Source organism: Aulonocara sp. 'chitande type north' Nkhata Bay, linkage group LG1 (assembly GCF_057382095.1).
Source record: "Aulonocara sp. 'chitande type north' Nkhata Bay isolate Kocher_YH1m ecotype deep benthic linkage group LG1, A_spYH_male_GT1.1, whole genome shotgun sequence".
NCBI lineage: Eukaryota > Metazoa > Chordata > Actinopteri > Cichliformes > Cichlidae > Aulonocara > Aulonocara sp. 'chitande type north' Nkhata Bay.
The window spans coordinates 23,089,399-23,161,487 of record NC_141344.1 but is presented as its reverse complement, the minus strand read 5'-3'; the positions used below and the strand labels follow the sequence as shown (position 1 = coordinate 23,161,487).

General features: G+C 41.8%; 2 protein-coding genes across 3 annotated transcripts; both read left to right on the top strand.

Annotated features, from left to right (window-relative positions):
- The first annotated feature begins 37,980 nt into the window (after positions 1 to 37,980).
- Positions 37,981 to 54,113, top strand: LOC147339088 (uncharacterized). The gene is made up of 4 exons (XM_086297808.1): positions 37,981 to 39,423; positions 39,487 to 40,118; positions 52,883 to 53,661; positions 53,941 to 54,113. Exons 1-4 carry the CDS (start codon positions 38,647 to 38,649, stop codon positions 54,111 to 54,113), a joined length of 2,361 nt encoding a protein of 786 aa, XP_086153934.1. The 5' UTR covers positions 37,981 to 38,646.
- Positions 40,873 to 46,143, top strand: LOC147339089 (dynein assembly factor with WD repeat domains 1-like). Of its 2 annotated transcripts, none has more exons than XM_086298988.1 (11): positions 40,873 to 41,020; positions 41,286 to 41,358; positions 41,957 to 42,101; positions 42,804 to 42,862; positions 42,951 to 43,073; positions 43,201 to 43,300; positions 43,865 to 43,948; positions 44,921 to 45,027; positions 45,169 to 45,271; positions 45,662 to 45,776; positions 46,019 to 46,143. In XM_086298988.1, exons 1-11 carry the CDS (start codon positions 40,981 to 40,983, stop codon positions 46,102 to 46,104), a joined length of 1,035 nt encoding a protein of 344 aa, XP_086155114.1. In that variant the 5' UTR covers positions 40,873 to 40,980; the 3' UTR covers positions 46,105 to 46,143. The 2 variants fall into 2 exon arrangements, with proteins under 2 accessions (XP_086155114.1, XP_086155104.1); XM_086298978.1 differs by having other exon boundaries at positions 40,874 to 41,020; positions 43,841 to 43,948.
- Positions 54,114 to 72,089: the final 17,976 nt, after the last annotated feature.

Genomic DNA, 72,089 nt, shown 5'->3' with positions numbered 1-72,089 from the left:
ATTAAGATGAACTTGAAATATTTTCTAATTCATCTGATAAGTAGCTCAACATTTAACACTGACTTTAAAGCTGCAGTTTTGAAAAAAAGGGAAAACACATCATTTAAGTGTGGAGTATGAAAGATGTGGACTCACTAGCAGTTTGCGGGGTCGTTAGCAGCATGCAAATATATGTAAATGTTCATTAATGCAAATATCCAACCAGCCAATCACATGGAATAGCAACCTGCTGAAGTTCAAGCCGAGCATCAGAATGGAGAAGATAGGTGATTTAAGTGAGTTTGAATGTGTCATAGTTGTTGGTGCCCAAATGGTTGGTCTGAGTATTGTTGATCCCAGAGGTCAGAGGAGAATAGCCAGGCTGCTTCGAGCTGAAAGGAATGCAACATTAGCACAAATAAGCACTTGTAACAACCGAGGTATGCAGAACCTCTCAAACCTTGAAGCAGAAGGGCTACAGGAGCACAAGGCCACATCATGTGCCACTTTTATATAAGAACAGGAAACTGAAGATACAGTTTCAAAAGGGCTCACCAAAATGGGACAAAAGAAGATTGGAACAAAATCCCCTGATCTGATGGTAACCAGCTGTTGTGTATTTGTTGTTTCACATAAGAGAAAACGATATTCTGCTTTGTTATTTTGCAGTCATTCATAAACCTATAATTTATGCTTCAGACAGTGTGAGTTTTCATCATTTCAGATCCGCTGTTTTCATGGACTTTCATGGACGGTTTATTTTTGAGACTGAGTGTGAGCAGTTTCATGATGGGTGATTGCAGGTAAATGCACAAAATACTCGTTGAAGTTCATCACTTGGTGTTTATTACCGAGTGCAGGAGAGACTGATAGACAGGAGCACTAATTAAAAATTACTGTTATCTATGACTGCAAACTCTCCATTACCATGGAAACGGTATCTTCAGATAACAGTAAATATATGGTAAGGTGATGATGTTATTAAAGACTTGGACTCTATAAATTGACTGTCAAGTAGATAGCTGTAGCATACTAACAGCAGGTCCTTGGTGTCCTGCCATATATAATGCACACATTTTCCTTAAGTCACATATCAAACATTCTGATGCTGAAAAGATATTTTTAAAGAGATAAGTCAGATATTAAAATTTTGTGTCCAGGATCTGTCACTAACAGTATTGTGGCAACACAGACATCACTTCCAAAAACTGCATTAGCGCCACCTGTAATGCAAGAGTGTCCTCAGTCAAAGTGAACATTCATGCTTCCACAACTTTCAAGAGACACGGATAAAACGACTTGAAAGCTTTCTTTCCACAGCTGCCACCGTTGTGAGGGGCATAATCAAAAGAGACAAGGCTAAATATATGAAGACTGAAAGAATAGCTTTTTTTTTAATTGTAGCTTTTGTTTTTTGACCTTCTCTGGCAGAGAGATGTAATCTTGGCCCTGTGACCATTACCTTTCAGTGTGAGGAGAGAGATAAGTTGGTCTGTGGCTCCATGTGTAGCAGACTGAAGAATGTATGTGTTTCACAGCATTGAAGGCTAAGACAGTCTCAGAATCCTCTGTTTACATTTTTACTCCTCTGTCTTACTCTCACTGCATGCCCATCTCTTTTTTTTCTTGTGGCAAAATACTAAGGTCAAAACTGTTTTAATCATTTTCATGATTGACACAATCCCTGAAGGTCTCGTGGGAAGGAAATCCAACCACTAAGGTTCAGTTTTGAAACTCAGCTCAAATGATTATACCACAGCACTGAAAAAAACAAACAAACCCTTTTTAAGACTTACTCAAATTTGTCACCTTTGGGTTGGTGTGTAGTTCATTCTTGAGCGTAAGCTGATCACAGCCTCTTCATTATGTTACACCTGTCACCAGACTACCACTTGCTGTGTCAGGTAGTGTACAGAGTGACCTGATGTCAGCTCACATACTCCAGAATCTCAAACTGAAGGAGACAACAACACCAGTTTTCTTGCCTCCTGTAACAGCCAATTGGATTTTTGCACCTGCTTGTTTCTGTCTGGCTATAACAAACCCTGCCGCAGTCGTACTGTCCAAAGTCCCTATTAATGTTAAAAAATAATAATAATAAAAACCCCCGCCGGTTTTTTACAGTATAATGATTTTTACTTCTGTCATCCTAAATGGGATTAAAGAAGTCTTAAACAATGCAGATGTTTGGTTGAAATTGATGGGCCACATTTTAAAAGTTTACATGTTAGAAGTGATTCATTTCTCATATAAGATGCTGTAAGGACTCATTCTCAGGATTGATGTGAATGCTAATAGTAATAATAATAGTTACAGAGGATTTTTAACCTCAGCCGTATGTGTTCTGTGGCTTCAATTTCTGGAGGGAAAACTTAATCACAAAGGTTTGCTAAGAAAAGTTAAAATGAAATTCATCAAATGCATATGTAACATACAACAAATACACATGTTCTTTTTATATTTAAAACTTTTTTGACATGTTTACATGTTTGCAAAGCATGCATAATGTTAATCAATAGCTAAATAATTTACAGTTTTTTTTAGCAATTAGTTTATTTTAGCTAGACTTCGCATCATGACCATAGTGTAGTGGTTAGATACCTTGCAGCAACACAGTGTCTTATTGCGTGTTCTCCCTGTACCTGCATAGGTTTCTTCCCACAGTTCAAAGACATGCAGTGTGATTGGTGACTCTAAATGGATGTGAGGTAGATAAAGAGATAAAAGTGTGCAAAATGAAGCACTGTATGAATTTATGGATCTGTGTGGCCTGGAGTCTAAAAGTGCTTTGCATGATCAGAAGGATTAGAAAAGTGATATATAAATGCTAGTCCGTACTCTCTTGAGCATCTATCACCACAGTCTCTCATGTTAAAATGCAACTTCAGTGATAGTATAAACTCCAGTATTCACCACCTGCGTGGCGAGTGATGTGCTGGAGGTTGTTGACTGTCACTTGGTGAACCTGGTCACAAAGAAGATGTGGCACCAAAAACTGTCGTAGCCTGTAGTTTGCATGGAAGACACTTATCTGTCTAAAGACAAGTGCTAACTGAGTGGCTGGAAACACAAACCAGACGTGTAAGCTGTTTGCCTTCAAAGTAAAAGTTGTGGCTTACTCATGAAACCAACACATTTGAAAAGGCACAAATTTTCTTTGAAGGCCATTGGTCTGTGAGGTTGGTGAGTGTTTGCAGACAAATCAGCAGTCTACAAGCTACAAAAGCAATCTCAAAGAGGAGTTTGGTGCAACACCATATACCTCTTTGCGACCAGTTTCCCCTAGCGACAGCAACCAACCCACTCTAACCACACTGCAACCAGTTTCCTTCGTTGGTGCTAGGTGGCCACCAACTAGTCTCTAGGCCTGTGGGACTGTAAAACCTCGATGTCTGCTGGAGACACTGAGTTCCATTCCTATTATACTTCTTTGAAGTCCACCCCCTAAGTGCATGCATAGATTCCTCATCTCCACTAATTCCAAACATTAACTGGACCTCTAGACTGTGGACAACTGTCCCATCTTTTACATACAGCCTATACTCAGAGGTTAACTAACCAACACTGGTGATTATTTAAGGCTAAGCACAGAAAGTTGCAACATCTACCTACGGTTTGTAACTTATTTGACACTAAGCTAACAAAGCTTTGAAGAATATTGCCAACACCCTGAAACTGAGCTGCAACATGGTGGCCAAGACCATACAGGAGTTTAACAGGACAGGTTCCACTTAGAACAAACCTCGCCATAATCGACCAAAGAAGCTGACTGCACATGCTTAGCGTCATAACCAGAGGTAGTCTTTTGAAAATAGATGCATGATTGCTGCCAGCATTGCTGGCATTGGTTGAAGGTGTGGGGAGTCAGCCCATCAGTGCTCAGACACAGTCAGCCACTGCATCAAATTGGTCTGAGTGGTTGTCATCCCAGAAGGAGCCTATTCTAAAGATAAAGCACAAGAAAACCCACAAACAGTTTGCTGAATACAAGCAGACTAAGGACATGGATTACCTGTGGTCTGATGAGACCAAGATTAAACTTATTTGGTTCGAATGGTGTCAAGTGTGTGTTGCAGCAACCAGGTGAGGAGTACAAAGACAAGTGTGTCTTGCCTACAGTCAAGCATGGAGTTGGGATGTCATTGTTTGGGGCTGCATGAGTGCTGCTGGCACTGGGGAACTACAGTTAATTGAAGGAACCATGAATGCCAACAAATACTGTGACATACTAAAGCAGAGCATGATCCCCTCCCTTCAGAAACTGGGCCAGAGGACAGTATTCCAACATGATAACAACCCCAAACACACCTCCAAAAAGACCAGTGAATGCTAAATAAACTTAGGGTAAAGATACCGGACTGGCCAAGCATGTCTCCAAACTCAAGCCCTATTGAGCATCTGTGCATCCTCAAATGGAAGGTAATAAAATATTTACAAAAATGTGAGGGGTGTACTCACTTTTGTGAGATACTGTAGTTAGAGCTGGATCAGGTGACCCTGAATCCTCCCTTAGTTATGCTGCAATAGGTGTAGGCTGCTGGGGGATTCCCATGATGCATTGAGTATTTCTTCTTCAGTCACCTTTCTCGCTCACTATGTGTTAATAGACCTCTGCGTTGAATTATACTTGTTATTAATCTCTGGCTCTCTTGCACAGCACGTCTTTTGTCCTGTCTTCATTCTCTCACCTGAACTGGTCATGGCATATTGCTGCCCCTCCCTGAGCCTGGTTCGGCCAGAGTTTTCGTCCTGTTAAAAGGGAGTTTTTCCTTCCCACTGTCGCCAAAGTGTAGAGGATCAATAGAGGATCAATGACCCTCTTGGGGACACTCCCATAGGACTTAAAATCTGGGACTCTCCACCAGTTGCTCTTAGAACTGAAGAAATTTCTTGGATGAGAGGTGAAAAGTCTTCAAGCAAACGTAAAGAATTCCAGACGCTATTCCTTCCATGCTCCTTAGACTACGATGACATGAATAACTGAGAACCTTCAAAGACATACCTCCTTATTTCTATCATCTATTTTGATATTTAAGTGCAGCAGTCTTACAGCAAACCTGAGAATAATAATAATAATGATGATGATTGTGATGTATTTGGTATTATGTAAGTTTCTGTTATGTTGTAAATGGACTGATTCTAATATAGCGCTTTCTATTCTCACGGAGTACTCAAAGCGCTCTATACAACATGTCTCATTCACCCAATCACACCCATTCTCACAAGCACTTTATCTACACTTAGTGCTTTCTAACGACATTGGACATGGAACGACATGGAAAGCAACAGATACCTAAAACAAATTCTCACAGGGAGCAAGATAAAATGAGGAGCACAAGGAGGAAGTACACAGACGGTATGACAAAGACTGAGAAAAATAATTGGACTATTTATACACATTTGTCTATCTGTGTGTTTGTTTCTTTGTCTGCCAACTCCTGATACACGATTAGGAGGAACCAAATATGGCCCTCAAGTATATTTTAGGCCTTTTCATGTTTTAAAAAAAATCGATATCATATATTATGATTATGATTATGATATCATGTTTTCTAGCAAACACCTAAGAATTGCTTTAGTACTTATGAATCTATAACACCTTATCTAATCATTGTATCATTTTATTTTCATGGCCAACCACCTAAACAGGCCAATCAACAAAGTAGCATGGGTGTGTACTAGTAGGGTTAGAGAAGTGAAGTCAGCTAGGGAAACAAGACTCAGGTAATCCAGACAATCACAGGGGAGGAAGTAAAGCACAAGTGACAGCGTTTGCAGGAAACTGCAAAAGGAAACCAACCAAACACACAGAGAAGACGACATACTGAACATGAAGCGTAGGAACACAGGGGAGGCTAACTTAACAGAGAACCAAAACATAATATAACACAGAAATCTAAATTGCAAACACTGGAATAAAAGGGGAAAAAACCCAAAGTCAAACTCAAATATAGTAATTAAGAAGACTCCGAACATAACCAATTCCAGGGATCATAGAGATTTTTAGGAAAGGTTTAACAGATATTTTATTATGCTTCGTCTTTTGTGCAGCTGACACTCTGGAGGACATTTAACTTTGGTGCAAACAAACCATTGATCACCTTGTTTCAGGATTAGTAACTTTAGCAAACTGAAAAGTGGTTTTGGGATGATTTCAGCTGTCTCTCTGTCTGTCACATGACACCCGCCCTTGCAGGCCATTATAGTCCCTCAAGATTGTCCCACATCAGTTAACTTGACCTTCATGCTCTATGTTTGCTAATAACACTGCCAGTTCTGCCGGTCTAATTTACATGTTGAGTCACAGTGTGGAGAGAACTGAGATAATGTGTATGCATATTAGCACCACGTGTGAATACAAAGACCCAAGACCAGATTTTGTTATAGACACAGTAAAACCAGATGCAGAGCTACATCTCTGAATGCCAGCGAAGATGTGAAACGAGAATGATTTTTTTTTTAAAAATGTGTAGAATCAACTTGACTTGAATCTATATTCGTCATAAACACACATGGTTCACTTTGTCCTAAATTTAGATCATACCTTGTCACCGAAATGTGTTTCATTCCAGGAAAATAACTGCCATTTTTTCTGTACTGCCGTAAAATAACAAAATAAGACTGAGGTAAAATCACACTGCAAGGAAGAAAACAACAACCCCCCCCCCCCCCCCCCCCCCCCCAAACTACCTTTAAATCAGGTTGTAGGAGGTGAGATGGCAAAACCTAGAAACCATAGAAACCAGGAACTGTCTGTAATCAACACCAATGAGGCGATATATTGGATGGTGGCAGTGGAATAAAATCACCACCCTCCAAGTAGGTGTACAGTATATGACTAAATCTTTCCACCCCCCCATTTTCTGCCATTATCCCACCGTAGGGAAAATTGCCTGTCTGGTTACAAGCCTGCAATATTCCCAGCAGTTGTCCATTTGGCTCTTATTGAGGCACCACTTTCTACACTGACAGAGAAACCGAGGCTACGTGCTGAACAGTCACCCTGGGGTTAAAATGATGGAGTTTGTGCAAGTGTAAATTACTCCATAACACAGGACACCTTCACTCAGGCCTTTAATGGGTGCTCTCCAATTTTTTATGGGTATATCATCAGTGTGCTGCTGTAGCAATGTAAACACAGCACTTTGTTAATTCAGGGTTCATTACATTTTGGTAATTTAAATGATAAATACTGGTACTTATAGAGTGCTTTCATATAAACCTCATCCACTCATTCATAGAGCACTTGATCTAACATTCACATATGTTCTCACACTTCAATGGATATATTGGGGGCAACTTGGGGTTCAGTATCTCAACCTTCAGTGTGCCAATACTTCAATATGGAACACTTCATGCAGCTATTAACTCAGTTCATTCAAGTCAATTTCCTCACAGAAAATATCAACAATTACAAAACAATTATAAATCCTATGTGAGGTTGAGCATGACAGTTAATTTTATATCACAACTATTAGTACTGGTAGCACAGTGATGTGGTGATTAGCACTGTTGTCTCACAACAAGTAGGTCTTGAGTTTGAATCTGGGCTGGAGCTTTTGCATTGGTTATCACTGGGTACTCCAGCTTTCTCCTGCTGTTCGAAGACAAACACGTTAAGTTAACTGGTGATTCTAAACTGTCTCAAAATATGAATGTAAGCATGAATGGTTGTCTGTCTTTCTGTCTTAGCGCTGGTGAATAAAATGTAAATATTTTTTTTCTGGAGCTTTCAGACACATTTTCTGGTAGAAACTCTGACAAAAAGTTCTAAGTTCATTTTTTTTTTTCCACACTAGCGAGCTAACCTCCTGCTAATTTCCAACTCAGCTAAACCTAGTCCTCTTTTTCGTGGATCTTTTTATTGGAGCTGACATAATTTGGACTCTCAGTGGTGCTTTTTTGTTTCTTTGATTTTGGAAACCAAAGTAGCATCTGGACCCAGAAATTACTAATGATGTCAGATTTAACAAGCTGATTGTTCCCCAAAACACTTCCTTCATGTGAACAAATAAACAAAAACCACCAAAGAAACAACAATACATAAATGAAAAAGCTAAAAGTGTCTACTCACAAAGGTTAGTGAACTACCTGTAAAAGTTTAAAGTTGAAGTGACTCTTGCAGTGTTCTTCTTTTTCAAATTGTCTGGATGACATTTAGTTTTGTGCAACATTTGTAGCTAAAGGTTCAACCGCTACATGTTTAAATTAATTACCATTATGACCTGCTCCAGCATCTTAAAGACTTCATAATTATTCATTCTTATGTGGCCTCATGCCTGAAAAGCTGCAATACATTATATACTTGTTAGGCTCAATTTAATCTTACATACAATAAAAAATAAATAAAGCTTTTCCTTACCTTCAAATCAAACATGTTGTAAGTCTCATATTACTGTGTTAACTTTACATCTGTTTGTATGAACAAGGACACGAGTGCAATTTGTATCAACTCTGAATATTCAGCGATGGTTGCATGTGCACTGAAAAGTCAAAACCTCAGGTCAAGTCAAAAAACTTGTCATTTATCACAACATCAACATGGCTGAAAAAAATTTAGTTTGGACCTGATGGCAATTTTGAAATCACATCACCCACCTTCAACAATTTTATCTTGTGCACCTTTAAAGCAGTAAAAACATGGTTGCCAGGGGAACTGTTGGGGGAAAAGCATGTTCTTGTCTAACAAGGGCTGATGCTTCATTTGACTAAATTCAGTTTACAAATGCCCAATGTTGGGTGTAACATTTTCTAAATCACTTCACATTTCTTGGTAATCCAGTGATGTAATGTACTCGTGTACTAATTACTGTAATTACATTACAGTTACAAACAAAGCTTATTTATTTATCTGCAAGATAAGGACAGAAAGAAAGAAAAAAAACATCAAACATGCATTTTTTTTCTTGCACGCTTAGACTACAACCAGCTGATTTCAGTTAATATGTAGAGAGGAGTAAAACAGCAGCGTCGTCTAGAACTTTTGAGGAGTGGATATATGGGCATTATTTTTATTTTTATTGCAGGAAAGAACAAGAGTGCGATGAAAAAGTGCAAAATGTGGCCAGGACAGAAACAGCTGCATTATAAAGTTAACACATCTGCACAAACAACATGCAACAATAACACGAAAATAACTAAGAGCCTAGAGTGATGTTAGACCTAAGAGTATACCAACCCGAGCCCATGAGCCAGAGCTCGATATATAGCAGGAAACAACAGCTGTGATTTGTAGCATCCAATTCTACCTGTACATGTTTCGACAGTACAATCTGTGTGGCGATCCCTTTGAGGTACCTTTGGACTGTTTTTAAACTATGCTTTGTGTTGTCGGCTTTGTATTAAAATTGAAACACCAAAAGAAAGATCTTGTGTGTTCTCATTAGGATACAGATTTGTTGAGTAACGGCCCCAAAATTGCACGTCTTGTTTTTAATGTACAGATTTGGCGACAAAGTCTTCAGGAAAATATATACCCTTGCTATGCCGATGATAATTATCTGTATATTTTGTTTTAAATAAAAAAATTTCCTGCTTGTTATATTGTATATGGTCAAAATGACACAAGGCAATTTAGCACCGTGGCTGTACAAACCCAAGGTGCTGTTGTTCTGTCTTCAGGGCAACAGCATATGCAGCTTAACTGAGGCTCATTCATTTAATAAATCAGCTTGAAGTTCATGATGATGCTATAGTTTCACTTGGATGCATAAAACTGGTCCAGAAGAGCATTCAGTGTGCTCTTCTTAACAGAATGAAACTCAATGTTCACACAGTATTAGTGAAACCTAGCCAAGCCTGAAAGCAATTCAAAGGCCACATTGCTTGCCTCACAATTTTAGCTTAATTTCTTCTTGTCACTTATTTGTTTTTGTCCTTAAAGGAGGATGTGACAACTGGAAAACAATTAGCATATAAAGTGCAGATGTATTAACGCATACATGCGGTAAGCATCAGGTAAGCACTTTACAGGTATGTGAGAGTGACTCCAAAAAGCCACCTTTGAGAACTGAGATGGCGGCTCAAATATAAGGGGAGGCTCTGCAACAGTGAAAAGAGCGAGAGACAAAGGTAAGTCTGAGGCAGGATCATTGAGGTAACAAGAACTAGAGTTTTACTAAGTGTAACTGTGAGTGTGAGTGAGATTTTCACACAAGTAGATGGAACGATGTGATGGAGAACAAGATGATGAGCTGGTGCTTAAGAGCAGGAGATGAGTGGAGATTGGTTGCAGGTGTGTCAGTCGGCAGCGTGTGCGAACCAGAGGATGGCCATGCCACTATTAAAAAGGTAAGAAAGAGAGCGAGAGAGATTAATAAGGGGGGTTAAAAAAAGGTAGATCGATGCTGGAGGACAGGAGTGAGAAAACATGGATGTTTGTATGAAACAAATGCTGTTATTATAGCCCATACTTATTTTTTAAAGTAAACGGATCTTTAACGCCCATGTTAATCAGTGCATGTAGAATGTGGTCCACATTATTGGGGCTGAAATCAGCACATTAGTAACCTTAACAATTTCCTTTCAGACATGTCGTCAAATTGTTTTAACCAAGTCATTTTTGTGTCTAATCATAAACAAACAGCAGGTGAAAACAAAAGTAAACAGCAGGTGTTGTCTCCATCACCCCACCTTCCTCCTAGTGAGGATTTTTTTTTCTTTTTTACTCTTTTCAAAGTAAAAAACACTGCAGTAGGTATCCAGGAACACTCACATGGTTTGTAGATTGTAGGAAGAGATTACCAATAGGACTTTCTGTTATATCAACAATCCTATGATGCCTCTTGAATATTTCTAGCATATGTAAAAAGTAGCAGTATCAGTGGTGCTAATAAATTATTGTGTGCTACTGTTTTTCAGCTTTACTAACGGATAATAAACTGCCCAAAATAAAAAGCTTTTGTAGAGTATTTAGATAGATAAAGAGATAGATAGACAGACAGACAGAAAGAGTGATAGAGAGATAGATAGCTAGATGAATAGATAGATAGATGGATGCTGTAAACATAGACAAATGCAGATTTTCAGACTCTCTCAGATGTGAGAAAGGCTGAAGTGTGGCTGCTGCACACAAAGAAGTTGAAGCAGAGAAATGCCACAGCGCACACTGAGTGACGTCAACCAGGAGGCCCCGTGGGGATGAGGTGAGTCAGAGCCAGGGCCGCGGCCTCGCCAGCTCTCCGCAGCCATGAGCGCGTCATCACCAGTCTCACTGACACCCTCTCACATTTCTCTGCATCTGCTTCAATGTGCCTCTGCCTCCCTCCATCCCTCCGCCTCCTCAGGAGGATCTCTTCACATCCATGGCATACGCCAGTCCTAGCTATGCTTGTCTATCTTTGTCTCTCTCCACACCTTTGGGGTGGGTGCTCATCAAGCATGAAATGTTTTATTTCTAATTATGATAAAAGCTTTAAAAAAAAAAAAAAAAAAAATATATATATATATATATAGTCAAAAATGCAGGATAACAAATAAAAGAGTTGACGTTCAAGAGAAGTTCCAGGCTTTGTCATCCTGTGCTGTGTACAAAGGGATTTGCTTTTTCTTTTAGATATCTTGACAATGTGAAAGTGATATCTTTGTATTGATAATATTCAGACAATAGCACAGTTCGGTGGTGGAAACGCAGTGAGTCACACCTTTTCTCTGCACTGCGAGACAAAGAACAGCACAACAGGCCAGCAGCCTGTAATATCTTTCAGACCTAACAGTGTTCAGGTTAAGAGAGCAAATGCTTTTGTAGCTCTGCAGTGAAGGTTTATGCTTATAAGGAGTTCATTAAAGCAGAAAAAAGACTGTTTGTGATGAACAGGAGCTGCTACATCAGAGCTGGGATGATTCACCCATCACTTGCAGAAAAACACTTAAAATATTTTCGTTGAACTGCCCAGATACAAAGATACAAACCTCTTGAGCGCTTTCTTAACAGCAGTTGGCGAGGGATCGCTGAGTGGAGGTAAAGTGTAAGAATAAATGTAAAAATAGATTTAACCCCCCCCCCCCCCCCAAAAAACAAACAAACAAACAAACAAAAAACCATTAGATCATTATTCTTCCACTGAAAACTACGTCCATATGAACAGAAGCTTTACTTACCTGGATGATTGAGCATGCATCAAGACATTAGATCATTAATGCCTCTAGGCTCATTCAGTAGCATTTAAGCTAGAACCTTTCTCTGACATTAACATTAACGTTATGTAATGCGTAAGATGTTACACGTAAAGGTCACAATGTGAAAGCTAACAGCAAAAATAATATCATACAATAAATAAATGTCTGTAAATGAGTACAAATGACAATGCTTGTATTGCAATAGCGACTGCGTTTTCCAATGGCTGCTTTTATTTAACAGGCAGGCATAGAAAGGTCCCAGGTCACAACAAAGCTAAAACTCTCAGTCAATTAATCAATAATCAATAAATTATAAAATAACAGACATTCTAGTTCTAGTTTTTTATCTAATACAGTTTTTTTGTTTATATGGACTTTGTTGTTTTGAAGATGTCAATTCAGGCATGATGGGATATCTTTTTCTTATGTTTACTAAATCAGATAATTTATTTGATGAGGAAAAAAATAGTTTCAACTCCAATCCCTTTCATTTGTCCACAACAATCACCTTAAATAAATTCTCTTAATTAAAGGGTGTACATTTTGCCTGTATACTTACTGTTTTTTTAAAAACAAATACAACTGACACTGTAGGGCAGAAAAGAAAAAAAATATTGATACAGCTACTGCTGTTTATTTTTTTCGATGGTGTGTGGAAAGCCAGCCGAGTTAAATCATTGGAGTTTCTTTGCTGAAGGAAAAAACACTTGGAAAAGGGCCGGAGATCTTAATTTATGACATCAGCAACTGTCAGAATTTCGTCTGGATCTATTTATGTATTTACTTATTTTTAACTTTTACAATAGCTTTTTTTAAGCCTCCCCACCCCGCATTTCCACACATGTCCACCTTCACTTTTTGGATGCAGTTTTCCAGATATACCAGTTGCTCTACAGAGCAGCAGTGCTCCGATTGCATGGCACACACACACACACACACACACACACACACACACACACACACACACACGCACACACACACACACACACACACACACACACACACACACACACACACACACCTCGTGGGTAAGACTGCAGTAGATTCAGGGGAGGGCTGGCAGATATAGAGATGCTGACTTAATTTTTTGCATTGGTTGACACCTGTCTGTGAGCTGCCTGCAACGTGTTCAAGTTTCACTCTTGCCAGGTAGAGGCATCAGCTAGGGGGAGCATGAGGGTGTCTGCTTGGGGAGGGGTGGTGGCAGAGGTGGTGGTGGGGTGCTGTTGGGTTGAGAACAGGGTGGGTGGAAGTAGCTTGCCCGGAGAAAGAGGTCTGCACCACATACAACATTCAAGCGAACATCTGACGTCAGTACATCAATAATTAAAGCATTTTATTCATAGCCTGGGAGAAAAAGAATCAATTGACAAATCACATATTCACTTTGAGTTACTTCAAACGGTGAGACAATTAAAATGCACAACGTGTCTGTCTGTGTGTGTGTATCTGTGTGTGATGCGATTTACACATTTGCTATATATAGCTTCTATGTTATTTAGGGTGCATTTCCCAATATACGGTGAAGACAGGAATACAAATCGTGACTCATTTCTTTAAAAAAATTCTACTCATCTGCCCTTTCTTTCTGATTGGTTATGAGGTGCATTCAGCTATTGTATTTTCCCATCTATCATTCTTTAACATGACAACTGCCTCATTTCTCTTTCATTTATTGCTGTTCCCCAATGCTAACAATATTCACATTTTTGATATGTTTTTGAATTCATGTAAATCACAAAAAACAAACAAACAGCTATTGATAAGAGTAAAGCAGAAGATAGCTTTAGTTTCATACATTTATTCATCATAAAAAAGTCAAATGATCTGGTAAGCTTGTGCCGTCGTTAATATTCATGCTTATTGACCAAATAACTAATCACAGCAAACATGCTCAGGATACTATACACAGATCCCAGATGTTAAGATCAGGTCTTCATCTGGAAAGTGTCTCTTTCTGTGCCTTTGTGTATTATAGATAGAGAAAAAAGAAGTCACTGCAGTTCTCAAAATAAGCTGATTATATATTGATAATAAGTGAACATAACAATAACATTTTGTAACACGTGTTTTATTGTATGTATTGCCTTTCATTACCTTTTAAAATTAACATTAGCCTTTTTGCTTTTTAAATGTTTCACTCCTTATATCTATCTATTGGTATTACTATTTAAAAAATATTAAACTACTCCTTACCTTATTAATTTTTTCTCATTTTATCTACCTGTGTCTGTATAAAATCTTCCACTTTTTATATCCCATGTTGTTAATAGGTAGATCTATAGAGAGAGAGATGTGGAAATCTGTAGCGTAATTATGCAGCTGTAGGCAGCAGGTTAGGTTAGACTGCTATTCTGGCATCAAGAATTTCCTTTCCTATTTCTCTCAGCATTTGTAAAGTTTTCCAGTTAAAAAAATTAAACAAGTCTTCAGTCCAAACCAAACAATAAACTAAAAAAAACTAAAAAAACCCAAACCATATTGATAAAAATGATTTTTTTTGACCTGCAGTGATGAAAAAAAATGTCTATAATACAAATTAAACAAATTACTTCTAACGTATTAATCAGTGAGTGGTGCTGGCAGAGGCATCACTTGCCACCAGGAAAAGGAGGCAACTGTTTGGTGCCCCAAGCCCCAAGGAGTGACTGACCTCTTCACAGGGTCCTAACCACCTGACTCCACTCACTCGCACAGTAAGTGTCAGCATGATCCAGTTTAAAGAAATGTAATGACAACAAAAGAAGCCCTCCATAAAAATATAGAGGAGATATCACCCTCGGAGTGCAAATAAGAAAAAAAGCTAGACAGTGGAGGGTGGAGAATATTAATAAATGGCTAACTATAATGCCATTTTTTAATTTGCATTCTATGTTCTGTTGTTTATGTTCATGTTTAACATTAACTAACCTACCAAGCAAAGTGTCAAGCTCTGCTAGCCACAATGTAAGTTGAGTACCCAATTTTTTTGTTGGTGTCAGATTATTTATAACATAATTATGATGAATACCTGCTGGAGATGCCTCTTGGAATTTTTTTGCCAAGGGACCCAACAAACTTTGGAATCACTGCTTGGCGCTCCTAAGAAGATTTTGTTACTTTTGAACAGTTTTTCACCCATCTTTATGCTAAACTAAGCTAAGTAAGATGCTAACAGTAGTTTGTCTTTTCTGAAAACCCCTTTAGAAGCACTGTAAATAAGAAAGCGGTGCAAAACATTACAGTTCAGATTGGCGAGAAAATCCATAATTTCCTCAGTACCTTCCTCTTTAATGTTATTCAGATTTGGTGGCCTGAGATCATTAACAGCATCAAGACATTTGGCAGTGACTAAAACAACTGCTGGTGATGATAAACTATACCAATGATGCTCATGATGGATTTCTAGCACATCCTATGTACATTTGTGAATATCTGAGGACAGCTAGAGACACTAGTCCATGATGGATGTGCCTGGAGAGCTCATAGTGATGGCCTCTGGCCCACTGGGGGACCAAGAGCAACCACAAAAAAACATGAAAACCCTGCTCATTTGTAAACTAACACATATCAAATGACAGCAGCAACCATAGCTATCACTTCTGGCCATGACAAAAAACTGACATGTACTGGGAAATCTTTTAGGTGTTTTTAATGAGTGCAAACCCTTGAACCATCAAAGCAATATGAATGTTGGCTTCATTAACTTGCCAAGCGTGTCCTCTGTTTTCCCTTTTTACCCTGCGTGCTGGCCTGCCACTGACCTAACCTGACCTCAGCAATGTCTTTGCAGTTGCTGCATCCTGGCCTTTAGCCTTTGGACCTCCCAGGATACTTCTGAATACTCTTTGAGAGGGGTAAGTGCATGTTATATATTATGGTTAGAATCTGGGACAAACCTTTATGTAAAAGAGAACTGGCTTACAATAGGAATAATGAGACAAAGTGTATATAATATACAAAAACATAAATCTATTAGTTTAAATGTGATGCTCCATACCTTAGTCAGACCAGGAGTTGCAAGCGATAAATTAATTTAAAGCAGGTTTGTGTTAATTATCACCTAGAAATTATGTTGTATAGTATTACTTCTTTTGCAACATGTTAGTACTGCACAGAAGTTGCAGCAGCAGTTTAGAAATTGGTTCCAAACTATTCAGTGCTTGGCATGTAATTAGGTTCAGGTGCATCCATCTATTTTAGAATTTAGCACATTTCTTCCCATGAATAAAATATATTTGGATTGACGCATAGTTAGTCAGAATTAATTATATTCACTTTCAGCTGACTTTTAACTAAGCCCGACCTTTAATTAGTTGACAAACCATCCCCGTTTCACTGTTGTAACTAATTTTAGTCAGTAATCTGTGTAATATGTCACTTTGCTCTGTCCACAGAGATGTAAATAGACTCAGAAGCAAACATGTGTAAGCTCTGTGACCTATATGACCCTTGTTTGATTCTTAGTACTTAACAAAAGAATCAAAACATTGCTCATCTGACCTGAAAATCTTTCAGTTTGTGGCCTTGATCAAGTCCCCGAGGCTGTTGTCGTAGACTTTGACGGCATCCAGCTTTTTCCTGCAAACAAGGTAACTTAGGCTTAAGAAGGACAGATTTTCACAGGATGTGGACAATGAAAAAAAGTCCAAGGTGTATCTTTGAGTATATTTGAAGCTGGCCATGGCACTTATGCCAGTGTGCCATTCTCTGACTCATGGTGTTGCCTACAGTGGGGGAGGGAGACTCAGTCGGCAGAGAGAGAGAGAGAGAGCGAGAGAGAGAGAGAAAGAGTGAGACCAAGATTTGAAATACTGAGAGTGGGATGAAGTGTTTTCTCCCCCTGCTGACTGAAAAGCTCTGATATTTTCAGAGGAAATTCGCGTAGATTCACATGTTTCCAAAGACCAGCATTCATGCATATTTGCACTTTTTAACTAAAATTACTTTATTAACCCATCTAACCCCACCGGCAACAATAGCTGCCATTTTAACCCTCTATTACATTAACAAAAAATTAAACCTATTGTGTTTAGGGGAAGTCTAAGGAGTAAAATGCATACACTTAAGGAAAAAATTTGGGATTAAATGGGTTCATAATTTCTTTTTGTTTTGCCTTTATCAGACATGAAGCTTTTAATGAAAAACAAAGACATGACAAATATTGGTTTTAGTAATTATGTTTTTTCTGTTCTGAAACATCAACAGGAACCAAGTAAGCAGGATCAACAGTCTGGTAAAGTGCCGAAAACCCTCTGGTCCCGGGCCAGGACTGCTCAAGAGAGCAACCCAGAGGCTGTGTTGACAATGAGGCAGCTAAAGACAACGGCCCATAAGCAAAAAAGCATGGTACCAGGGCAAATGAGTTTAAGGCTACGTCCACACGTACCCGAGTATTTTTGAAAACACAGATTTTTCTATGCGTTTGCACCTTTTGTCCACACGTAAACGGCGTTTTCGGTCACTGAAAACTGAGATTTTTAAAAACTCAGTTTTTGCATTTACGTGTGGACGAGAAAAACGGAGGAAACTCAGAAAACGCAGCGTCAAAGGTGTGCGCCTTTTTTGACGTCACACTGTGATTGGCCAACATTTCTACACAGTTAGGACTATATCGCCACCTGTTGCTTTGGCATGTTCCTAGCAGCGTTTTCCTTCATTTCTGCGTTTACATGTGGACGGGATTATTTTTTAAAACCCATCCATCCATCCATCTTCATCCGCTTTATCCGAGGCCGGGTCGCGGGGGCAGCAGCCTAAGCAAAGAGGCCCAGACCTCCCTCTCCCCAGCCACCTCCTCCAGCTTATCCGGGGGGAATACCAAGGCGTTCCCAGGCCAGCCGAGAGATATAATCTCTCCAGCGTGTCCTGGGTCTGCCCCGGGGCCTCCTCCCGGTGGGACATGCCTGGGACACCTCCACCCAGGAGGCGCCCAGGGGGCATCCTTGTCAGATGTCCGAACCACCTCAGCTGGCTCCTTTCGATGTGGAGCAGCAGCTGCTCTACTCTGAGCCCCTCCCGGGTGGCCGAACTTCTCACTCTATCTCTAAGGGAGAGGCCAGCCACCCTTCGGAGGAAGCTCATTTCTGCCGCTTGTATCCGCGATCTCGTTCTTTTGGTCACTACCCACAGCTCGTGGCCATAGGTGAGGGTAGGGACGTAGATCGACCGGTAAATTGAGAGCTTCGCTTTTACACTCAGCTCCCTCTTCACCACGACGGACCGGTGCAGCGTCTGCATTACTGCAGCTGCAGCCCCAATCCGTCTGTCGATCTCCGGCTCCCTTCTCCCATCACTCGCGAACAAGACCCCGAGATACTTGAACTCCTCCACTTGGGGCAGGAACTCATCCCCGACTCGGCTGAGAACCATGGCCTCAGATTTGGAGGTGCTGATCCTCATTCCTGCTGCTTCACACTCGGCTGTGAACCGTTCCAGTGCGAGCTGGAGGCCCTCACCCGATGAAGCCAACAGAACCACATCATCCGCAAAAATCAGAGATGAGATTCTGAGGCCACCAAAGCGAAAGCCCTCCGCCACTTGGCTGCGCCTAGAAATCCTGTCCATAAAAATTATGAACAGAACCGGACAAAGGGCAGCCCTGGCGGAGCCCATCACCCACCGGGAACGAGTCCGACTTATTGCCGGCAATGCGAACCAAGCTCTTGCAACGGTTGTACAGGGATCGAATGGCCCGTAACAATGGGCCAGACACCCCATACTCCTGCAACACCTCCCACAGGACACCCCGAGGGACACGGTTGAATGCCTTCTCCAAGTCCACAAAACACATGTAGACTGGTTGGGCAAACTCCCATGCACCCTCAAGTATCCTCGAGAGGATAAAGAGCTGGTCCAGTGTTCCGCGACCAGGACAAAAACCGCATTGTTCCTCCTGTATCCGAGGTTCGACTAGCGGACGAACTCTCCTTTCCAGCACCCTGGCATAGACTTTCCCAGGGAGGCTGAGGAGTGTGATCCCCCTGTAGTTGGAACACACCCTCCGGTCCCCCTTCTTAAAGATGGGGACCACCACCCCGGTCTGCCAGTCCACAGGTACTGCCCCTGATCTCCACGCAACATTGCAGAGGCGTGTCAACCAGGACAGCCCTACAACGTCCAGAGCCTTCAGGAACTCGGGGCGGACCTCATCAACACCAGGGGCTCTGCCACCAAGGAGTTGTTTAACTGCCTCAGTGACCTCGCCCCCGGAAATTGGTGGGTCATTCCCCTCATCCCCAGACTCTGCTTCCTCCTCGGAAGGCGTGTCAGTGGGATTAAGGAGGTCCTCGAAGTATTCCTTCCATCGCCTGACAATTTTCTCAGTCGACGTCAGCAGCGCTCCGCCAGCACTATACACAGTGCAGGTAGAGCACCGCTTTCCCCTCCTGAGACGCCTGACGGTTTGCCAGAATCTCTTCGAGACAGTCCGAAAGTCTTTTTCCATGGCCTCTCCGAACTCCTCCCACACCCGAGTTTTTGCTTCAGCCACTGCCCGAGCCGCACTCCGCTTGGCCTGTCGATACCTGTTAGCTGCCTCCGGAGTGCCACAGGCTAACCAAGCCCGATAGGACTCCTTCTTCAGCCTGGTGGCTCCCTTCACCTCTGGTGTCCACCATTTGGTTCGGGGCTTACCACCACGGCAGGCACCAACCACCTTGCAGCCGCAGCTCAATGCAGCAGCTTCGGCAATGGAGACGCTGAACATGGTCCATTCGGACTCAATGTCCCCAGTCTCCCTCGGAATGCTGTTGAAGCTCTGCCGGAGGTGTGCGTTGAAGATCTCGCGGACTGGGGCCTCTGCTAGACGTTCCCAGCACACCCTCACTACGCGTTTAGGTGCACCAGGTCTGTCCAGCGTCCTCCCCCGCCACCTGATCCAACTCACCACCAGGTGGTGATCAGTTGACAGCTCAGCCCCTCTCTTTACCCGAGTGTCCAGAACATATGGTCGCAGGTCTGGTGATACGATTACAAAATCGATCATCGACCTACGGCCTAGAGCGTCCTGGTGCCACGTGCACTTATGGACACTCTTATGTTCGAACAGGGTGTTCGTTATGGCCAAACTGTGATTAGCACAGAAGTCCAATAACAAAGCACCGCTCGGGTTCAGATCAGGGAGGCCGTTCCTCCCAATCACGCCCCTCCAGGTCTCGCTGTCGTTACCCACGTGAGCATTGAAGTCTCCCAGCAGGACAACAGAGTCTCCAGGTGGAGCACCTTCCAGCACCCTCCCCAGGGACTCTAAGAAGGCTGGGTACTCCGAACTGCCACTCGGCGCATAAGCGCAGATGACAGTCAGGACCCATTCCCTGACCCTAAGGCGCAGGGAACAAACCCTCTCGTCCACCGGGAAAAACCCCAACGTACCGGCAGCAAGCCGAGGAGATATTAGAATACCCACCCCAGCCCGCCGCCTCTCACCAGGGGCAACTCCAGACTGAGACAGAGTCCAGCCCCTCTCCAGGAGACTGGTTCCAGAGCCCAAGCCATGCGTAGAGGTGAGCCCGACTATATCTAGCCGGTACCTCTCAACCTCAATCACTAACTCAGGCTCCTTCCCCACCAGAGAGGTGACATTCCATGTCCCTATTGCCAGTCTTGGCAGCCGGGGGTCAGTCCGCCAGGGCCTCCGCTCCTGGCCACCACCCGGCACACAATGCACCCGACCCCTATGGCGCCTCCTGCGGGTGGTGGGCCTGCGGGAGGATGGGCCCATGTCTCCTCTTCGGGCTGTGCCCGGCCGGGCCCCATGGACTAATGCCCGGCCACCAGACGCTCGCCCTCGGGCACCCTCCCCGGGCCTGGCTCCAGGGCAGGGCCCCGGTAACCCTATCCCGGGCAGGGTAAACTGTTCCCTCGATATTCTTTTCATAAGGGTCTTCTGAATCACTCTTTGTCAGTTTTTTAAAACGAAAACGGAAAATCTCAGTTTTCAAAAATACCCGTGTACATGTGGACGTAGCCTAAGAGAGACAGTAGACTCTTGATCAGGAAGCATGAACCAGACATGGGCTGGGCCACTAGCCACACCATTGGCTTTTGTGTTGAGCAGAATGATTTCCTTGACATTAGGGACTAGTATCAATGAGGATCTGAACAGATTATAGTCTGGAAGCTATATAACCTTCTGGAGGGCTACTCTGAAAGGAATCCCATAGGTGGACCAGGAAGTTCACTGATTGTGTGCTGTTGCACTGGCCAACCAGAGAGAGGCATCCTGTCCGGCATAGAAACTGATTCAGGCTGGAGACAGACAGACCAACAGATTACGAGTACTGGTTGGCTGGCAGCTAAATGCATCAAGAGCTCGAAAAAGGACCAGCAGCTAGATGACAGACGGCAGAAGAAAGCAAGACCTTCAATGTCATTCAGATGCTGTGAGAGTCATTTTAAGTGCTAGCAGGGTTCCTGGGATAGTTGATGGGTGGGAGTCGTTGAGGGTGGAAGCAGGCACGAGGCACTCAGGAACAAGAAGTCGCTAGAGGCTGTCAGGGTCATTGCAAGCAGGCCTGTGGTTATCCAACACAGAGGCAGGAACAGGCAGGTGACAAGTGAACTGAGGAGCAGAATAGGGATGGGTATTGATAAGATTTTCACGATTCCGATTCCATTTTCGATTCTTTTTAAAAAAGGAGAACACTAAGGTCGATTCGCTTAGAACTTTGTTTTATATCTTCTCTTTGAACAAGATAGAAATTTAGGAGTAACATGACCTTACAAACCCAACAGTGAGATCTTAAGAGGTCCAGCCTATGGCTCTTCAATGGGGTGTCACAGGATCCCCAGGAAAAAAAATTGTAAATGTAAAATAATAAAATAAATATTCTTCTGTAGCAATAACAAAGTATAACATAAATTATTCTGTAGCAATTACACAAGAATATCCAGTAATGTCCCTGCCTACAATTAAACACATTCACTTACCAAAGTGAAATCGGGGGCATCTGCTGTGGCAAATAGGTTCAAGCCTTTGACCACAAACTTAGTCACTGCTCGGTGACATTCGTCTATCCTGGCCTGAAAGGAGACGCTAACGGTAGACTGCAGCGAGAACTGCCAGCATCTGAGCCAGACTCTGTCTGTCTCTCTCATCATGGTCACCTAAATGCACAGTAATGGCAGGTTTTGTAATAAGGCAGATTGCGCTAACATAATATGCACTGTTAGTTGATTATTTACCTGCCGCATTAACGGAAGAGGACGTGCAAACGTTAACGCTGCTACTGGGTTGAGATTCATGAGTCTGGAGCAGAATTAAAAACACGACATTTGTTTAAGGTCATCGTGTGTTTTGTGAGCAAATGCTTTTGCATATTCGTAGTGTTTCCTCCCTTAAATGAAATCTCTACTTTTCAAGTATTGCAAGTTGCCCTGTTGTCATCCGTTCTCGTAAAGTGTAACCAAACTTTTGAGCGTTTGAGCCGCTTAGGCGCCGTGTTTCCTGCCAGGTAAATGACGCTCCGCAACATGGTGACGTCATTCGGGGCGACTGGAATCAATAAGGGAATCGTTTGCAAAAATGGCAAACAATTCCAAGGAATTGAAACAGTGGGAACCGGTTCTCAACAAGAACCGGGTTTCGATACCCATCCCTAGAGCAGAAACAGGCAGGAGGCTAGCAAGATTTTATTTAGCTTATTTAGGTGCTGCAGTTTTTAGGACAGTTTTAGACTTGCTAGCATGCTTGTAGCTAAGTAATGCAGGTGCTGGAACAAAAAGTAGGTTTATCCTATTAACTTTTTCTAGTTACTCACTCCAACTATTTGAGGTCTTAATTTAGAACTATTAACCTGACAAGCTTTTCTTTGTAGGGAGTTTAACTGGACCAAGTTCCAAATATAAACATCTTCTGACTAAATACTTTAAACAAACTGAATTGTGGTATTCTGTCAAGCAGCCTACTTTACAAATGCTACTTTACTGTAGAGAAAAACAAAACAACATTTTAAAGTTGATGTATATAAGTTTGTTTGTTTGTTTGTTTGTTTTTTTTAAAAAAGGCCTATGACTACCTAAATATTTATGGGGAAACTGATGCAATTTGAAAAATAGTCACATTTGTAAATTTAAATTTCTTTTATATCATTCAAAAAACAAGTAGTTTATGCTGACATTTAACTAATTACATTTAACTTTATTAAGTACAAACAAGCTGTGGGTAGTGACCGAAAGAACGAGATCGCGGATACAAGCGGCAGAAATGAGCTTCCTCCGAAGGGTGGCTGGCCTCTCCCTTAGAGATAGGGTGAGAAGTTCGGCCATCCGGGAGGGGCTCAGAGTAGAGCAGCTGCTGCTCCACATCGAAAGGAGCCAGCTGAGGTGGTTCGGGCATCTGACAAGGATGCCCCCTGGGCGCCTCCTGGGTGAGGTGTTCCAGGCATGTCCCACCGGGAGGAGGCCCCGGGGCAGACCCAGGACACGCTGGAGAGATTATATCTCTCTGCTGGCCTGGGAACGCCTTGGTATTCCCCCCGGATAAGCTGGAGGAGGTGGCTGGGGAGAGGGAGGTCTGGGCCTCTTTGCTTAGGCTGCTGCCCCCGCGACCCGGCCTCGGACAAAGCGGATGAAGATGGATGGAAGTACAAACAATTTAATGGCAGTTTGCATAAGTCTGAAGATACGAGGCAAAGTATATCATGCAATATCCTCACCCACTGTGAGGATATTGCATGATTTAATATTAATATTAATTTAATGTACAACAAGAAGAAGAAGAATATATATTTAAAGGGTCCTTGTTTTTCAGCTTAAATGTTTTCTTAACCACTAAACTCAGCTATAAATCAAAGTGACTATATTAGCTTAGGGTTTTATTAAATACATTAAAATTATTAAAACTAAGGTTATGAATATTCCTAGACTGAACAGTTCCAAAAACCTTACAGTTTAAAACCAAGTAAAACCAATAATAATTTAACATTGTTAAATTATTATTGGTTTTTTCAGTTTCCTTCTTGTGTTTGTGGACACAGTTTTTTTTTTTTATTTTATTTTACCTACTTTATTTTATGACTGTGTCATTTAAAAAAATCTTTAAAATTTCAGAATTCATTCTTGAGATATCTTACTTCAAAGCATTCAATGAAAGGCAATTTGATCAAATCCTAAATGCATAAGAAACAATGAAAAATGTCCTGAATTGTCAAAAAAACAACTTAAAAAGTAAATACATTGAAATAAACTATTTGAAATTTCATTTGTAGCCTTATTGATAGGTATATTTTCATTTTTTTCTTCTATTGACTCTCTACTCATTTATATATACCATATTTTGATTTTGCTGATTAAAATTTTCACACAGTTATAGTATTTGTCCAATATTATTCTGTCCACCTTCATCCACATTTTTTTTAGTTGTTCTTGTTGCACACACTTTACCTTTACTGTTTGTTGTTGTTGTTGTTTTTTTACCATGTTAGAGTGCACATGTCCAAGTGACCACAGGGATCTGGATATCAGTGGCAAACTAGGACTCAGCCTGAACAATCCAAGTTAATACTTTCACCCACTGTGAGGATATTTCAGGTGAGAGGCAAAAAAACTAAACTGAAATCCTTCCTCATCTGATGCAATTCAAAGTTTAGGTCTTATATTGTTTCGACATGGCTTACGCAAATAAACACAGCACAAGCACAAACCTTTGAGCCAGTGCAGACCAGTACATGTGCAAATAAAAATAGCTCATCAGCAGGTGTGAATACATATTTCTGGTATTAGCAGCAAAACTCTCATCCAAATACACACACACACACACACACACACACACACACACACACACACACACACACACACACACACACACACACACACACACACACACTGTCTGCCCTCTGCACATGGGTACATCAGCGTGTGTATGTTACGTGTTTGTATTTTCATTCTAACATGAAAAGGCACTTCCACACCCATATATTACCTTCTAAAAATAAAATCATGACGTCAAACGACAGTTATTTCAGTTGGTCAGTTAACAGTCCCCCTCCCCTCTCAAAACACACTCAATAACTTTTAGGCTTAAAAAAAAATAAAGCACTAAGATATTTCTTAGCAATCCAGAAACACATAAGATTAATATGTAATATGGTTCCTCATATTAACAATCCTGCCGTGCATAAGGAGTTATGTAAGTATACAATTTTAAATGCAGCAAAAATAAGAACCAAATGGACATGACCAAAAAAAGCATTTCCAATAACCATTTCATTTCTCTTTAAACAGATTTTGTTTCTTTTAAAGACAGTGTCGTTAAACTGTTATATGTAGCATTGTGCGCATTTTTCCATATACATATGAAAGGCAAACAGTACATGCTGCTGACATACAGGTTTACAAGGCTGAAGTGTAGAAACAAGTTTAGGATTGTTGCCTTCATAAGTATTCACCTCACATATAACTCTCTGCAGTGAGGATTAGATATGAGTCATAGTCTAGAATGGTAGGAGGGCACATTAACACACTGACTCTTTATTACCACAAAAACAAACGTCTTCAATTGCTGGATGAATAACTGTGGACTGATAATGAGGTACTAATTAAAGAAAATATTTGGTTACTTTTAATACTACAGAATAGTGAATAAAGCTGTGAGTGGAGCTGGAAAAGAGATGACGCAAAGGCAGACTGATTCGAACAGTGACACAGATCAGGGAAGGTTTTCATTCACGTCACACGACACAACTCCTCGCTTACAAAGTCACAGCACATCTAATCACATAACATGTTTTTCACAACATAAAATGTAGTTTTAGTGATGGAGACCGAGTTATGCCAAGGGGATCATATAAAACATATTTTATTGATGAATTTGTTTGAAGTCATTTGTTTTTATATTTGTATTCTGCAAATTAATGACTGGATTAAAAATTCTATTTCACTTATGAACACAACACTAATTTATTTAAAAATGTTTTATTTAAATAAATGTACAGAACATAAAAATCATTTATCCATCTTTTTATTAATTAAGTTTGTATTTATTATGAGTTGTATATATATATATATATATATATATATATATATATATATATATATATATATATATATATATTTAAATGCATCTTAGAGTAGATAGATAGTCAGATAGATGGAGTTTTTTTCTCACACAGAGTGAAACTGGTGAAAGACAAGCGAAACCCCAGAGGCTGACAACACCAGTGCAAACCATTTAATTACAGTGTTAATCTCGATTCGTCTCAATTTTCATACCAAATTTCACTTACAGGCTTTTAAGTGTTAAGTCTTGTGAATGGTAACTTAGAATTGATCAGGAGACGAAGAAAGGATAGATGACTGAAGTAAGACACAGAGCACACTGGTGATTTTAACATGCTTCTGTTATCACTCTGTTCTTAGTACATTTATCATGTTGTAGTTGGCTTCAGGTAAATTAACTGTCCTCGGTGGGTGTGGGTGTGTTTTTTTTTTCAGCAACTTGCACCAAGACTATTATTTTAGTTTATTTTTTGAGAGTTGTTTGATTCATTCTTCCCCTGTGGATATTATAACAAAACTCTCTTTTGGTGTTTGAAAAGATAACTGGAAGTGTAGTTAACATTTCTAATGCAACAATAGTCCTTCAGTGTCTCAAACTCAAACTTCATATCTGAACCTCATCTCGTCTCTGCTGTCCTGCCCCCCAACTTCCAAGGAATTTCTCTGCAGTAAACCCACAGAGATTAGGTCATACCTCCCTGTAGCAAGAGGATGTGATCCTCAGCCTTTGGACATGATTCCACTCATGGCCTGTTTCTTGTTGAAACTTCACTCCAGGAATCAGCATCCACCAGGACACCCATAAGGCACGGAAATTCACAACTAATCAAAACAAAGCACGGAGAGGAAAACAAATCTAGAGTTAGGTATTAGTTGCTTTCCACACAACTGAAGAGTAAAACATGTTTGTTCCAAGTTTTATGTTTTATGGGTTTTTAAAAATCTTTCTGGAACTATTAGTTTTGTGATTTCAAAACTAATAGTTTCAATTGTTTTTATTTATCTATTAACATAATACAATAGGTAGTAAACAGAAAAAAAAACATAAAATAAAACACAAAATACATTTGCACACGGTTTGCCAGATAATCTGCACACAAGTTCTTCAAAAAAATATTAAGACAACTAGCCACTGTTTGTGGATTTCTATCTCTTAATGCAAGCCCAGGCTCACTCAGTGATGTTCAGAATCAGGTCTCTTTGGGGCCATACCATCTGCTGCAGGACTATTTGTTTTCCTTGTGGATGAAGACAGTTTTTTATGACTTTGGCTGCATGTTTGGGGTAGTTGTCATGCTGCAGAATTAATCGGGAACCACACTGACCTCCCTGATGGTACTGTGCAAAAAACCCAAAACCTCTAGTGAGTCTAAAACTTTTACATAGACCTGCTTTCACTTTGGCCCTCTGCAGCAACTAAAGAAAAAAATGTCTGTATTACTTTAGGTGTGATATGATGTGATGAAGTAATGGAATGATGAAGTCACACAGTTATACCCGAGCGACCCCACTGGCTTTGCATGTAGCTTGCAAATGGTGGTGGTTTGGGGGTGAAAACATCTGTGTGCATATGCAGCATAAAGTGGGTGTAGGTAAATATCATTTATTAATTTATTAGTAAATGATTAAAAGTTAAAAAAAATACCAAGGTTTATTAAACTGTGCCTTTTAAATCCCTCACAGAATGTTTTATTTATGCTTGCTTTTAAATAACATATTTTAATAATAATAATAATAATAATAATAATAATAATAACAAGACCAGCAACCAAACAGTGGTGACATATACAAAGTTGCGCTGTCGTTGTGACAGTTGTTACTAAAAGACTGAAGTTCCCGGCTGTGGATACACTTTACAAAAGTTAGAGAAAGACCTGTGAAATATAATATTTGTGGGAGGGCATGCCTTACAAAAAGAGGAAAGACAAACCCCTTGCTTAAATATTTATCAACCATCCATCAAGTAAGACCAATTTTGAAATCTCGAAAACCTTTGCTTCAGCCTGCCAGCAGTATTACACAATTCTCTGTGACCCACGATATCCAGTTTCCCTGCAGGCAAATCTGCTTCATATATGCTGAAATTTTTTTTTATATTTATTCTTTTCAAGGCATTTTATTTTTCTTTTTTTTCCTGCAGCCACTTGAATAGTCCCCCAAGTACCATCAGACTCTGTTTTTCCGTCAAGATCAACTAAGATGCTTTTATTTTTCACCAAACCAGGACAGGCACCAAACAATTATTAAAATACACTTTCAGAAGGTTTTGAATAAAATGACTGGATATGAAATTAGATCAGTAGAGCAGCACCATTCACCTGAATGTATTTTATTTAACTTTTTACATAAATGAAAATACAGGAAGAGACAGTGATGGCAGAACAGGCATTCCAAAACAATAACGACACTTACCCTCAACACTTAGCATTTTGACAGTTACAAGATGGAGCCTGTAAATGCTTCAAATTCCGTTGAGTCCATGTGACAGCGCTTCAGATATTTTGGGGATGAGGAACTGTTTCCCTTTGAAGAACAAAGCAAGAGCTCTGCACCCTATTCATCCTCCCTTTGTTCAGTCTGCTGCATTTTGACGGCATAGAAAAATGTAAATATTGAAACTTGTCAGGAACTGCTGTGGGAACAGGAGTCAAAACCAATGGCAAATGGCAGTTTACATATTTTGATTGTTGGAAACATATCTCCGTGTGACTCTCACATAAATATCTTACATCAGCGGGGTCAAAAGGACACATCACAGTGGAGTGTGCTCGGTGGAGCATTTCACTGACTTCAATAAAACTGTAAGCCAGACGAGTTTCAGTAAGTAAGGACTTTCCAGTAACTTTTTTTTTTGTTTTACAAGCTTCACTAAATGTCAAGCACACCCACTCCCACCTAAGACTGCGTGCTCATCCTACGACTGCTGGTCATATTTCTTTTGTGGTATTTTTCTGCTGTTTCTTTGTGATGTCTTTAAGCAGCAGGCTAGAAAATGAAGCCAAGTCAGAAGTGAACTGCAGTGCTCTGGAGGCGCCACTTGAGGCTGGCTGCAAAAGTGAGTCACACAACGCTGGCCCCCATGCTACATTGCCCACTTTAAAAGGAGAAATAAACACATTTGCAACCTGGTGGAAGAAACAACAATCATGAACTGCAGCTGCACAGTTCAGAAAATCTAATGTCACTCACTCAATTTATTTGTATTTGTGCTTAAAGTTATGCAGGATATTATGAGTGTTATGTGAGTGCTGACTTCAGCTAATATGAGTCACTGAACTGGACTATTTGACCATGTTTGTGGTGTTGGTGCCTTTTGCAGTTTGCGTACTAGTTTTGGTGAGTGAAATTCTGCTATTTCTGCTACATAGATTCTTATGAGCAAGCATCTGTGTCTGCACAACTCAGTGTGGTGCACCCATTTACCTGCTGGATGCACCTTGCTGACCATGCAAGCCAGCATTAGCTGATTAATGTATCACTCCACCCTTTTTAGATATCCCAAATTGTCTAGTGAATGGATCAAGCTGACAGGAAAGATGCATAAACCAAGTACAAAAAGGTCAAATTTAAATTTAAATTTAAATTTAATTATTTAAAAGGGACAATGAATTTCAACACAGTTCTGATGTGGAGCGTGAAACTCTTAAATGTAATTCATAGAGGTTATAATTATTGCTGAACTTCAACTCTTGTCCCTTGTTGGGTTCTTACATTCACAATACACAAGCAAGATTTACAACATTCAGTTACACTATAAATACAAAACTCCAATGAATATAAATAGCATAAAACATAGCATAAAAAAGACAGGGAAAGAAATTAATATTATTTCCAAAAGTATGGATAAATGTAACATTATAATATAATTCATGAAATTGATTTAACTTTAACCAGCCTTTGACCTTTACTGTAAAAGACTGAAACCTAACACTACAACTAAAACACTAATCCACTAAAACACTCTAAGGACACTGATATCATGAAAAACAAAACACAAAACAAGACTCAGTATTCCTAATTGAGACAAAAGTGATATTCATAAAATGCTAAATGATATGAGCTGCAGCAGTGCAGCAGAAGCAAAGAAATAGTGGGTGGTGCACTGACGCCTTTAAAGGACCACATCATTGCAAAGATGGCCTTGGATGCAACTTACATCAGAGTAATGACTATTGTACTGACTGGTCTTCTATGTTTCTTTAATTGCTGGTATAATGTCAGATACAGATAAGCAGAAGGTTCTTCTGGCTCAGATCTTTTTAAAACACTATTTGCAGCACATGGAGCTGTGAAAACGAACAGGCTGAAGGGCAGATTGTGAAACGCGAGAGCATGCTTTGCTTTGACCTGCATTTGGATAAAGCTTATAAACGTGAGACATGAGCGATTTAGTGAACTGACGTTACAAAATAATAATCCCTTTATTAAATTAGACCAAAGTAAATACTACAGGCTGTTTTAGCAGGTTGTGTGTGAAGTCTGGTGCATGTGTGTTTGATTTTGATGACATGCATGTTTTGCACGCGTGTATGCAATTACAGCAGTTGCACCAAGATGGTGAATGAAACGAGAGGCTTGAAGCTACAGCAGGATAGGAAGTAATAACTCTTAATGTTGGTCAGCTGGGAGATGCATGAGGCCTCATTATCTCCCTAAACGCCCGAGGTTTTGCGATGTTCTCACCTACTGTTGACCTATGACTCACCAGGCCCTCTATCCTCATAGTAAACCTTTATCACATTACCTTGATCGTCATGTTGAAAGGTTGGAGGGCGAACCCCCGGCCACTCTTTGTTTATCATTTCACTCTCTTCTTATAAATGACATTCACAGGACTTGGAGCCTGTTCATTGGCAAAATACTGTGCATAGTATGGATACTCCAAGCATGATGAATGAAAAGAACCAGTTCAATTTTATTTATATTCGCTGGGGCTGTGGTGTCGACTGAAGTCACTCCGAGACAGAGCACAGGCATGTTTAGAGACTGACGTCACACTATTGAGAATGAATGGAGCAACATTTTGTCAGAGAACTGGTATGTCTGTGCACAAAAATGCTTTAGAGGGAAAGTCTATGTATGTACTGCAAATTCTAATTTATTAGTGAATGAAAGAATAATGTGAATTTTATGCTTAAGGTCATAAGGTCTAATCTTAAGGTCGAGCTTCACTTCTGGATGAACAGCTATACATTTTCATTGGTGTAGTTACTTCAGCTTTTGTCAAACTTCTCAAACTGCTATTCAGACTATTTTTAAGGCTATTAGTTAAACAGGATAATACAAGGATCAAAAATGGACAGAAAGATGCAGATTATACAAACATATTCTACAGTTTTAGAGATTGCTTATTTAGTTAATGATTTACTCGCTTTGTAAATATTTTATACAATACAATACAAACCTGCTTCTGTCTACATGTAGTTATTGCCATATGAGATGGGATTTAACAACACAATGACTTTGTCTTGGCTTATCTGTTGAAACTACATAAACAATAGTGTAGTACGGTTAGTAAATAATGCTTGTTTGTAATCTCTGAAAGGTTAATAAGTATATTTAGGAAAAAATGCCTCCATAAATTATTACAACAAATATATGCCCTGTGTGCTATTGGCAAAATTATATACTTAATCTCTGTATTAAAAGTAAAGCCAGACATGTATCATTCAACTTTTGTGGATATAAATGATGTTATAATCATGAAATTAAAATGATAGGATACTTTCCTAAGGTATTGTACATGCATAAAGGTTTAAAATGGGTGTTGCTAGGTGGTTGCTAAGCAACACGATGATATCATAACATCTGATATAGATATGAACCATCAGGGATCTGAGATGTGCCTGTGTGCCAAGTTTGGTCATTCAACTCACAATGGTCTAGAGGGAATTTTTGGACAAAGAAGCAAACAAACACACAGACTGACAGAGAATTTACATATTATTGTAAGAAATGAAGGATAATGAAAACATCAAAGATGGACAGGAAAAGCTAATTATTTAGGGGTTGTATTAATGGTAACAAGGATGCAGAGAAAATCTGCCAGAAAACAAATTACAACATATCTAGGTGTGTTGAAACACTGAAATAATTTGTACATGTAGGCATAATCCGTATCTTTAGAATTTAATTAATGTATATAATAATGTATAATGCATGTATACAGTGTATATCATTTATAAGTATGCAACAACCCATGTAAGATGGGAGTTTAACAAGCATGATGATTATGGCTTGGTTTAGTGGGCGGCCTCATCTGATGAAAAGAGACATTAATTAGCTCCTTACGTTACCATTGTTAACTCCAGGAGGCACTGGTCACCATTAAAGCTATGACTGGGTTTTAACCACACCTTTAACCTTTGTTTTTAATTCATAGTTGTTTCTTGTACCTTTTTGTGTACCTTGGTGATTTGTAAAATATGATTATTTTTAATTATTATTATGTTAATGTATTAGTCCATTTTCACTACGCATGTTGACGTCATTAACAATCGGGTGCAAACCACTGTTTTAAAAGAATTTAACTGAAAATCAGCTGTATATACAGTTTCAGTTATGGGACTTTTTTTTTTCAGTAAAATGAAAATTTAAGCCCTGATTTTATTTATTTAATCATGTGTTTAATCATATGTTTTATATACTGAATCCAAGTTTATTTGGTTTTGCTTCCTCAAATGTAAGATGGCCATGTTCGTAACGTGACATTTTATTTGTTACACAGTTTCATTTTCTTTATTATAGTACCTGTCACCTTGAGTTCAATCAAAATAATTTCTAATGGTAAAACAAATAGTGGAAAATATAACAAAGAATTTCACTTCACATCAGCTGTGCTGGCAGTTTTTATTTCCATTTATATCTTTGAAAACTACACAGCATACAGAGCCTATCAATGAACAGCAAAAATAAGTGTCAGTAAAGTGTCATCTGCACTTCTGCATCCATGATTTAAAAGACAGCACTGAAATAGTGAACACACTGTCGGACCCATGTGGACTTTTAACTGTATCGACTTGTTGTAAGTGAATAGAGACTCACTGATATGGACTTTGTGGGTCACATTTGCTGCACAGGAGTAAAGTGTGTCTGTCTTTTAGAACCAGAGGTTTTCATCTCAGCCAGAGGCCACAGTCTTCACATTCCTTATTTCCCAGCTTCACTTCCGCTGATGACTCATCCCCACTGCCTTATTACAGAGAGCAGCACTCACTCTCCGTCGTCGGACTACCAGATTACTTTACTGCACACACCTTATAATGAAATGGGTACGTCACTGCAAAAGGTAGAAGGATTGATTATAAACTGCCCCTGTTTATGCGCCCAAAAGATCTTTGTCAGTGTCTTGTGTCAGGAAGAGACGACCTGTTAGGTGCAGTTTCCTTGCGGCAAAGATATCCTTAACATAGCACACAGATGACGTGAAGAATAATGTATCTAAATCCTGCTAAAGCAGGTTGTTGGATCAGTGCTCCAGAATACCCTGGAAAGAGGTGGGAGCTGCTATTTTGGGGCTGTTGATTATGTTACTCAGATCATAACTGAGACGCAAAGATGTGAAGAGCCAGAGGTGTTCCCAGAATCAAAGTGCCTCTCACTTTGAGACACACCCTCTGTTTACGTCACACTGGCGTCATAGGTCTCAATAAGTCTTTATGAAATATGTTTACTCAGCGGGCTCATGACGTGATTCTATGTTATTTTCAGATTCTTGTCTATGAGATAGAAACTGGCATTTCCTGGAGACCCAGATTTTTTTTAAAATATCGGTAGAGACCAAACCGGAGTTAAAAAAACAGAAGGAATTCATCAAGTGGCCTGAGGATATATTCATATATGTTGGTCTTGAGGAGAAAAGATGATTTGACAGCTATATTTATGAAGACAGGAGGAAAGAAGAAGGTCAGGCAACATTAGAGCGATGTCTTCGGAGAGAAAGTGGAACAGACTTTAAACTGAAAGTAAATGGTTTTGAAGGCATGCACTTTATGAATCACCAGAGACATAAAAAGATATAATTTGATCACAGCATCTGTTTTTTAGTTAATATGGGAAAGGGCAAAAAGAGGAAAATCATCTCATGTTCACCACTTCTAAATCCTAAACTATTAGGAAGCAAGATTATTAGGCTAGGAAGGTACAATGACCTGAAAGTCAAAGTTTTAAAGTCTGAGTTTTGTGTTTTTACCTTTCTACCTAGATTACTATAGTACCTATGCTGATCCGGAGCATTATGCTTTTGTTTACTGTGCACTGAACGAGACATTACTGCAAAGTTACAGAATCACAAACTGTCCATTGCGTTGTGCTTGGCGCCAATCTGATGCGAAGTCTCTTTGACACTGCTGAAATTGCAGCTAATAGAACACAGAGCTGAAAAAAAAAATGAATTAGTTGCATTTGTAGGCTATTGATCACTGACAAGATTGAATCGGTAAAATCAATTTCCCTATGATTTGGCGACACACTATAATGTGATTTCTACATCTGCTTCATTAGGCTGTGGGACAGAGTCAGAAGTGAACACGTTCGAAGTTTCAGAGCTGGAAAGTGAAGCTGTCACATTAGAACTAAACAGCAGCACCAAGTGAGATTAATGCATCTATTTTACCAATGATCATGCCTTATGCTAGTAAAATAAATGAAACAAATTACCAAAATTAACTGTTTTCTGCAGCATTGCTTTATTTGGAGTACCAGCATCACATTTTACTGTTTAACCATTTTTCTATGCGCTTATACATCTCCAGCCTGTCCTTATCTGAAAATGTCTCTGATTGGAGTAGGTGATGCTTAATTGATAGATTTTATTCAGAAGCTGAAGCAGAAAACCTGGACTAACAAAGAAAGCTGATAACCACCATTGTGATATCTGTTATCTCTGACTGAGGTGTTTAGGTTTTCTCAAGCCAGCTAACTCAAAGAAAACCTGGCTATGTTGAACTTCACTTGCAGGATACACCTCAGCTAATCTCTACTTGTCATTTGTTATCGTGTGCTGCTTTTCCTTTTTGTTTGTTTTGTTAAATTATGTTAATTTATTTTTTTACTGACAGATTTCTGTATTTGTATCTGTATTATCTGTGTGCTTTTTTCTAATTCTTTATTTTCAGAGAACAGTTCATGTTTACAAGGTAACTAACAGAACTAGCATGCTGTGTTATCCTCTGCCATCCATACATTTTACAGATTAATAAAATAAAATACACACAAAAAAAAAGTCCTTCACAAAATCAGGTTTTCTAGGTTTCACTTATCCCATAGTTTAACAGACATATTTTTTGAGACCAAGAGAGGTGGTAATCCTTCCTTAAATTGTTGGAGGCTGATGTAGCAACCGACATCGTGTGAATGCAGATTACACAACCTCATCTGATACATAAAAAGAGTTGTTCCTTCCTCTTTAACTATACTGCTGCAAAACAGATTCCCAACAACTTTTAACTATTTACCTATACCAAAAATGAAATTTTTTTTTTTACAAATTAAGGTGCGCTGCCACTAGGGGGTGTCACATCAGTAATTGTGTTTCCATTTGAAGGCCACGAGTCAGAAAAAGCACTATGATGGGATCGTAATGTTGTCCAGTGTTTGGTAGATGTCTAATCTTTCAACATGAGTCAGCTACGCTTTGCCATATTTACAAGGTGAGAACATTTTGAGGTCTCTGTGTCTCTCAGCTCGTTTTGGAACTCTTCTGCCCTCTAATGGAAAATAAATATATTATTATAACTTAAATTGTAGAGCTCACAGTTTAAATAACACAGATGAAACTCATGTCTATACTCTGCCATCCTCTCGCTGTACATCTGTTATGTGTGTTATGTACCGGTCGGACATGAGAGAATTTAAGTTGTCAAATATGCTTTAAACATATCACTCCCCACTGCCTGTGCTGGCTTTATTACCTTGTTTACTGTATTCTCTTTATTTATCACTGGCACATGCATAGGGCCCAGTGTGTTCAATAACGCTCATTTTTCTCTTCCTTTATGATTTAATCAGTGAGTGTTGGCAGGAGCCTAATAGCAAGGCCAGTGATGAGTCAGCCAGGCTGCAGTTTTGGGAGCTGGAGGTGAGAATAACACGGAGGGGAGGAGGAAGGCAGGGACAGAAAGAAAACATAACCAGAAAGGAAGACAAGGAATGAGAGATACCATTGTGAATAAAACTGAATTTGGAAACAGTTTTTTTTTCTCTTTCTCTCTTCCTCCCTCTCTCTCTCGAAGTTATGCAGCTGCAATGTGAAAGGACTGTTACCTCCCTGAACACCTCATTAATAGTCCTCCTTGAAATGTTTAACATCATGATGACCAATAACCTTTGAAATGTGCGGATGTCTTCCTTACATAGATCAGTTTCCAGTCCAAGGATGCCTTTCCTTAATCAGTAGTCCGGGTTAGACCAGTTCAGTGCTGGCTGTACTCGGCGAGGATAACATAAACGTAAATGTCGCTGAAATGTTTCATTCAGGATGCAAAACAATGTTAGACACACTTAAATACCTCCTTTCAACCTGACTGAGGAGACAGATGAAGCATTCCTTCCATATTCCACCTAACACCATTAGGGTTGGAGCGCTTTCCATGCCTGTGTTTACTCCAAGGCCCGAGGTCTTTATTTCCGAATAGTACAATAAATGTACTGTTAATTATGGCACCCACTTAATAGCTGACTGTATTTTCACTGCTAGAAGCATCTAGTGACATTGTTTGGGTATGACACACCACAGTTTAGACAGTGTGGAATTTTCATTCATAACACTTAAGCTATTCCTGTCCCTGTTATTTAGCTAAAGAAACCAAATATATTAGGACTCATCCTTCAGCCAGGAGGGCTTACAAACGATTATTTTTATATTTCACTCTCATTTAAAGGTTGTCTATGCAATTTTCTTAAATTGCATAGAAAGAAAGAAAGAAAATAATGTCCATAAGAAAGAGACACAAAATGGTCCCTTAAAATACCTAATAGGATTTATGGGAACTTTGTACTCATTTCTTACTGAATGAAAAAAGTCCACTTCATCCGAATATATCTTAACGTGATTTCAAAATAGCAGACCTTTTTTCTTTTTAAGAAAAGGTTGGAAAAACACAAAGTAAGTTTAGCTGTTTGTTCCATTTAGCTGCCTCAGTTTAACAGTCCAGTCGGCATCATTAATGCTATCAGTAAGAACTGTTGTGTTACTACTACGCAAAACTTTCCAAATATTTTACAGATTAACTTCAGTATTTAATGTAAACTGTAAAATGTTAGTTTTTCATTAGTTATTTTGACTTGGCATGGGAGAAAAGGCAAAGGCATGACTGAAAATACTCGTTTCAGAATGCTTGTGTGGAATGAACCAGGCACCTGACAAAATTTAAGACACTTTCTTCTTATTCAGTGGCAACTCCAAATGTCTCCTGTGAAGAAGTATTCTTAGGAAAAAGTTCACTGGCCTTCATATTGATATTTTGTAGCCTGGTGTGTATCCCAGGCTCTGGGGATTCAAGGAGTTTTTGGAAATACCACTTTTTTTTCTCTTTTTTGTCACATGGGAAGATCCCACATAGCTGCATTCTCACAGGCCTACAGACCAGCTGGTGATCCCCTGGCAACCGCCTGTCTGTAGAAAAAATGTAAATTCCCTGACAAGTTTGGTTACCACTGTTGCCTGTAGTTTGCATTGACACCAACTACTCGCCAAGTTGTAGTGAAACCTTCAAAATAAAAGTTATGCACGACTGCTTTTCAGTTCAATTTAGTTTTATTTATATAGCACCAAATCACAACAGTCGCCTCAAGGTGTTTTGTATTGTAAAGCAAAAACCCTACAATAATAGTACAAGACCCCCTATAAGCAAGCACTTGGCAACAGTGGGATGGGCAAACTCCCTTTCAACAGGAAGAAGCTGTCACAGGCTGGGTCTCCGACCCAGCACTCTGAGTTTTCTTTGTATTTTTTGATATGTTATTAGTTTGTGTTATTTCCTATTTGCCTTTAGTTTAGGCAGTTATTGTTCCTGGGTTTTCTATGTTTTGGGGTTTTCTATTTATTTCATCACGTATTAGGTCTGTTAAGTTGTGTTGTCATTTCCTGTTTTATTCTGACAATGTCATGTGTTCTTTGTTCATTGTATTTAGCTTTCCTCTCCTGGTCCTGTCATTAGGTTTATGTCTGTCAGCTGTTTTCCCCCATGTGTCGCCACTTCCCCTGATCACCTCATGTCTGTATTTAAGCCTTTTGTTTTCTTCATGCCATTGTCAGTTCATCTGTTTATCTCACCAGAGTTACAGTCATAGTCATAGTCTTAGTCTTAGCCTGTTTATTTTCCACCTCAGTCATAGTTATAGTTTTTGGTCTTAGTACCTTTAGTGTTTTGTTTCTTAGTGTTTTGCCAGCTTAGTGTTTTGTTTCTTAGTGTTTTGCCTGTTTGCTTTGGTCTCTTGGTTCATTTCCTGCCGTCATCGCAATAAAGGTTCACTTTTCTGTTAATCATTACTATTCCTCGTCATCATCTGCTTTTGGGTCCTGTTTCCGCACACATCGGCGCACCCCGCCGTGACAGAACGAACTGACCAGTCATGGACCCAGCGGATTCTGCTCTCACCGAGTGTCTGGAGGAGACTGCTCGGATCCAAGCGATCCTCGACCGCATCTTTACAGCGCCCGATTTGAAGAGCAAGCTGGTAATGATTAACGTTGCTGAAGCTATTATGGAGAGGGATCCCCGCCTTCTCCAGCTCCCGGACTCACCTGCCATAGTTGATGCCTTTACGAGGATAAAGGAGATGCTGCAGGCCCAGGGACTGTCGAGTCAGGAAATGGCTTCCAGCACCCACCAGTCACAACAACCCCACAATCAGTCATCTCCATTGCTGCCTCCGGAACCTGAGTGTGTTCGTGTCGGTTCGCTGAGATTCGCCGCAGCGTCACCACCTCTCAGCTCACCAGTTTCCACGCCCTCATCACAGTCTCGCCATACTCCTGTCACAGTTCAGCGCGAGGAAGCGCCGCACACCATAGACTTGGACGACGACGAGCGCCAGTCTATATTCTGCGCTCTCTTGGAGGAGGAGCTCCGGTGGAAGCCGTGGCTCATTCCGGAGCACGAGCACTCTTTCCGGGGAACTCGACTGGCTCTCGGGGGACCTCGGAGTTACCAGGGACTTCCACCCATCGCTCCGCCGTCTTCCACTCCTAAGAAAAAGCGGCGTGCGCGCCACCGACGCTCCGTATCACAAACGCAAGTGAGTGATTACATTTTGGCTCCTCATGTTTTCTCTCAGGAAGTTGTTGAAATTGACACTACTTTTCCGGTTAATGAGCCCGGCTATACAGAGACTGTTTGCCCTGGAAAAGCTAGCCATCAGGCTCAGCTAAGCTGCTGTGGGACTGCTATCCAGGCCGGTTTGGAGCCGGAGACGGAGGTACAGCTGGTGCAGCCAATTTCAGTGTCAGCCGGAGGGCCCGGGGAGCCCGTCCGGCCTCATGTTTCGTCTGCTGGAGGTTCAGGAGAACCCAGCCAGCTTCATGCTTCATTTGCTGGAGGTTCAGGAGAACCCAGCCAGCTTCATGTTCTGTCTGCTGGAGGTTCAGGAGAACCCAGCCAGCTTCATGCTTCGTCTGCTGGAGGTTCAGGAGAACCCAGCCAGCTTCATGCTTCGTCTGCTGGAGGTTCAGGAGAATCCAGCCAGCCTCATGTTTCGTCTGCTGGAGGTTCAGGAGAACCCAGCCAGCCTCATGTTTCGTTTGCTGGAGGTTCAGGAGAACCCAGCCAGCTTCATGCTTCGTCTGCTGGAGGTTCAGGAGAATCCAGCCAGCCTCATGTTTCGTCTGCTGAAGGTTCAGGAGAACCACACCAGCCTCATGCCTCGTCAGCTGGAGGGCCCGGGGAGCCCATCCAGCCTCATGCCTCGTCAGCTGGAGGGCCCAAGGAGCCCATCCAGCCTCATGCCTTGTCAGCTGGAGGGCCCGAGGAGCCCATCCAGCCTCATGCCTTGTCAGCTGGAGGGCCCGAGGAGCCCATCCAGCCTCATGCCTTGTCAGCTGGAGGGCCCGAGGAGCCCATCCAGCCTCATGCCTTGTCAGCTGGAGGGCCCGAGGAGCCCATCCAGCCTCATGCCACGTCAGCTGGAGGGCCTGAGGAGCCCGTCCAGCCTCACGCCTCGTCAGCTGGGGGTTCAGGAGAACCGCACCAGCCTCATGCCACGTCTGCTGGAGGGCCCGAGGAGCCCTTCCGACCTCATGCCACGTCTGCTGGGGGGCCCGAGGAGCCCTTCCGGCCTCATGCCACGTCTGCTGGGGGGCCCGAGGAGCCCTTCCGGCCTCATGCCACGTCTGCTGGGGGGCCCGAGGAGCCCTTCCGGCCTCAAGCCACGTCTGCTGGGGGGCCCGAGGAGCCCGTCCAGCCTCACGCCACGTCAGCTGGCGGGCCCGAGGAGCAATGGCGTGTCCAGCGGGGTGGCCTGGGGGGGCACAGGCCACCCCCCCAACCAGACTGGCCACCCCAGGTGCCACCCCAAAGGCAAAACAATAAAATTCAATCAAATATCAAATGTCCGATTATGTTTTCACGGTGACGCTCAGATATCCGAGTGTAAGTGAATGCAGCATCGGCTTCTGCGCTATGTGCATCACGTTAGCAAAGGTAGGAGAGCCAAGCACGAAACACGGCACTACAGGAAACAATTTTTCGGTGAAAGAAAATGAGGACAGAATAAATGTCCCGGTAAGTAATATTAAGTTTGTTGAGTTTAGTAAACTTCGGTGAAATTAGAATACCAAGGAAAAAAATAACACTTAAGGCTTGTATTAGGCATGCGCGGTACGCATGCCTAATACAACGGACGCGAGTCCGGTCGCCATAACAACGGTTTGTTTCTATGTGATGTGATAGGACCTTATTAGAAGTCATAATGAAACTCAAGCGGTTTCTCCTCAGATATTATCCGCCAGGTAATACAAGTTATGTTTGTAGTCCTATCTAAAATGTTGCTTCTCATGGAGGTCATATGACTGTGCCTAACCTTCATATTAAATCGTTATGGCCTAAAGTTTGTCTGACATTAGCTAGTTAGCTAACGCTTTTCAAACTCAAATCGGCAGAAGGGTTAGATAGTTTGTCATTATAAGACATAACAGGTTAAGTTAACTAGAACCCAGGTGTTGTAATGTCAGCCTCTCTTTAATTCTTTTATTTTTCATTTTTTTATGCTGTCAGGTATAATCCTTGAATACGAGAAAGGAGGATTTCTGAGGACCAAATCAATAGATCTTTTGGATTTGACTCCAGAGTGCGTGAGTTGTACCTGTTAGGATCTCTCTCTCTCTCTCTGCGTGTGTGTGTGTGTGTGTGTGTGTGATCTCAGCACTGAAGATAATGTCAATAACAAACTGTTACAACCTACGGTTACATTACCACTAAAAACGACTTTCTGCAGACTAAAACCCTATTTAAAAACACTTTGTAACCATGTTGCATTTATTATGAAGTTGGACTGTGGAGGAGTTGCAATTCCTTAATGTGGCATTACATTAGACTAGAGATTTCTTTTAAATGACCCATTTACTTTAGGAATACCAACATTACTCATTTCAGCTCTTACTGGCAGTCACAAGGGTGTAAATCTGACAACACGGGGAGTGATATTTTAACACACATTAAACATACTTTGGTGAAATTGTAGAGTAAATGTAATCTTTGTTAAGCTGTATTTGTTATCCTAAACCCCCTTTCTGTTTCCATTTTCTTTCCCTTTTCTGTTCCTAATGTCTTGGGTTTTTTTGGTTTGTTTTTGTTTTTTGTTTTTTTTACATTTTTTTCTCTCTTTTGCCATCAAGCTACCTAAAATTACAAAAAGACTTATCACATTTTATGTTTTAAAATTGTAGAACAAATCCAGATGAGTTGGTGGAAGAAATCAGACAATCAGAGCCTCTGGTCACAAAGGCTCAGGCTGATCAGGTCAAACAGCTGGTTATTCGACTTCAGAAGAAACAGACCCAGCAGGACCATCACAGGTTCTGTTTCTCCAAGGTCAGACACAAAACAGCAGTAAATAAATCAACATGTAGACATGACGCTTACAAGGAATTCCTGCTAGTGAAGACATTTATCTATTTCCCTCACATTGTTGAAAGTTATTTGGTGCTCCTTGTAACCTTGATTTTAATGAAAGAATGGTTTTATGAACTAAAGTTTATTTTGTCTGTGAAACATGGCACACGTGTTGCTTATTGAGTTATGATATTAATGCTTTTATTCCACACAGACTGTTGGAACAGTAACATTTTTGCAGCATGAATAAACGGGCACAATCCATTAGCTCGGCGATTAGCAGATGCTATTTACATATGTGGAATGTGATTTGTGAAATTAGTAACTACTGTTTTAGAGAGGCACTAGAAAGCAGCAGTGATCGGGTTACTAAGTCGCTAGTGCTTCATGCGCATGTATTAGGGGAGTTAAATGGAAGTCAGGGTCAGTTGCATTGCTGGAGATCAGAGGTTACTGAATTTATTTTGCCTGCATCTAAAAATTGGGAGATCTTTCTGTTCTTAATGAGAGCAGAAAGTTATTCCACCAGTGGTGGGCCAGGAGGAAGAAGCCTTCACATTACATTATAGTCAAATGAATTATACATACAGAAGTTACATGGGTAATTTTAAAGATGAATGTAGATGAATGTAGTCAATAACTAAATTGGATTTTTCAGACCAGTTTCAATTTTTTTTCCAGGAGCTCAAGGCACACATATTGCCACTGACAAATGTTGCCTTTGACAAATCTGGGTCAAGGTGAGTTTTTAACACTGAGTAACCTGCCACTTTGTTGTTTAGGAGAAATTACAGTTTGTGCAATTCCCCCTTTTCTCTCACACTGCAGGTTTATAACTGGGAGTTACGACAGGACATGTAGAGTCTGGGACACAGCCTCAGGCACAGAGCTGCACGTGCTAGAGGGTCACAGAAACGTGGTGTATGCAATTGCGTTCAACAACCCTTATGGGTAATGAGCTGTTTTAGGAAAACCTTTATAACATGGGAGGGTCGCATTGCTCAATTGAAGATTCACATCAGTGTTTCATCTTAAAAATGAATGTTTCATTGCTTTATTTTCTCTCTATTAAACTTAGAGACAAGATTGCGACTGGCTCTTTTGATAAGACCTGCAAACTGTGGTGTGCCGAGACTGGCAAATGTTTTCATACTTATCGGGGACACATGGGAGAAATAGTATGTATAATGATTTGTTTTAAATGAATTTCATTTGTGTTAGTTTTTGGTTGATTGTTGATTCATATTTGAAACACAAGTCAGTATTTAAGCTATGTGAGCATTTAAACTACAAGGTTCTGCTATGGTATTGTGTTTAGTACTTTAACAGGACCTATAATTTTATTTACTGTCTACATTTTTATTCTTGGACTCATAGTAGCTTTGCATGATTTACAAGTAATCTCCATTTATCTAAGACTGAGCCTTGGGCAGCTTGTTTCATCTTCTGTCTGAGGCAAGATATTTTACTCCCATTAAGTCCATCTGCTCTCTAAATGAGCTTTTTTTTTTCTGATTGGCTGTGATTGACTCACAAACAAGAGGTTGGGTTGGGCTGCTGTAAGCATATGGGTGAGATGACCATATTCAGTAAATTGCCATATCAAGCCAAGAATAGAAACAACTGTTTCAAATCGAGAGTTTAGAGCAGTTCATATGCCATATACTATTCAGCTTTGCTACAGAATACAATACAACCTAAGTAAAAAAATTTTGTAGGTGTGTCTTGCATTCAACCCCCAGAGTACGCTGGTGGCCACAAGCAGTATGGACACCACTGCCAAGCTGTGGGATGTGGAGAGTGGGGAGGAAGTGGCCACACTGACTGTGAGATACCCTTTCCTCAAACTCTGTCCCATTGCTTTTCTTGCTCTTCTTATCCTGGTGTTGTGACCCACATTCATTCATTAATGATGATTCATTAACTTTTTAGTCACTTGTGAAAGTGACATGAATGCTGTCAAGTGCTCTTGATGACCAACATTTGATAGGAATGTGACAAACTCTTTAAGAAGGCACTGATAGCCCTCTCTAAGGGGAGTAGTGAGACCTCTTTAATGTGCAGACTGCACGTGGGTTTATAGTGTGACTTGCTGAATCTGTGTCAGCAAGGAGCAACTCTCTGCCCCTCTCAATTCACTTAGCTTCTCACACCATGAAGAATCAGTAATGCAGTCAACTGAGTGCAGATTCTTTAATCTGTTCTTTTTTTTTTTAAGTTAACTTCAATTTTATAAATCTACCGGTAAGGCTAACCTGTGTATTTATGTTAACAAATTCAGGAGACTATAATGTGGGGGGCTCACACTAGCTATGACACCATTTAGTTGCCAGACTGCACACGCCTTTGAAAACATTAAACATTATGCACAAAATACCTCAAATGAGCCCTAAAAAGTAAAATAAATGAGGGACAGGTGATCAAAGTGGGTGCGAGCCACCACTTATGAATTGGACCACACTTACCTTCAAACTCATTCTGATCTTAAATACACACTTCTAAAGTTTGGAGGCTGTACTTTGCACTGTTGGGACAAATCCATCCAAGGACAGTAAGACATAAACACCTGCCAAAGTTCTTAAAGCTGCCTTTGATGTAGTTCCTTCTAGGACAACAGCCCCACTTTTCTGCAGGGACACACACACACACACACACGGTGAAAATAATCAGCTGTATAAGCCACACTGTTGTGGTTGGTAAATATTTGCATTTTATGATGCACTTTTTCATCCATAATGTGAGTGGCTGTGAGGGAGAAACGAAATAAGACAGTGAGAGATAATGCCATCTCCTTTCAGGGTCACACCGCAGAGGTCCTCTCGCTGTGCTTTAACACAGTGGGTAGTCAACTTGTCACCGGTTCCTTCGACCACACAGTCACTATATGGGATGTTGCTTCAGGAAGGTCAGAAGTTATCAATATTATGCATCCATTTGTGCATGTGTCATCATTTATACTTCACAGAGAATGTAACACTTATCGATTCTGCCTTACAAAGCTGTGAGACTGATTAATTGCTGTTCAATTCCTTGTTTTTTCCCCTAGACGGGTCCACACACTCATTGGTCACATGGGAGAAATAAGCAATACTCAGTTTAACTGGGATTGCTCCTTGATTGTTACTGGTTCCATGGATAAAACCTGCAAAGTAAGCTATCATTAAGCCCAAATATCTTTTTTTTGTTCCCAAAATCTCTTGTCAGAGGCTGAAAACATGTCTGTTTGTATTTACCGTCTTCAATTTCCCACTCTCTTGCAAACTCCTGTGTCTAAGGTCTGTGGAGAAAAATTAAATCCTAATTCCTTAATTACACCAAGATGAGTCACGCTCACAAGTGAGAATTATCCACCTTGCTGCATTCCTCTGAGGGAGATGGCCATAATAAAGCCACTTCAGAGTTTAATGCTACATTCACAAATGCATACTTCATGAGTTTGGTGTTTCCATGCTCCATGATGAATGCATGCTCCAGTTATGTAGTTCGCTCCTGTGTGCATGTATAATTCTGTTTTTTGACATGTGTAAATGTGTTCGCAGGTTTGGGAGACTGTCAGTGGGAAGTGTGTTGCCACCCTCACTGGACACAAAGAAGAGGTGTTGGATGTGTGTTTTGATTTAAGTGGTCAACTCATTGCTACTGCCTCAGCTGATGGTGAGACAACACTTCAGTCAAAAGATTACATTCCGAGTAAAACTGTACTAGCACGGTATTACAAACGTACCCTAAATATACTACTTGTGCAGAATTTAAGATTCTGCATTTAAAGATTTCTACAAATACCTAAGCTTTATTGGTTGTATAAATTTGGATTTTCCACAACAAAAGCAACATTTTTATAATTTTGTAAGCTGTGCCTGTGTGCTGAAAACTCTCTCTCTTCCTGAAACTCTCAGGGACAGCAAGAGTGTTCAGTACAGCAACACATCAGTGTCTTGCAACCTTAGAAGGCCACGATGGCGATATCTCCAAGGTAAGTTGATGAAGCCAAACTGTCTGTTCTAAAAGAACAATTTAAGTTATGGCTATTTTTTGTCATCTATTTATCTGTAATTAAATGAAAAAGCATAACTGTGTTGCTCAAGCTTTTTCAGCATTTTATCACTCTTCTCAACTTTGTGAGTATTAACTATTATTTTAACTTGTAAAGCGTAACCCTGCCCCTTGGTACACCTTACGTATATCAGGTTTTTGCTGTTGAAAAAGCTGGGTTAAGGTGAGTTTAGACATGTTTTGGCATTTTAAATAATGCTTAATCGTTACTAAGGATGCCGAAGTTTGCCATACCCCATACCATTATACCACCAGCAGCCTGAACCTTTGATTCAGGGGTCAGGCTGCTTTCATGTTGTTTTCACCAAATTCTGACCGTACCATCTAAACGTTGCAGCAGAAATTGAGACTCAAGTATTTTCACCCAGAGAACTGTCGATCACTGGATATTTTCTCTTTTTAGTCCACCCTATGGTTGTAGGTAAATTTCAGTAGACAGTAGTAGAGATGGACTGATCCGATATTACGTATCGGTATCGGTCCGATACTGACCTAAATTACTGGATCGGATATCGGAGAAAAATAAAAAATGTAATCCGATCCATTAAATATCACGAAAGCACCTCACAAAACTTGCAACACGCCGTAACTCACCTCAGAACGTTAGCACGTCGGAGCAGTATGCATCACGTGATAGAGCGGCTGTGGCATGCAGGACCTGTCGGTGGTCTGGATAGCATTTGGAGCTTCGCTAGCAACCCGGCATTTCATCTCCGACAAAGTTATCCCCGAGAGAAGTAAAGCAAGTGTGTAAGTCCATCTCTGAATGTTTGTAAAGCATTCCTGCATTAAGCTTAACAAGCGACTGCCTCTTCTTGCTGCTACTTCAATCATGAAACTGCTTAATGATCAGCTGATCGGCTTTTCTGTCACGAGTCTGTCTCTTTTGTTTGTTTTTGGCCCACTTCGCGCCAGAAAGAGGAAACCAGCGGCTGAACAACAGCAGCACGTTTAAGCTTGATAAGCTGTTGTTAGAATTTATTTATTATTACTTTCTACACCACGATCCTTTTCTACGCAGCTGACGGCTGGTAACTGTGCAGGGGCGGATCTAGCAAAGTTTAGCCAGGGGGGCCGATAGGGCATTAACAGGGAAAAGGGGCACAAAGACATACTTTTCTTTCTTATTCTCATTTAAAATGTCTAGCTTTTAATAAATAATTATCTGACACGCAAAGTTTTAATTTGATGTAAAATGAATAGAAGTCAATTACTGTATATAGTGACTATTAAGTCTAATATATATACCCTAGTAAGCTATAGTACTTTTTCCTTTGGGAAGGTACCATCTGTGCAGTCTGCAATTTTGTTGAAGAAAGATGTTGAATCTATTTAATATTTCTTGAAAAATAATTGATTTCTGTGCATTTTTTTTCACACTGCATCAAATTAAGGTTGATTACGTCGATTAAGCATCATGAGGTGGAGCGTGAGGGGTGGTTCCCCATTTTTTATTTATTTTTGTTGTTGCTGGGAGTTGGAACCCTATTAGTTAGGTTGCTTAATATTTATGCTAAGTACTCTTTAAAATACCAGAATAGGGAGGATGGTGTAGGTTTTGTCATGCGCCGTGGTGCGCGGGCACGAAAGGATCCAGGCGCAGACTCCGAGCTAACAAAAAGACACTTTATTAAAACAACGAAAGGCGACCCGGGGAAAGTAGAGAGCAAAACAGAAACTAAAAATCCGGGGAAACAATGACACGAGGAAGCCGGGATCGGGACGGCGGGGGGCTGCAATAGAAAGGGGAGATGATTACTAGGGAGCCAGGAAGCGGGGAGAACATATCAGGACTGAGTTAGAGTAGGGGCTTACGATAGAACGGAACCGTGGGAGCTCTGGAGGGAAGTGTGGCAGTCCGTGGGGGCAGGAAGTCCGTGGAATGGCGAGTGGGCCAGGTGAGCGCCGCGAGATCCAGTTGAGCCGGAGGACAGGCAGGTAGCAGACGCCGAGTAGAAATCTGGACAGAAGTAGGCAGGTTAAACAAAGTTCCAAGCAGAAGAGAATGCACACTTTTCGTGGAAGTCTGGTTACCACTGTGGGGATGACTACGGACTGGCGTGGAGCATCCGTCAGCGCCGGATTAAGTGGATCTCCGTGTAATCACCGGGATGGAGAGCAGGTGTGCTAGTGATGGCCCAGCCCGGGGGTGTGGCTACCCGAGCATCACGCATTCCACAGACCATGACAGTGCCCCCCCCTCAAGGGTCGCCCCCAGGCGACCGACCGGACTGCGGCCTGCGGAGAGAAGCGCGGAAATCAGCGATGAGGGACGGGTCCAGAATGAAGGAACGCGGAACCCAGAGGTGGTACCCCACCCAGTCCACCAGGAACTGCCACCCACGCCCACGCCGGCGCTCAGCCACGATGCGCCGGACCGCATAGGCCGGGTGACCGGCGACAAGCCGGGCGGGAGGAGGGGGCTCGGACGGAGGGCACAATGGGCTGCGGCGGACGGGTTTGACCTGGGAAACGTGGAACGTGGGATGTATGCGCCAGGAAGTAGGGAGCTTGAGCCGAACTGCCGCCGGGTTAACAACCGCATCAACTTCATACGGGCCAATGAAGCGGGGGGCCAGCTTCCGGGAGGACACACGCAGCGGAATGTTTTTGGCGGCCAGCCAGACCTTCTGCCCCGGCTGATAGTCGGGGGCGGGGGTGCGACGGCGGTTGGCATGGCGTGTGTGCTGTTCCTTCGTCCGCAGGAGAGCTTGGCGGGCCCTGAGCCAGACCCGCTGGCAGTGCCGGAGATGGTGCCGAGCGGAGGGGACTGCGAGACCGAGTTCGTCTTCAGGGAAAAGAGGAGGCTGATAACCGAGGGATGCCTCGAACGGGGACAAACCTGTGGCAGACGAGGTAAGTGAGTTATGTGCATATTCAACCCAGGGCAGAAAGGTGACCCAGGAAGTGGGGTTTTGGGACGCCATGCACCGTAGCGCAGCCTCTAGCTCCTGGTTAAGCCGCTCGGTCTGGCCGTTAGATTGCGGATGGAAACCCGAGCTTAAACTAACTCTCGCGCCCAAAATGGAACAAAAGGTCCTCCACACTTGTGAAGTGAACTGTGGGCCTCGGTCTGAGACGATGTCAAGGGGAATACCATGGAGCCGGAACACGTTTTCAATTAGGGCTAGGGCTGTGTCAGGGGCGGAGGGTAGTTTCGGTAGCGGGACGAAGTGGGCGGCTTTAGAGAACCGGTCGATGATGGTGAGGATGACGCTCTTTCCCGAGGAACAAGGAAGACCGGTAATGAAATCTAATGAGATATGAGACCAAGGCCGGTGAGGCGTGCTGAGCGGATGGAGCAGGCCCGCTGGGTGCTTAGTGGACAATTTGTTGCGGGCGCAGACAGTGCAGGCAGCCACGTACTCCCTCGCATCTTGTCGTAAAGTCTTCCACCAGAAATGCCGTTTGAGAAGACCAATGGTTCTGCTCACGCCAGGGTGACACGAAAAACGTGCAGTGTGGACCCAATGGATTACCGCTCCGCGGGCAGCAGCGGGGACAAAACGCCGTCCGGGGGGTCCGGTACCCGGGTCAGGGTCTCCCGGGAGGGCCTGGCGGATAACCTCCTCAACATCCCAGGAGAGGGCGCCCACCACACAGGTTGGGGGGAGAATGGTGGTTGGTGACGATGTCTCCGTGTCTGGGGAGTACTGGCGGGAGAGCGCATCTGGCTTGGCATTCCGTGAACCTGGGCGATACGAGAGAGTGAAGTTAAAGCGTGTAAAAAAACAGGGACCAGCGGGCTTGGCGAGAGTTTAACCTTTTAGCAGTCCTAAGATAAATTAGATTCTTATGGTCCGTCCATATGAGAAAAGGCTGCTCGGCTCCCTCCAGCCAGTGGCGCCACTCCTCCAAGGCGAGTTTTATGGCCAAGAGCTCCTTATCGCCTACGTCATAATTTCTTTCAGTAGGGGTGAGCCGGCGAGAGAAGTAGGCGCACGGCTGGAGCTTACCTTGAGGTCCAGACCGCTGAGAGAGAACAGCCCCGACTCCGGTGTCGGACGCGTCCACCTCGACGATGAATTGTTTGGTGGTGTCGGGGTGGAGCAGAATGGGCGCCGTAGTGAACAATGCCTTCAATTTGGTGAACGCTGTGTGGGCCTCCAGGGGCCAGGTGAAAGGTACCTTAGGAGAAGTGAGGCGAGTGAGAGGCGCGGCGACGTGGCTGTAGTTTCGAATGAAACGTCGGTAGAAGTTCGCGAACCCGAGAAAGCATTGGAGCTTCTTCCGCGAATCCGGGACTGGCCACTCCAGAACCGCCTTGATCTTAGCTGGGTCCGTCTTCACCTGTCCTCCTGCTAAGACATAGCCCAAAAAGGAAACCGATGAGGTGTGAAACTCGCATTTTTCTGCTTTGACAAACAGTCTGTTTTCCAGTAACCGTTGCAGGACGCTCCGGACGTGAACGTGATGCTCCTCCATGGTCCTGGAAAAAACGAGGATGTCATCCAAGTATACAAAAACAAACACGTTCAGGAAGTCTCGGAGCACATCATTCACTAGCGTCTGAAAAACCGCAGGGGCGTTAGTTAAGCCGAATGGCATAACCAAATACTCGAAGTGGCCCAGTGGCGTGTTAAAGAATTATTGCAGCCGTCGAATATTTCTGACAGTATGCTACTGAGGGGAGCTAACATAAGAGTTATGAGTTATAAGATGTAATCTAAGTCGTAACATTGCTGTATGGAGCTGCAGATTTGGTTGCAGGTTAACATAGCTGGACTGGCCATCGGGCTTATTTGACTTATTTTTTATTTTTTTTGTAACGGCATGAACAATGAGAGGTGGTGGATTGGCCAGATGCAGGTCGATGTGTAGAAATAACTCCGTTGTTTGGTGGTGGCTATGGCGGGGCTTACACAGAGGCAGTAGGTGGATGAGGGAAGGGGAGGCAGGAGGAGAGCCCCGAGGCAGCCACCAGTCCGAGTGTCAGGTGAACTGAACTTCAGGTAAGAAGTCATGACTTGCAGTCTATCTGGGTCAGATATAAACTAAGTTTAGGTGGAGTTTATTTTCGTTGTGCTGACTTTTTACTGTCAGTTGCAATAACTCATACTGCGTTCTAGCCAGCTTGACGGAGTTTTTATACAGCTGTTCGGTTGCTATGATGTTACTGATAGTGAACTTTATTTTATTCATAAGGTTAGTTAGTAGAGTTGCCAACGGCTCCTTAAAAAAATGGAATGGTCCCTCATTCAGAGAAAATATTACACGTTTCGTATTGAGCTGAGAAGAGACGCAGTTTGTCCCGAACTTCAGCTAGGATGGAAAAAGACACAAAGCTGGATTTATTCTGTCTTTACGCTGCACAGCTGCCTCTTCTCTCATTCTCTCCCCTGCCTCTCCTGTTGCTACTTCAATCATGAAACTGATCAATGATCAGCTGATCAGCTTTTCTCTCTTGTTTATTTATCGCCCACTTTGCGCCAGAAACAGGAAACCAGCAGATGTTGCGCTAAACAACAGCAGCACGTTTAAGCTTGATCAGCTGTTGTTAGAATTTATTTAATATTAATTTCTAGTATCAGCTGATGTTTGCTGGAGCCACAGCTGTAAAGCTGCTGGTCATGATGTCTGTTTGTATATGTGGTGAGAGGGAAACATGAAACCAGGAGATGTCCTTACTGAATCATCAGAGCTGAACAGGTGATGGAGAAACAGGTTTACCTTTTAGGTGACATGAATGAGTTGAAGGGAAGTTATGAACTGTTTCTGAGAGACAAATAACACCAGGATCCTTTTCTAAGTAGCTGACAGCTGGTAACTGTGCAGGGGCGGGTCTAGCAAAGTTTTGCCAGGGGGCCAGGTAGGGCATTAACAGGGAAAGGGGGCACAAAGACATACTTTTCTTTCTTATTCTCAATTTAAATATCTAGCTTTTATTAAATAATTATCTAAATCTTACAACCAAAGTTTTTATCTGACGTAAAATGTATAGAAATCATACATATACCAAAAAGACTGTACATCACTGTCACCACAGCGTTTGTTTTCATTCAAAGTCTTTATGGCTTTACTACCTGGTGGGCCGGTCAGTAGTCAAAATGCCCGATTTTCTGTCCCAGTCCAGCCCTGCAGGTTATACTGGCAGTGTCACCATGCCAGCTGACTGTATTTCATCATCAGCCAGTGCTGTTCTTTATCAATATTACCAAAGTTTACCATAAGGCAGCATAGAAAGTATTTACTTGCTTTCAGGTTTTATTCAAATGTTAGTCTTTTCAGTTGTTTCTCCACTTTTTTCCTGTTTCAAAATCAAACACCAGTTTGTGAGAAGATTATCTTCTTTTTTTAACAGGCAGAGAAAGTTTTACATTGGAATTGGCTAATTTGTCAATTGTTTGTTACAAATGTTCGTATTTTAATATTCAAAAATGTTTTTGCCCAAAACATATGTGCACTATATGTCAGTAAAAATACTATGCAAATATTGATGTCCTTGAATGCTGAGTAAACACTGACAAAGCACTGATTGTATCTCTTGTACTTTATCAACGCAGTATCTAAAAACTTTGCACCGTAGTGGTTAAAATCTCATTCTAATAAGAGTTAAAAGTGCATTTGGTTATTAGGTTTATAGGATTATTGAATTATGGTTAATGGTTGGTAGAATTTTTTTTTTTAAAACATTATCTGCCAATTAAATCTGCCACCCTTCTCCAAATCTGTGCCCCTACCTGGCCCCCCCAACAAAAATTTTCTAGACACGCCACTGCCGAGGAGCCCGTCCAGCCTCACGCCACGTCAGCTGGCGGGCCCGAGGAGCCCGTTCAGCCTCATGCTTCGTCAGCTGGAGGGCCTGAGGAGCCCGTCTGGCCACCTTCTGCTTCACCACCTGTGGCTGCAGCGCCACCTCCTGCGGCTCCCGTGCCGCCGCCTGCAGGACCACCACCTGCTGCGCTACTGCTTGCTGCTTCTACGCCTCAGCCTGAGGACGACGCCTCACCTGGTTCTGCCACACCTCAGTCTGAGAACTCATACGAACTCATTTCACCCACTATAGACTGTGTGTTGCTGCAACTTGAAAAGCAACCTGCCTCGTCAGCTGGAGGGCCCGAGGAGCCCGTCCAGCCTCATGCCTCGTCAGCTGGAGGGTCCGAGGGGACCGTTCAGCCGCCACCTGCGGCCGCCTCGTCGTCACCTGGTCCGGCTTCATCCGAGTCTTCGTCATCGCCTGGTCCGGCTGCATCCGAGTCTTCGTCCTCGTCTGGTCCAGCCTCTGCTTCTGCTACGCCTGGTCCGGTCTCAGCTTCTGCTACGCCTGGTCCAGCCTCTGCCTCTGCTACGCCTGGTCCGGCCTCTGCCTCTGCCTCTGCTACGCCTGGTCCGGCCTCTGCCTCTGCTTCTGCTACGCCTGGTCCGGCCTCTGCCTCTGCTTCTGCTACGCCTGGTCCGGCCTCTGCCTCTGCTTCTGCTACGCCTGGTCCGGCCTCTGCCTCTGCTTCAGCGTCGCCTGGGCCAGCCTCTGCTTCAGCGTCGCCTGGTCCTGTGCCCTCCAAGCCTCGGCCGGTACGCCTGACACTTGGGAGCCGCCGCTGCCTTCCGCGCAGCCGGCCCCCTGAACTGCTCCGTGGTCTCCTTCGTCGCCGCCGCTGCCTTCCGCGTGGTCGGCCCCCGGATCGCCGTTGCCACCCGCACGGCCGGCCCCCTGAACTGTTTCCACGCCGTCGCCTTCCGCACGGCCGGCCCCCTGAACTGTTTCCGCCCCGTCGCCTTCCGCACGGCCGGCCCCCTGAACTGTTTCCACGTCACCGCCGTCGAGGTCGGCCCCCTGAACCGTTTCCGTGTCGCCGCCGTTGCCGTCCGCACGGACGGCCCCCTGATCACATGAACTATGGCTTTCTGGACCGTCACCCCCCGGGCCGGCCCCCTGATCACATGGACTATGACTTTCTGGACCGTCACCCTCCGGGTCGGCCCCCTGAGGAGTCATGAACTGTTCCCTGCGCTCCTGTGATTTTGATGGACATTTTGGGGTTTTTTTGGCCTTGTTTCTGGCCCTCCGTCCTGGACCCCCACCGCCCGCCCTTGGTGGGTTGTTTTTGGTTTTGTTTTTCGAGGTTTTAGGGCGTCTGGAATCCGCCCTTAAGGGGGGGGCTCTGTCACAGGCTGGGTCTCCGACCCAGCACTCTGAGTTTTCTTTGTATTTTTTGATATGTTATTAGTTTGTGTTATTTCCTATTTGCCTTTAGTTTAGGCAGTTATTGTTCCTGGGTTTTCTATGTTTTGGGGTTTTCTATTTATTTCATCACGTATTAGGTCTGTTAAGTTGTGTTGTCATTTCCTGTTTTATTCTGACAATGTCATGTGTTCTTTGTTCATTGTATTTAGCTTTCCTCTCCTGGTCCTGTCATTAGGTTTATGTCTGTCAGCTGTTTTCCCCCATGTGTCGCCACTTCCCCTGATCACCTCATGTCTGTATTTAAGCCTTTTGTTTTCTTCATGCCATTGTCAGTTCGTCTGTTTATCTCACCAGAGTTACAGTCATAGTCATAGTCTTAGCCTGTTTATTTTCCACCTCAGTTATAGTTTTTGGTCTTAGTACCTTTAGTGTTTTGTTTCTTAGTGTTTTGCCTGTTTGCTTTGGTCTCTTGGTTCATTTCCTGCCGTCATCGCAATAAAGGTTCACTTTTCTGTTAATCATTACTATTCCTCGTCATCATCTGCTTTTGGGTCCTGTTTCCGCACACATCGGCGCACCCCGCCGTGACAGAAGCTTCCAGAAGAAGTAGGCTGGGGAAGGGGCAGTCAGGTGGCAAGTGTTTGGAGACAAGTCAGCAACTTCCATGTAAACTAAAGGTAACTGTGGCAATCTACTAGTAACAAAAATAATCACAAGGAGGTTTTTGGTGCAGAATCGTCTTTGTGTCTGATTTCACTGACTGACAGCCAGCAACTTCAAGCAACTTGCCAACTGGTCAATCAATACACATTTTTGCTGGCAACCAGGAAATGGCCAACCGATTTCTAGACCTGTGTGACTAAGGCTGTAGCCCAACTTAGCATTAACCTCCTAAGACCCGAACTCTTTCATGGCATGCATTTTTAATTTCTCTCTGCTATTTGGGCTGATCGGGACCTGATGAATGTAAAAACAAAGAATTATCTTTTTACCTGATGTAGTTTCTGAGAAGAGGATATCAGGCCCTTGTAGAGCAAAATTTGGTGTTGTGGTCTAGACAACCCAAAATGTGATGTCCACATATGTGGATGCCAGGTACTAGGAGGTTAAGAGTGAAAACAGGAATGCTCAAAGAATAGTGGATAGACTGACTTTTGAGACAGATGCAATGAGATTGTAGCCACAGGTTTTCTGTTGGTACTGTGGATATAGTCAACACCATGTTAATGTAGAGCTGGGCGATATAAGCTCTGTTAATGATAAAACTTTTTGCAGATGCTTTGTGGGTCTAACGTGTATTTTAACCTCTTTTCTTAAACGTAACCAAACAGTGACTGTGAAGTCAAAGTAGAAAAAGGGGTGGTCCTAAACAAGATAATGCATTCTGAAAGTAGTGTGGTCCATGCTATTCCCATCCTGTCTGGATGGGAATAGCATCTGTGAGCGCTTTCTATATGTCCTCATCCAGCCACATACTACAGTCTATCAATATGTAATTGTAAATGGGATACCCGTGCATTGAAACGGTGCTAAAACATCCTGACTAAGTATGATATGCGAGCAACTGGGAATTGTGAGAATGTGTTGGATTAATCTACAAAGGGAAATGTGAAAATGAAAAGCCAGGGTTTCACTGTGAGTAACATGTGGCAACAAGTTCTTGGCTGATTATTGTGACTTCCTGTGGTGTGTTTGCTTGGCAGTGTCAAACTGATGGGAACAGATCACGGTTGTGAACACATTAAACAAATTATTTAACATGTTAATTCGTGAGCTTTAATAGTGCTGCTAGCTCGTGTTTGGACACGTGTTTGGCTAGCCCTTTCCCCTGTTAACAGCTTTCATTCTAAGTTAAGCTAATCAGCTCCTGCCTTTGGTTTAATTTTTGGTGTATAGACACGGTGCTGATCATCAAATCTAGAGAGTGAAGAGTTTGTCAAAGTGCTAAACTATCAATTTACTAAAGCAAATCTTCTGTTTTCTGTCTTAAAGTATTATACAGAATTCAAGCTTCCTAATCAACCCACAGTTGTTTTTTTGTCTTTTTATGTCTTTCTTTCTGACTCAAATGAAGGCTTAAATAAGTTTACAGAAGTGCTGCATCACTGTGACGCAGATTTTCTCTTGTTCTCTTGTTCACACTGACAGCAAAAGCCTCCTTTTCACTCAGTCCACACATTTCAGGGTAAAGAAAGAGTGTACAATGTCACTGGATTTTGTTACTTTGTACTTATTAGTGGCCACCACCCTACAGGCCAGATTTCTTGCACTTATTAGTAGGAAGAACACAAAGGTGATGCTTACTCATTTTAAAGTAGACAGAATGGTTTGTTCTATATTTCTGTCCATGCAGCCAGTGTTCACAGGTGTCTGCACGTAGCAGATGTTTGAAAATTGATATGCATCATGTGAAATGTAGCTGGTGTGAAGCTTCAAACACAATTTTTACTTAAAAATAGTGCGAAAACATATGAATTCCAGTTAATTATGCATCCAATATTAATTATCATGTATGATAAGTCATTTTGACATGGACTGCCTGTGAGCTGAATTTCAAAGAAAGAGAGGATGACGCATAGGTGCTGAATGATGGACAGAAGAAATGAGGGTGAGAGACAGGGTTCAGTGTGTGAGAGAGGCGGCTGAAAAATAATTGAGCTTTAGGAGATGTAGTGACGCTGATCCTCCTATAACTTCAATATCTAGCGCTGAATGTTATTTAAATGTATACACGTTGCTCCAAACACATCCGTCTTAATCACCCATTTAAGTGTCACATTCAGCTTTCGAGAGGTTTGTAAAGCAGGAAAAATAATCTGTGTAGATTTCAGGTCCTTAAGTCAAAAAATCCCCGAGTATGTTAAGAAAAATTATGAGACACCTTCCAAAAAATAAAAAAATACAAATACAAAAAATAAAAAGGGACTTGATGAAACTGATTTTTTTTCCCACTGGTGAACACAAAGTTGTGTCCTTCAGTGTCTTGCCCAAGGATACAGGGCACGCAGACTCAAACAGCTAGGGATCAAACCACCAACCTTTCAATAAGTAGATGACCTTCTCTTGAATATACTAACCCTAACCCTAACATGAATATAATCCAACAGTTTTAAATCCTAGCCTCAATCAACTTTTTTAAACACAAAAACACAATCAAATTGCTCAAATTGCCATGTTGGGCTAGCCCTAAAAGTGAGTCCATTTTTCATAGAGTTCCATGTTAAAATTTCCAACTTTGCAGCATGAAAAGGGGTATTTAGAGCCATGATTTAAAAAAGAAAAGTGGTATCCTAACGGAGGCAGCTGCAATGGATAAATGTCTGCTGGCCTCACCCCTGCTGATGTGAGTTAATGATCTGAATCTTTCCACCATATTTGGGCAGTTGGTGCCTTTCAGAGCATTTTAAATGTAACATCTAATAATAATATTGTTGCTTTGTACAGAATAAATCAGTTTGGTAGGTGAAATTCTAATATTTAATAGTCTTTTACTGAGCACTTATTACGCCATATGTGTCTGTATGTTGTATGCACAGTTTATGCGAGCAGTTTACTAACTGAGCTTGCAAGAGTTGGGTGATAACTTACTCCACCATCTCATCCAATTCATCATGGGCCACCTATAGCTCGACGTGAAAACACGTGCAATTGGCCAGAGTCACTGAAATTCTTTATTGTAGTTCTGTAGTTCTTTATTAGAGCTGGCCTCCTCATATGAAACACGCACTTCTGCATATATCTGCTGCTTCTGGCCTTACGCTCATAAAACCTCATGTTCTGCCCCATAACTGAAGGTAATGGGTTGCTCATACAGAGGTGGGAATTAAAATAATTAAATATTTTATGTGGGTTCACTTGGCAGGGTTTGCTTTTTAAACATCCTCTGCTCTTCTCATCATTAGAGGGCAAAAAGAGTTCTGGTCCAGAGCAGACGCGCAGCGAACAAGTCTTCACTTTATGAGAGCAGCTTGCTCACTAAAACACTTGTGATAACTCAACAGAGTTCAACAGCTTATTTCACTTATGTTATAGTTTGCAGTAGCCTCTATAAATTATACCAGTATTCTATCTGCATCTTTGACCATCATTATTGCTTTCCCTACTGAAATACCTCCGGTTCAACATTGCCTGAAGATAAATCCAAACAAAAAAATTACTTTAGCATGAGTAAATTGTGACAGGGTTGTATTCTCTCAAATGAAACACAGCACGTTACGATCTTACTGCAAAGGATGATGTCAACAGCGGTAGGTTAGGTTACCCTAGCCAGCTAGCCGCTAACTGGTTTACTGGGCAAAAATACAAAGGTAGTCCAAGCTGCACTAACTCACATTCTGCCTTATTCTGTTCCTTAGCTGTAGACGTGAGATGGGTTATCCTCACTGTCCCTCACAAGTGTCCTAGTTGATGCTAGTGGCATCCAACCACAGGCTCTTCCATCTCACTCCGGTCCCTCGTGGCTCCGCTCTTTCCTCGCTCTCTCTCTCCTTTTTTGCGGCCTGCTGTCTCTGCTTCCTCTTCCATTTGACCTCTTCTTCCAAAATAAAAGCACCTTAACAAAAAACTTAATTTCCACTAATATGGATATACAAAAATGAACAAATAGAACTAGTCATATATAGATGTACATGTACATTAGAAATAAAACTTAGCCCCTTTAAATATCTCCAGGCTACAGTGTGATGGTTAGCACTGTTACAGTAAGAAGGTCCTGGGTTCAAATGCACCATCTGGGTACTCCACCTTCCCCTCACAGCCAAAAGACATGCACTTAGTGATTAGTGATTCTAATTGGAGATAAAAGCTGTGTCCCAATTCATAGGCCACAACCTTCGGAGGCCCCACTTAAAGGCCGATTACGTCAAAGCCAGGCAATGAAGGCTGCTCCAAATGCGGCCCACAAATGCGTCCTCCTTTTCCCTGGATTTGAAGGATTGGTCAGGTGTATCCTTCGTGGCCCAACCTATCCCAGGATTCATAGTGCCGCATTTTGGGGGTTTTTTTTAGAAAAAATGGGGAATGGCTCAAGTGGGGCAGCCAAAGAGTAAACTTTTAAAAGTACAGTGGTCCCTCATTTATCGCGGGAGTTACGTTCAAAAAATAACCAAAGATAGGTGAAATCTGCGAAGTAGCCAACTTTACTTTTTACAATTATTATAAATGTTTTAAGGCTGTAAACCCCCTCAGTACACACTTTATACACTTTTCTCAGACAGGCATGAACATTTTCACACTTTTCTCTCTTGTTTAAACACCCTCAAAGTTCAAACCTTAGTAGAAAAATGTGTCCAGTATTATAGAATGAAACCAAAGATCAAACCCTATTTTCAGGTCCAGAACATGGGAATATAGCAGCTATTTGAGCAACATTAATGAATCAATGGTACGGAAGTACAGGGAGCTAGAAGAATGAGCTGAGTAAAGTTTGACTTATCTGACTGTTTTATTTCGCTTAATGCGCCTTATAATCTGATGCGGCTTATGGTCTGAAAAATACGGTAACTTCTACCTTCCTTTAGCATGTCCAGAAGTCCAACTTTTTGTGCGATGGTTAGCATCTTCATCTGCCTTTTGGATGCTACCGCAGGTGTCTTTGATGGTGCAAAACGTTTCGTCGACATTGTTGTGTTTGTTGGGGAGAAAACTTATAAAACATACAGTACAGCACTTCAGAGTCACACTGCGATAGATCGAAGATTTATGTAAATTTGATAAGCTGAATGCATTCTGTACTGTACAGGAGACACAGCACGGCGGAGATTGATTGACAATGATCTACAGCCGATCAGGATGCAGAACACAATGCGCTGTTAACAAAGACAAAAAAAAAAAGCCTGCAAAAAAAAAATCAGCGAAAGAGCGAGGCCGTGTAAAGTGAACCGCGTCATAATGAGGGACCACTGTACTGACTTTTATGTCACTTATTTATGCGGTGATACAAACGTTTTAATAACGAAGAACATTAAAAGATCACTGTTGGCCACATGTTGGTAAAGTAATCTGATTTTAGTGATGTTAGTACTTAACGCGGTTCAGGTTCTACTTAGTTTTAAAGCCTTTACTTTAAAACATGAACTGTGACAATTTCATGGATAATTAAAGTTAGTAATATATCTACAGACAGAACAAGATGAAAGTATGTGAATGCTGCCTGGTTTTCAGTCCTGAATATCACAGCACAAGTCGGATTCACTGCACTGTTAATGTTAGCTTGGTTATTTTGCGGCCTCTGTTCGGTGGCCAAACGGACTTCAACATTTATTAAAGGTGACGGTTCACTCGTTAAGCTAAAAGAAAGGTGCTTTATTCATAGGAATCAAACTTGGCCACTGTACCAGCTGGGAACTCTACTTATTTAGTACTGCTAATTCACAAACAGAAAAGACTCCTTCTCCTTTGCAGTTTTGTAATAGTGTATACCACCCATCACTTTTCTGTCTGTCCTGTACTCTCTCTTTTTCTTTCTATCGGATTGTTTAATAAAAGCATGAAAATGTATTTATAAGTGGAACTTGTGTTTGAATCCTGCAGCTTATCACACATTTGATTTCCATGTGCGAGAACTGCAAGTGTCCAGAGTGAGGACGGACTGAAGAAACCACTGCTGCACATCATCTGTGAGGTTTTGCACCCCTGATGATACACCAGGACAAACTCAGCAGTGTCTGAGGAAGGGCCAGCACCAGCTGAGAGATGGAGAGAATAGACAGACTGTTCCCTCTTTGTGAAGGACTGCTAGAAAAATTTAAAATAACTATTTGTCTTGAATCAGTCTTATTAGGTAATGTTAAAATATTTTTTCCATTCAAGTGTTTTCAGTACTCAGGGCCTTTAAGTTAAACACTATGAAAGGCAATAAAAAGTTTTATATTCAGAAACTTAAAGTATGTATGTATTAGCAGCAGAGTCTACCTGAAAATAAATGTCCATATTTTTTTTTCAGTTATATGAAGCATGGAGTATTTTGGAGTACTGCTGTGTTTGTTGCATCATATTGCTGTAAATGTTTATATGCTCTATATATTTTGAGTAAGTTGATCTATAGTGTTGCATCATATTTTATAAGGCTGTTATGTGTTTGTATCATTTCTGCCCATTTAGCAGAAGTCAGCCTGTATAAGGCTCTGATATCTATTCTGTATGACTTAAAGCAGTTATGACATGGTATGATTTTTTCACCCAATAAAGGAATATTTATTATATTAGTCTACTCTTCATTTTATCTAAAACAATTATCACAGAATGTAAGCATTCAGACAAATTTTATGTAATGCCAACATATTAAAAGAACAATATTTGTCTCTTATATATAATACAACTATAAATACACTGTAAAAGATACTTGTCCTTGAGTGAAGATATAAAGTGATAGGAAATATAAATAAATGCAACTTGAATCTTTACTGAAGCTCAGTATTTGAGTTCAGAGATTGAGTTTTATGCTATTATAAATAAAAATAATTAATATAATAATAAATTTAATAGTGGCCATATTATATTTACATAACCAAAGTGAGATGACACTAGTCTTTTGAACAACATTAGCTAATTGTTTTTTACTATCCATCCATCCATAATTGGGTTTATACCTAACTAGGGTTGGCATTTATTTGCCCCTAGTGTGATGGTATTTTACGCTTGATGGTGATGTTTTAAAGTGTGTTTAAAGGAGACTCTAGGATGGAGTCCGTGTTTGTTGTTTATTTGAGTTGTATGTTTTGCGTAATTCTTTTGTCCTTTTCTTTGGAGAAGGTCCGGCCGTTTGTGGGAGGCTAGGCACCTGTGGTGGTTTCCCTTTCCCAAAGCATTCGCATGTGTACACTGGGGTATAGGTATAACACACCTTCATCATGCAGCTCTTCAGAAACTCTCCCTCTGTAAATGGCTGGGCTGATTTGGCTATCTCCTCTGCTACAATAAAACTTGCTTTCACAACCGCTTCATTTGTGATTTTGCTCTGGTGACAAATGTCTGCTGAAATGTTAGATTCTTCTTTACCTCTTCTACTTTCTGTAGCTTCTGCTCTGCATTTAAGGTTTTCAGCTTATCCTGATGTTTTGTCTCGGAGTGCCATCTTAAATTAAATTCCTTAATTACAGCCACATTAGCACATTAGCAGTTTGACACGTGTTCTATGAGGTTTGGTGGAATCATAATCTGTTGTCTGCCGGTTTTGGGGGTTATCATTATAAAAGGCGTTTCTCCTCTAATCAGTCTTTCAATTCAACCAACCCTTCCAAAACTGCTCACCATCACCTCTGTTCGTTTCAGAAATCGGCACAGTAATTATCACTACCTTACCCAAAGTGAATTAACCAGCTAGACACCCCCTCTCCATCCAACTTACATAAGCTTTTATGAGCCGTCTTAAAATCCCGGCATGCGTCACTGTCAGAGCTCAGTTCAGAGTCGAGCCACATCGCTACCTGACTAAGGATTCCCCTCATTCATCTATTAAGGTTTTTCATTGTTCGAATTTCCCTTGATCTCTTCTCCCGCCGTTCCTTCCTAATTTTCCACTCCACTCTATGGAATCCTTGACCACCTTATGGGCTGTTTATCTTCGCTAGCCTGCCTACCAGTTATATTCCTCTCCTTTGGGTGGTGATGTCACTTGGCGTTTGCTCTCTCCGCAAATGTGTTTTGTTTTGTTTTCCTTTTCTCACCCCAACCAGTCGCGGCAGATGGCTGCCCCACCCTGAGACTGGTACTGCCTGAGATTTCTTCCTGTTTAAAGGGAGTTTTTCTTTTCCACTGTCGCCAAAGTGCTTGCTCATAGGGGGTCATGTGATTGTATTATTATTACTGCAGAGGTCTTTGACCTTCATAACGCAGAGTCATTTCTGCTTCTAAGGGATGCCTTCTTTGGGATCTGCCAGGCCCAGGAGCTCCCCTTTGAGGCCTTTCCCAAATCGCAGCTCTATGTTTAAGCCGTACACCTTCATCTACTAAAACACTGTCAAACCTAAAATGAGGACATGGGCCCAGCGAGTGAAATTGCCCATAGGTGTGAGCATGAATGGTTGTCTGTCTCTCTTTGTTGGCCTTGGACAGACTGGTGATCTGTTCAGGGTGTATCACCACGCTGTGGCAGCTGAGATAGTCTCCAGCAACAACTAAACTGGATAAGCAGAAGAGAGTGAGTCGACTTTTATTCTTTCTTATTACAGTTAAATTAATAGAGATTATGACAACAGTTCAGGTTTTACATTGTAGTTAGATTGTTGAGTACACATATTTGATGCAATTTTAATTTTAATTTTCTTTTCATTTTTTTATATAAATTAAATTGCCTTTAAAAATGTGTCTTTTTTTTCTTGGTACATTGATTTATAGAATAAACATTTTAAATTTAACCTATCAGAGTAACAAACATAAAAAGATGCACTTTTATTATGTTTTGTTTTCTTTCTTTCCTTAAATTGTATCATCAGTTTTGGAAAGGGACAGATAGAAATGCTAACTAGCACTGGTATTGCCATCAGGGCTGTCTGTAACTTGGGAGTTTGGCAAAGCAACAATCTTTTCTCTCATTCATTTGGTCGTTTGAACACTGCGGCTGAGCTTTTTCCCAGAATAATTTCCAACCTATTCACATTTTTCTGCATGCATTAACTGATGCTAGACAACACAGTCTTAAGCAGGTAGTGTACTGTTACCTCTCATCAGTTTATACTCTGCACAATCATTCATACAAGAATGCAGGAAGGGACTTTGACTTTTTGCTTTATGGATTTGAAGGTTATTGACAGTGTAAATCATGACATTCAATCTACAGAAATCTGGTATTGATTGGATACTTTATAAAGCTGCAAAAGCTATCAAGCAAATTAATGAGTAAAGACTGCCTGTGCTTTCCCCTACACTCTTTGGATTTCATGTAAATAATTTAACAGTTTACTTCCTGCTAGTAAATGGGTCAGATCATGCATTTTAGACAACAAATTGCATTTCAGTGGGTCATTTTAAATATTTAGGCTTTACCTTGGTTTGTAACTGTTTTTATGGGTGTATAATGTTTTGGTTTTTTGTTTATTTGTTTGTTTTTGTTAAGGGTTAGCTCTGTAAAGATCCTTGCAGCTGGAAGGTGATAGCTGAACAAACTTTGAGTTTGTATACAGTGATCTGGGAACCATATGAAGGGTGACTTACTGTTGTTATTTACTGCATGATAATAAAGTTACTCACTAAGCAAAGGTTTTATTGGGGTTGCTTCAGTAGCTATAGAAGTGAAAGGGATTCATATTAGCAGTATTTGTAGTGTTTATTAAGAAAGATGTTCAGAAGAAATACCAAGCAAACTGAGAACATATTGTGTTTATTCCACACATTTACCATCCTGAGCAATATGTCACCCTGAACCTGGGCAGAGCTCAGTGGTCTGTTTGTGCTCAGCTAAAACCTGGCATCCTGCCTCTAGCTGTGGAAACTGGACGCTTCCATTAAGTCCCAGAGGAGGGCAGACTGTGTCATCTGTGTGAGTTGGAAGAGATTGTGAATAAAATTCATTTCATCCATTCACGCCCATTCATTTTATCATGATCTTTGAGTCAAACTTTTTATTCTTAAAATGTCTGCTAGCCATCGCGTTCATGTGAAAATTCAGTTGTTTTTTTAAATTGAGTCTGTTTATATCGTATTTAATGCCTTCAACATTTGGAACATAAGGAACATAAGGTCACACATACTAGTGTGACCTTATGTTCCTTCTCTTCTTAGATGCAAGATTATGAAGGATATTCATTTATCAAAATATTCATATTTTCTTCATTGATTTTAGTGGTTTTAATTGTGCATATATTTTCAGGAGTTATACAAACCATGCTAAGCTTGGGTAAGAAAGAAATGTTAGCAGGCCAGATCTAGCTTACCAGCTTGCTTATGCCTGTTCTGGGGACACTGGGACTTGTTACATCTGTTGTTTGTATGCTGTGACTTCTAACTTTGCACTCTTCATTATTTGTTGCTTGTAATGTCAGCCATGTGGGAATTGAAGCTTTTCAATTTTAATCCCATCCAAGTTCATTTGAATAAGATCTCAGAATTTAAGTCACAAATATTAGTGGCTGTAAAGAACAGTTTGAGCTGAAAAGGACAGCAGAAACAAGAAGCAGGAGACTACTGTATAACTATTAGTTTTTTGTAATCGCATGTGATCACAATCAAAATCTCTTTAATTCTTTCTTTCTTTCTTTCTTTTTTTACGATAGCAAAGTGCTGCAAGCTTCACTGTTTGATATTTTCAGCACAGCAAAATGTTTCAATCTCTCATTGGTTCACATAAAGCGATCTCATTCATAATCAGTTACTAGCTGTTTTTGATGCTCAGCATTACCTTCAGCAACAGGTCACTTTTTAAACAAGAAATAATCGATATTTCTCAATGGATCATAAATCTATAAATGTGAAAGGAGTTGGTAGTGCATAGACAAACCCACAGAAAACTGTAAATGGACTGCTTCTTAAACAGTACTTCTTCTATTTGAGCAGTTAAAGGGCTTTATACAACATGCCCCATTCACCCACGTATACATATGCAACACATACAAGTATTTTTTTCTACACCTAACTACTTTATGTCTAACATTCACATACATTCTAACGCAGATGAATTTAGGGCTACTTGGGGTTCAGTATCTTGCCCAAGGATACTTGTAGACTGAAGCAGTCAGGGATCAAACCCCTAACCTTCCTGAGCCACAGTCACCACAAAATTGTGATTTGTGTCTTCAAAGGCCACTCTGCATTGAATGTATTTTGTATTGAATGATGCAGATCATCAGTTGTGAAGCAACTTCAAGCAATGTTGTGGGAAAAGATAAAACAGGATTCCTTGTGACTGATAGCTGAAATTATATGGATTAAAGCATTTCTGCTCTCTCTTATTGTTGATGTACAGTTGACTAATCTAACATGTAAAATATATGTCACATTATTCATCATTTCTCCCTATTTAACAAGGTTCATACTGCTGCAGTCTGTCTGCAGTCTCCATTTCTTTGCTTCACAGCTGCTTCGTTAACAGAATCTCATCAAACAGAAATGCCTAGAGGTCTTTGGGAAAGCCTTGCTTAACTGTGCTGGCAGAAATATCCACGCAAGAGAGACCCAGTGACGTGATTCAATCCTCTGATGTCTCTCATGGAGGACATCAGCTGAGAAATTATTAATTAGTTTTGCACATGAGTGGTGAGCTAGAAATACTATCTTCTATACTTAGGGCTATAAACTTTGGCTTCTATACAGTGTTATGTTTTTCCTTGGTACACAGTGTGGCTTGTTTACATGATTTATATTTAAACTGTATATATACATCCATTATATTGGTGTAACATTAAAGTGTCACTATGAGACAAAATAACAACTAACGATAAAGGATATTAACCTCAGACAAGGTAGGTAAATGAGCCAACTAACCAAAGGTAAAAATTAGTCCATATTTTGTTGTGTTACAGCATTATTCCAAAATGGATTACATTCATTTTTCACCTCAAAATTCAACACACAACACATCATAATAACAAAGTTAAAACAGTTTGAGGTCAGGTACATCCACTGATCATCTGTCAGATGTTTCTACAGCTCGATTTGAGTTCACCTGTGATAAAGTCGGTTGATTGGACATGATTTAAAAAGGCACACACCTGTCAGGGTCTGGCTGAAGTAGGACCCAAACGCAGGGCTCTTACGATGCAGACAGTGAGTTTAATTACAGTGATGAGAAACACAAAACAAAAGCCAATGGTGACAGTCCTCGCACTGTGGCTCCCATGGTGATTCTGCCAAAATCCCACACAGTGCAAGTGTCCATTAACCTGCTAAGACCCGAACTCTTCCATGGTATGCATTTTAAATTTCTCTTTGATATTTGGGCTGCTTGGCACCTGATGAATGTAAAAACAAAGAATTACCAGATTTTTATTTTTTTAACCAAATTTTTGTTTCTGAGAAAAATGAGATCCACTTATGAGGATATTTGTTTAAAATTTCAATAGAACAGTGGCAGCATAATGTCCTCGTACGTGGATATCAGGCCCTTGTAGAGCAAAATGTAGCATTTTGGTCTAGACAACCCAAAATGTGATATCCACATATGTGGACGACAGTTCCTAGGAGGTTAAAGGTGAATGACAAAAACTCCAAAAAACCCCAAATCCAAACCATGGCTCCACTCCAGTGAAAACAGCGCTCTGCTCTCGTGTGTGTGTGTGTGTGTGTGTGTGTGTGTGTGTGTGTGTGTGTGTGTGCATGTGTTTGTGTGTGCGTATGTGTGTATCCAGAAGGCCAGTTTACAGGCACCGTCAGGCTGAAAGGAGTTCCTGCGCTGAAGCCTAGCTCAGGTTTTGCCGTCACCAGCTGTAACTGGTTGCCTTCATCAGGAGCCTCTCTACTTAACAGTGTGGCTGGGCTTCAGTCGATGCTGGATTATTGTGTCAAACCCAAATCAGGAGCAGAGCGCTGTTTTCACTGGAGCGGAGCCACGGTTTGGATTTGGGGTTTTTTGGAGGGGCATCTTGCTCCTCCCTTCTTTTCCTCCCCATCCCCGGCTGCCTCCCTCTTCTCACTCCAACACACCCACCCACACAAGTAGGGCCTTGGGGTGCGGGTGTGTCACCAGGGTGCAGGGGAGGAGTTGGCCATCCGATTGGGATCTGGGATGCGGGGCCTCCCTGCTGCTGCGGAGCCTGGGGCAGTCTGCTTGCCTCCACCCCGGGGAAAAGGGTAACATCTCCTGGGTCTAGGTGCCGTTTCCCCCTCCAGGGGCGAGGGTACCTGGACCCGGGGTATAGAGTTTGTTTGGGGAGTGTGATTGTGTGTACAGTGTCCATGTATGTCTATCCCTACGTTGGGTCAGTGCTGAGTATTTGTATATGGGTGCATTAGGGTGGGAATGCTTGTTTGTTTCTGTGTGTGCCTGTTTGTCTGTGTCTATATGTCAGGTCGGGTCTTACACTCCACCTCTCTGGGAACTCCCAGGCCCTCCAAAGGCCTATCTCCCCTCACCACACTCCCTGCTGGTAACTGATGCCCTCAGGGGTTGGTGCGTTGGTGGTTCTTGGTGTCCGGGGCTGGGCGCTCAGGTATGTACCAGCTCACTCCCGGTGACTACTTGGCGGGGCCTGGTGCCTGTTGCTCGGTCAGGCCTCTTCCGGGGCAAAGGGGGCCCTTGGGCCTCCGGCATCTGAGCCTGCAGCTCGGTTCACTCTGGCACAGCTGGCAAGGCCGTGATGATCCATTTGTCAAAGTAAATCCATTGGGTATCCTTGTTGGTCTTCAGACAACAATTCTGACAGCTAAAGAACCAAATGGGACAGGCAAAAAAAAAAAAGGAAAAAGAATGTCCATCCATCCATCCATCCATCCATCCATCCATCCATCCATCCATTTTCTTCCGCTTATCCGGCGCAGCAGCCCAAGCAAAGAAGCCCAGACCTCCCTCTCCCCAGACACCTCCTCCAGCTTATCCGGGGGAACATCAAGGCATTCCCAGGCCAGTCGAGAGATATAATCTCTCCAGCGTGTTCTGGGTCTGCTCCGGGGCCTCCTTCTGGTGGGACATGCCCGTAAAACCTCGCCCAGAAGTCCCCCTTAGGGGGCATCCTTGTCAGATGCCTGAACCACCTCAACTGGCTCCTTTCGATGTGGAGGAGCAGCGGCTCTACTCTGAGCCCCTCCCGAATGGCCGAACTTCTCACCCTATCTCTAAGGGAGAGGCCAGACACCCTTCGCAGGAAACCCATTTCTGCCGCTTGTATTCACGATCTCGTTCTTTCGGTCACTACCCACAGCTCGTGACCATAGGTGAGGGTAGGGGCGTAGATCGACCGGTAAATTGAGAGTTTCGCTTTTACACTCAGCTCCCTCTTCACCACAACAGACCGGTACAGCGTCCACATCACTGTAGCCGCTGCACCAATCCGTCTGTCGATCTCCGGCTCCCTTCTCCCATCAATCGTGAACAAGACCCTGACATACTTAAACTCCTCCACTTGGGGCAGGTCTCATCCCTGACCCGGAGTGGGCACTCCACCCTTTTCCGGCTGAGGACCATGGCCTCAGATTTGGAGGTGCTGATTCTCATTCCCACCGCTTCACACTCGGCTGTGAACCGTTCCAAGGCGAGCTGTAGCCCATCACCCAATAAAGCCAACAGGACCACATCATCTGCGAAAAGCAGAGTTGAGATCCTGAGACCACCAAAGTGAAAGCCTTCCGCCACTTGGCTACACCTAGAAATTCTGTCCATAAAAATTATGAACAGAATCGGTGACAAAGGGCAGCCCTGGCGGAGCCCATCACCCACCGGGAACGAGTCTGACTTATTGCTGGCTATGCGGACCAAGCTCTTGCAACGGTCATATAAGGACTGAATGGCAATGTTGCATGGAGATCAGGGGCAGTACCCCTGGACTGGCAGACCCAGGTGGTGGTCCGCATCTTTAAGAAAGGGGACTGGAGAGTGTGTTCCAACTACAGGGGAATCACACTCCTCAGCCTCCCTGGGAAAGTCTATGCCAGGGTGCTGGAAAGGAGAGTTTGACCATTAGTTTCTGTGATGAGACAGCCATGCGATGGCCCAAAATCTCAGAGGAATATTTTCAGTACCTTGTTGAATCTATGCCATGAAGAATTAAAGGGGGTCCAACCTGTTGCTACCAAGTTGTGTGTGTAGGTGGCTGTAGCTCAGGTGGCAGAGCAGGTCAGCCACTAATCAGAAGGTCGGTGGTTCGATTCCAGGCTGCCTCCTGGCTGCATGTCAAATATCCTTGGGCAAGATACTAACCCCATGTTTGCCTACTGGTGGTGGTCAGAGGGCCCGGTGGCGCCAGTGTCCGGCAGCCTCGCCTCTGTCAGTGCGCCCCAGGGCAGCTGTGACTACAATGTAGCTTGCCATTGCCAGTGTGTGAATGACTGAATGTAGTGTAAAGCGCTTTGGGGTCCTTAGGGACTGAGTAAAGCGCTATACAAATGCAGGCCATTTACCATTTTTACAATAATAAAATGGCTGGTGACTGCATTTCATTATAAAAATTAGATTCCTGTGTCATCATATCGCTGGTCTTTTGGTTAACAGATTAGCTCAGAGGGGTTAATATTGGAATTGTATTTTAGAAAACCCATCTTGAGACATGTCTTATTTAGTTGTCATTATTTGTAGGTTTTGGTCAAAAGTAAATACCAAATGTGTAGCCATCAAAATAAAATAAAAAAGTCCAAATGTAACCTTTTTATCATTTAAATTGCTATGTACCATTTATATATCATTTAGACTTCATCCTCAGAATAACAAAGGACAACTCTGGACAGCTCCCAATATTCTCAAGCAGTTCATGAGTGAAATGGCTTACCCGCTATTTTCTTGAACATCACTGTATTTTGTCACAGAGGGAAAACCAGGAAAATTTTTTTAAACGCACACAAAAGGAATCATCTGCTGACTAAATCCCTGAGGCTTCCCTCTGTAATATTATATAGCTGACTGCTTAGCACACACACAATGATTATCATAATGTATTAATCAGAATGTTTAACTGCATTCTGCAACCAAACAAAGCTGACACATTGTGCATACTTCTGATGATTTATAATTTAGGTGAGACTGTTAAGCTAATATGCAGAGCTAATACTAGTAGATGAATTACATCAAATCAGCTACCTTAAACAAATTTAAATGGCCTTAATTACACTAAATTAGGTTAATCTGGAATGCTACTTGCCAGTAGGCAACAGATAGACAGACAGATAGATAGATAGACACATGCACAGAGAGTCTGTGGTCCAGTGGTTTTTTTTGGAGAAAGTGCTTTAACTGCAGCATGTAAAAATAGGCTCATAAGTAAAATGCTTACAGTGCGATGCTTTGTTCAAATGTTCACATGGTTTTATTCATCTTCTTATCACTGGGCCAGCTGTTCAGATGGAGCTTGAGTGACGCACGGTCATTTGTGAGCAGTGAATTAACTGGTTGATTGCTGTATTATTAGTAGCTTGTTTCAGTGATTGTGTCCACATTTTTGGAGGGTGTGGTGACTCATATCTTGTTGACATGGAGACCAAAATAGCAGCCAAATGGAAGAGGACATTCGTCTACCCTTGAGACTAAGCACGATGGTGAAGAAAATGGAGAGAGAAAGACAGAATGAGAGGAGTGACAGAAGGAGAGAGGATAGGATAGGAGAGCTTTGAGAACTACGAAGGTTTGTGTTGTATAAGCCAATGGTGAGTCACACTCACCGTTTGAATCTTGAAAACTAATAGAAAATCATTTGTTTTCTCTCACTGGGGAGTTTGTTAACTCTGCAAGGACAAAAAAGGAAAGAGGTTGATCTGAGAAACAAGAAGGAGTTGTCTTATGCAATGTGTGTCACGGTCATTTAGGAATGATGATAGAATTTTGGTGCTCCATGTGCATCACATTGTGCTTCCTTTTGCTCAATTGCATTATATCAACTGCATAATTTCACCAGCAGAACCAGGATCACTAGCAGTGCCATTTACAGGTCAGAGGCAGAGCATATTTGAACACGGTTGTGTAATTGCTTTATGGATGTCGATGTGACATTCACTTGGTTGCTCTTTGGTCCACACTATAATACGACCACATCCACTAAACAGATTGAAAATCTGTCAATCCAGTACATATCCTGAAAAATTGTAATGACTAAAATGGACTTATCAGAGTTTCAGAATATTATCATTTCAAATGCTTACCTGACATTGCTAGTCATTTGTCTCTAGAATAGCAGCTAGCAAGCCTGTTCTGTTAACCAGTATTTCTAGGAGAAACG

What these genes read in the sequence shown, in the direction of transcription:
- LOC147339089 (XM_086298978.1), top strand. Translation starts at nt 40,981, where the DNA reads ATGAAACTCAAGCGGTTTCTCCTCAGATATTATCCGCCAG. An exon ending in CTTTTGGATTTGACTCCAGA is followed by an intron (nt 41,359 to 41,956) that starts GTGCGTGAGTTG and finishes TTAAAATTGTAG; the next exon opens with AACAAATCCAGATGAGTTGG. An exon ending in GGGGACACATGGGAGAAATA is followed by an intron (nt 43,301 to 43,840) that starts GTATGTATAATG and finishes AAAATTTTGTAG; the next exon opens with GTGTGTCTTGCATTCAACCC.
- LOC147339088 (XM_086297808.1), top strand. Translation starts at nt 38,647, where the DNA reads ATGGACCCAGCGGATTCTGCTCTCACCGAGTGTCTGGAGGAGACTGCT. An exon ending in CATGCCTTGTCAGCTGGAGG is followed by an intron (nt 40,119 to 52,882) that starts GCCCGAGGAGCC and finishes AAAATTTTCTAG; the next exon opens with ACACGCCACTGCCGAGGAGC. An exon ending in CTCTGCTTCAGCGTCGCCTG is followed by an intron (nt 53,662 to 53,940) that starts GTCCTGTGCCCT and finishes ACCGCCGTCGAG; the next exon opens with GTCGGCCCCCTGAACCGTTT.